Below are 72089 nucleotides of genomic sequence, written 5' to 3' on the forward strand. Positions count from 1 at the left end.
AAAAAATAAATAAAAAGCATCAGTCACGATTCAGTCCTACAATCGAGTTTTTGCTTGTCCAGCGATCTGGTGAAATCTTATGGCATTATCTCCATTACCCATTGTAACTCATTGTCGCCATCGTAGTTTAGTTTGTTAAATATAATTAATATGTTTTGTTATACATTTAATATCTAATTACTTGTAGGTTTCTCCCTGATTTCGTCTGAATATTATCATCTTATTTTCGAGTTAACTAAAAACTGGCCCATTTCAGCACGTTATTCTGGTATGTGAAAATAGATCTATACGACTATTTGCTTTGGTCAGTGCGTTTGAAAATCAATGTAGACTATTATAATTTAATAAAAGAGTATAATTCATTTAGAGACAAATAAAATCTTTTCTGGGCAATATCACCTACTACTACTACCTTTGCTTAAAAATCTTGTTAAATATTTATTTAATCATACATCCTCTCTGAAAACTCTTATGAAAGATTTGTTCAGATACAACAAGAGTTAACACAGTGGTAGAATGTAATATCACTAAATGAATCAGGGAACTGTCACATTTCAAGCAGAGATAATTCGTAGTTTCTCGCATATAGCTTGCATTCGCGCCGCACAGTTCGAATCTCATGGGATTGTTTTAGCAGGTTCGATGCAGTACTAGCGGCGTAACGGGAAATCTCGAGCCAGTTCGACTACGAGTAGCGTCTACCCAGCCCTAGTAAGTCGTAAGTAAATGTGAGTTTGACCAGTTCCTCGTATGCCATGTTATGTAACGATATATCATGAAACAACGCAGAAGACGGAAAAGGTGTACGAAATATCACGACCCAGTGTTCTCACTGTTTTGTGCTTGTGCACCACAATAATATACTCGATGTTTTAGCTAAAATTAAGATTTCAGTCAGGTTGGTTTGGGGGAGGGGATCAGTCAGCGAGACCATCGGCCCCATTGGATTAAGGAAGGATGGGCAAGGAAATCTGCCATTTCCTTTCAAAGGAACCATCTCGGCTTTTCTTGTAGGGATTTTGGGAAATCACGAAAAACCTAAATCAGGATGGCCGGAAGTTGGTTTGAACCGTCGTCCTCCCGAATGTGAGTCCAGTTTGCTAACCACTGATCCACCTCGCTCAGTTTCTCAATCTGTCACAGATACTTATTGAAGATTTCGTTTCACTGTTCCTCTAACAAGGGCATCATTATCAATTATATAAAGGAAACTGTGCTCATCTCTTTCAGGCTTCGTGTTTTCCCAGCTGCAGACCTTCAGTCATACAGGTTTTTAATTTTGCCATCACATAATAATTGTTCATTTGATGCATAATGACAAGTTAGTCGTCTCCTAGAGGTTTGTATAGAAGTTTACTCTCAGTTCGTGTCTGCGATACGCCTGGCGCCCCTGTCACATTAAGGAATATTAAAACTCCAATTCTCAGCGCATAAGCGGCTTAGCTACAGTTATAGCTGTTCAACTTAGGGCCTTATATTGACTCTTCCGCACTTCTGAAATCACTAACGATTGAGATACCCTGCAATATGCAAACAATCGACTCCTCGTTTGTAGCGACGACCTCTGCTGTAAACATAGAAGTGTTATTCTGATTTGGGCAAGTAAATTAGCAATCAAATTTTCTTAGGGTACGTTCGAAACCATTTGGAAAGATACATTTGATGTAATCCATTATTCGCCCATTTTATGCCTTAATTTATTTAGGGTATCATGGCAGGTTTCGGTTTACTAGGCATTCTGTTAATCTAATTAGATGTTCGTATTTTACATTGTTTTTATTATCCCACACTATTTTCTAGATGACTTGTATCTAGTATTGACCCAAAACTTGGAAACAGTTATGGAATAAAGGATGGCAACAGAAAGAGATGTGGCAGGGAAGGATTGCTACCAGGTTGCTTTAAACGTGGGACACTGGCAGCGATGGAGCTGAGAGAAGGGATGCGAAAGAAGTTAGATAAAACGCATGCAATGGCCAAGGCTGTGAATATTTTGGGGTAAAACTATGCCGTTGACAAAAGATAATGTTTCCGTTGTTTCTTAAATGCAACAGGGTATTTAACTGCGCGAAGAGTACAGAGTAGCTTGGTCCGCACATGGGCAGCAACAGTGGAGAATGAGTTTACGAATGTTATTGAATTCTAGATGGGTACAGCTCGGTTATTAGACAAGGGATCTGTGATGCGTATGGCAGCTACGTAACTTGTTTAGACGTTGTAAATGTATCACACAGAAGCATTCATGGTTAGTTCAAAGTGCTTGAAATGGGCCGGACCAATGTGCCGGCAAGCCTGGATTCGGTTTTTAGTTGGCTTTCCACATCCCTCCAGATGAATCCCGAGCTGATTCCCAAGTCCGATAACAGACACAGGCTACGCAAAAATTTGGAAAACATCCTCTTATTTGCGCGCAGACAAACTAATTCGGTCCTGGGGAGTGAGTAAGAGATTGATGGCCATAGATGTTTGGTCTCCTTAAGCACATGATCAGGATCAGCAGCGGCTGAGATCCTACTGTTTTCACTGATCGTGCCGCCTTGGATTATTTCCCAGTAGTGGAGTCTGAGCATTATAAATGATTGCACTAAAATTCACGTTTCACATCCTGCTAAAGAATGTTCCGAAACTCTCGAACGTTATGTGCCGCACATCACTTGGAGGTAACAGTTCTAGGTGTTAATGCACTCCGAATAGTACGTAAGGTAGTGAGGAAGACACGTATGCCAGGTAGGCTACGAAACAGGCGCTGCCTGCGCCGCAGCGCGCCGCAAGATGGCCGCCGCGATAGACGCGCCGTGCTAAGCACCGCTTCGCGTGATCCCAAAGCCACACATCTGCCTCGCGCCGCACCGTTGACTTTGTGCTGCCGATCGGCCGTCTTTGATCGCGCCTTATACAAGCTCCACAACAAGCGCCGATAACGGCCCTATAGACTGCAGTTTGTTACAGACTGTGGAGGGAGATGACCGAGATAGTCAGCAACGTGTTACGAAACAAGCACACTGTTTCATTATAACTATCGAGAGAAAAAATTAGAGAAAATAAAGATGAAATAAAAATAAGATGGTGCTGTTGCAAAAAATACAATGCTCTGCAAAACTTACGGTCGTCACAGATAAAATAACATAATACCGGGTGATCAAAAAGTCAGTATAAATTTGAAAACTGAATAAATCACGGAATAATGTAGATAGAGAGGTACAAATTCACACACATGCTTTGAATGACATGGGGTTTTATTAGAACCAAAAAAATACAAACGTTCAAAAAATGTACGACAGATGGCGCTTCATCTGATCAGAATAGCAATAATTAGCACAACAAAGTAAGACAAAGCAAAGATGATGTTCTTTACAGGAAATGCTCAATATGTCCACCATCATTCCTCAACAATAGCTGTAGTCGAGAAATAATGTTGTGAACAGCACTGTAAAGCATGTCCGGAGTTATGGTGAAGCATTGGCGTCGGATGTTGTCTTTCAGCATCCCTAGAGATGTCGGTCGATCACGATACACTTGCGACTTCAGGCAAGCCCAAAGCCAATAGTCGCACGGACTGAGGTATGGGGACCTGGGAGGCCAAGCATGACGAAAGTGGCAGCTGAGCACACGATCATCACCAAAAGACGCGCGCAAGAGATCTTTCACGCGTCTAGCAATATGAGGTGTTTTGTTTTGGTTCTAATAAAACCCCATGTCATTCCAAACATGTGTGTCAATTTTTTCCTCTCTATCTACATTATTCCGTGGTTTATTAAGTATTCAAATTTATACTGACTTTTTGATCACCCGGTATGATAACGATTCGGTGGAAATGGCTGAAAATGGGGGCGCATGTTACCAGACGTGTCCTGGTCGTGTACAGATATTTAACGTCACATTGAGTGAGCTCAGAGTTACTATAGCGCCAAGAACAGCAGACCCGCAACATGATGTAGTAGAAGGAACGGGAAAAAAACAATATGTTTCAATCAGCGAGCAGTGAAGTGGCAGTGCTTTGCGATGGCATTCTTCATTACAGTATTTTCCAGAGACATAATTTAGATGACTTCATGCGGCCAGAGTGTTTGGTATTGCTAACAGCAATGTCCCACGTGCGTGGGAAGCATTCCGAACAACAGTCACTGCTGCCCGAAGGAGAGGAGGTTGTCGATCAAGATCTACAACAGCAGTAGATTATCGCTCCACTGTGCAACAGCGGGTACAATTACAAGCACATTTAACAGGACTGCAAGGCACTGTACACGACGAGGACACCTCTGCTACCTTGACCCCGCATTTTCAATGATTTCCACCAAATTGATATTATGTCACGGTTCAGGACTTCACAGTGGCACGGCAGCTGTGTTTGAGTGGTCCTTTTGCTATCCAGCTGGCACGGTGTCTTCCATTGACACATACACATCCGCGGCATCGTTTGCGAGGGTACCAAGAGCGTAGGGACGGGACCAACGAGGAAATGGCTTGAGTGCTCTTCTCAGCTGAGAACGGATTCAATCTAAATAATTATTCTGGACATACCTTAGGTGGTGACAGCCGGGAATATGAAATGCACCCAGGAACAATGTCGAACATATTCGTTTTGGTAATCCACGTGTTGTCGTATGAGGAGGCGTAATGTTGCATGAGCGTACTGACTTCCAAGGCTTTGAAAGCGGTACACTCGTCGGTCAACTGTATAATGAGACGGTACACCTTCCCCATGTGAGTCTTTTCAGTGGTGCATTCTGCCCCCACTTTATTTTTATGGATGTGAGAATACGTGACTGCATCGAACAGTGCTAGTGAAGGAGCTCTCGGAATGGGAGGGCATTCTCCGAGTGGACTGACCTGTCCGTTTTCCCGATTTAAATCTCACCGAGGACGCGTGGGATGCTTTGGGGAGATGCACCAACGACCATCAGTTGTCAACCGCGCTGGTGAAGGTCTGGAAAGCCCTGCCACAAGAATTTCTTACCAACCTTGCTGCCAGAACTTTGCTGAGCGTCGTGACATTCGTAGAGATCGCACACACTATTAAGAATCTTCTCCTACCTTTCATAATGTCCAGCGGAGCATCATAAATGGTCGTTACTTCAGTTTATTGTTGTCTTTAGATATGTCAGTTCTTTTCGTCTCACTGCGCGTATTTCTTTCAGTTACGTTCTGTACTATACTGTAGCAGTTCTTTCTATGAATGGTCCAACTTTCATCGTGCTGTCACTGGGCGTTGACTCACCGTGCAAAAAGCTACTTTAATCCTTACGTTATGCAAACCAGAGTATTTTGTTTTTTACATTATTACTGAGTGTATACATTCTTTCTACTTTCTATTAACGCGATCGTATACTGAAATAATTAGATCCACAGTTACTTAGACATTCTTATAAAGTTTTTTTTTCTTTGCGGAATTCTTTCACTATTTTCACTATTTTCTTTAATATCGTTCCTTAAATGACAGTTATTTTGATATTTATACCAAATTTCCAAATGATTCACAGACGGCAGTAAAGCCAATTCCAAGGAAGGCAGATACTGATACATCTAAATATTACCGAACTTTCTGTTTAATTAACGGTCGTTGAGAAATATTAGCATTAATTATTTGCAGTAGCATCGAAACACTGGAAGAAGCCAGCCTAGGGTAGTACTGAGTTTGCGTTCCGGAGTCGTTCAGGAACAATCGAGGCAAAATGACCCTACAACTTACCTCAGAACGTAGTTCCAAAAAAGTCACTGCTACATTTTATGAATTTGTTAACTTAGAGTAAACTTTTCCGACGGTTCAGTGGAATGCAATACTGGAAATTCTGAAGATAGCAAGAATAAAGTACGTGTCGTGGAAAGTCATGTACAATTTGCACGGATATCAGACAGCGGACACAAGAGTCGAAGGAGATGAAACGGAAGCGATAGTTGAGAGGGGAGTGACGAGTTTGTAGCCTATCCCAGATGTTATTAGATCAGTACATTCAAGCTGTGAAGGAATTCAAGGAAAAGCTAGAAAGGAATTTCAAGTTCGATAGGAAAAAGTAAAAACTTTGATGTTTGGCAGATAGAATGTAACGCAGTCAGAGACAGCAAAGGAATAAGAAATTCAGTTGAATGGAATTGACTGTTCAGAATATGTACCGTGCCCCAAAAAGACAAGTGTAATAGAAAGTAGTCTACTTAAATTAGGTAGTTCTGCCGTATTAGATAAGGAAACGAGTCACTAATAGTAGTAGACGACTTCTGCTATATAGGTAGCTAGATAACTGACAATTGCAGAGGTCCAGAGAAAATAAAATGCGATAAAAACGGCAAAAAATCTTCTCTAAAAATAAAAAAGGCATATACATGGAACTGTTATAAAACTTTTTCTCGTCTATTTGCCCTATGTAGATGTGAAACGTAGTCTGTGCTCGTTATCACCTAAACAGAGTACAGAAGGTTTCAAAATATCTTGTGGCTGAGTACGAAAGATTAGGTGGATAGGTATGCTAACTAATGAGATGGCACTGAGTCGAATGAAGGAGATTATTTTATACAAGTTGTCAATTTGAGGTATCAAGGAACAGTCAGTTCGGTAATGGTGGACATTGGTGAGGAAAATACGTGGAGGAAGATCGAGGGTTCATTACACTAAGAAAGTTAAGGTTGATATAGGTTGAATAGCTATGTAAAGATGAAAAAAGTTGTGTGCGATGCAGTACCTCGGCAATTTGCAACAAACTAAAGACCACAGCCACATGTAGGCGGCAATGATTAACAGATACTTTTGAATTGTTGGTTGGTTTTGGGGAAGGAGACCAGACAGCGTGGTCATCGGTCTCATCGGATTAGGGAAGGATGGGGAAGGAAGTCGGCCGTGCCCTTTCAGAGGAACCATCCCGGCATTTGCCTGGAGTGATTTAGGGAAATCACGGAAAACCTAAATCAGGATGGCCGGACGCGGGATTGAACCGTCGTCCTCCCGAATGCGAGTCCAGTGTCTAACCACTGCGCCACCTCGCTCGGTTTTTGAATTGTTTCACCGCTCATTTCACACTCTAAAAATTAGGCATTACCACTAAAAAATAATTTCATTGGTTAACAATGTACTATTGGGCATAGGAGATAAAATTAATGTGTTTGTACAAATATCGACAACTGTTTCTTTTGCTGCGTCCTCAGTTGCGTGTAATATTTTGTTGATAATTATTACTTTAAAACCGTCTAATAACAAATAAATTATAAATTTCTTATTCCCACACGCAAATCGACTTTGTTATCTGCTTGGCATCTTCAGTGGCCGAGAATATATGCAAATGACATTTCATTTTCACAGCACTAGAAAATGAACATTTGTTTACTTGATGTTATATTTTGGATGTGGTTGCTGCTTTGGTGCAAGGTATTTTTTGTTATTATTTGTCACAAACATTTTCTTATCTTGTTCTAAGGAAATTTAGAATGGTTTCTTTCATGTGCACAGTTTTGTATGTTATATAGAGGTTCTGTTTCCTTAGTGTGCTGGCCACTCTGTGTGACAGTTTATGTATGTAAGTAATACTGTACCATGGGCTTTACTTCTTTGTGATGTCATCCTGTATGTGTCTTTTGTGAATTTGTGGATTGGGGTCTTGTATGTTTTCATGCAGTCTGCTTGTGTTGCAGGTGTTGTGTTTGCTTCATACTTGTACTTTAAGTTGTTTATTGAGCCTGTGTACGGCATGTGTACCATACACATTATTCCTAGCTGTTTCTACGAATGTACATATTTTTTTTCATATTTTACCTTAATGGGTGGCGCCGTGTTTATTCTAGGTAGCATTTGTCTTAGTGCAGCTAGATTCTTTATTACTGGATGTGCAATGTACTATTGTACGCATGGCTGTTGGTTTTCTACACATTTTAAAAGACTGTCCACCATTTTTTTTAATTTTTATCTGACGAAAATGTATTTGGTACTCTTTTTCTCTTTCAAGTATGAGCTTCATGTTCTGATGTGCTTTGTTTATTGCTGAGTGCAGTTCATGTAATTTTTTATTTGGCCCAGCAACAGACAAATAATGTCATCCACATAATTATCTGTTCAATGTATGAATTTAAACCTTTCAACAGTTTCAATATTTTCAGATATCTTTTTTTCTAAACGACGATAAAAAAATTGCCTAAGATTCGTGGGTTTGGGAATACCGTATGTAGTCCTCCTTCTTATGGATCCTTACATGTATTTTCTGGAACTTATACTCTTTGACGGTTGCGCACAGTATTACGTTGGTAACTATACCATAGAATTATCTAATCTCAACCGAATAGAATTTTATTTCTTCCTTGACATATGCTTTTCCCTTTAATTATTTGCAATGCATCTGCAGTGGGCAATACATAATTTGGTGCGGCAGGCAGCAGAAGAAGAACAGCTGTAGAGCCAGCAGCTACGAAATTTGTAAGAAGAAATATATACTACACTACGTCATAGATAAACAGAAAGAGCCAGAACTATTTGTGACCTCAATATACAATGTGTAAAACGTAAAGCAAAATAGTTTTAACACACACACACATATCTAATTCTGTTGCTATTAGACGATTCTAAAGTAATAATTATCAACATAATACAACAAATATCTTCGACTAGAAATGTAATGTGTTATCAATGGAAAGCCATGACTTGCATTTGAAATGCACGTTTAAAGATATTTTATTTTGTAGTAACTGAAAACAGCTTCAGTAGTTATCAGTATGCTCAAGAAACCACAGTTCTGTTTGTCTTCGTGCCCCGTATTATGATGACACTGACATGGCTTGCCACTTTAGTGGAAATAAACAAATACTTCATTTCGGTACCAGTTGCTGCTGTTTGCAGCCCTGGATGTACTAAAGCAGCTAAATTGTTATAGATTGTAGCATATGTCAATTTAAATGAATGGATAAATACTTTCGATGCTGTCTTAAGAATTCGGTATAGCACTTTTTGGTCCTAGGTTGGATCTATAGTTGTACAATCGAATGAGATAAAACGAAAACCACTTTAGAAAAGAAGAAGGTATGAAACAGTAATATTTGGACGGTGGTTCTGCAGAATCGACAGATAATTTTTATCCTTGACAGACAACAGTGCGACAGTTAAGTTCTTCTTTGAAAGATTATCTCTGCCAATTACTTTTATACTTCTATCATTCTGCCTCTTCGTAACATTTATATCGTTCTCGGACGTCTAGCTGATCAGTCGTCAGGTTTTAGCGGAAACAGTAGCACCTCTGACGGTGTCCAACACATCTTTGGACGAAAAGTCGGGAAAAGAAAAGTTTCATGGACCAGACCCTTAGACCTTTGAAGATTCAACGTCTACTAATAATAAAATTCTGTGCTCATAGAGTGTTTTTAAGCTATACTCAATTTATGTGTATGATATTCATCATGGAAAACTCCAGAATTGCAAATTATGGTATAAGCTGGTCGTAGTGGTTGGTCGCAAAGATCATTAGCAAGAATTCCTCTGGCAGTGCTTCGAATGTAGTCCTCTGCAACAGCAGCACATATTTCCCTCTGTTCTGAGACAATAGACCTGACTTGCAGATCCCTATTTCGTAGCAATGCCCTCCGTAAACTGTGCTTCAGCATTACTGCATGGGGAAAGCTAAAGCAGATATTCTTGTTAGGGTAACGTCCGAGATAGATAACTTTCAATGCATCACGGCAGCAGCAGCAGCAGCAGCAGCAGCAGCAGAAACTCTTCCCTGCAAGTTGTGCACTCAGGCATCCCTTCCTCAAACTATCACGGGAGCTTCGACGTTGCGCTCCTTTCTGTGACAGCCACATAAATAACCAATAAACGGCGCCAAAGACTCAGAGTTCTTTCGCCGTCCTCCGCCCCAGCTCTCCACGCTACGCACCAGATTCTCCACCAGGAGGCGGCAACATGACATGTCTGCAACTCCAGATTAATGAGACCAACTCCGCGGCAATCCGTCTTCCGGATGTACCCAGTTTATCTGCGTCAGCCACATCTCACAGGAAATGCCTCCACTCCATTCTCCTAGGCCATATCTCGGTCACGGTTAGCTCGCTTCGTGGAAAGTAACTAATGGTAACTCTCCCAGTTTTGAAAAAACCTTCTCAGCTACCGTCTAACATTCGTGATTTGTGTCTGTTTGGATACGCTGGCTATTTCGTATTTCACCATTCGCTGCCTTACGTTGTCGCTGAAAACGATGGTGGTTGTAAAAATTTGGAATTGAGGACACTAATAATCCTCAACAATATAACGGGTGTGGATAGTTAGCAAGAAATTACGGGCACGGTAAGAAAACTGAGTAAACGGAATGGTGTTCCTGCTTCTTGAGCTTTTCAGAATTCTGTGAATGTCCAGTGGTAAGAAGGACATGTAGACATGATACAGATGTGGCATGGATATAAAGTTTTTGATTTGTGTTTAGCCTAGTTAGCAAATGTTTCCTTCTGATATTTCGGCTGTGAAGTTTACGCCCCTCTTCATGTAGAATCCATGACTGTGTTTTGTGTGTCCAATCATGCCTGTTTATAGGCTGAAATGCTAAAACCACGTAATACAAAGCTATAGTGTGGAGTGAAATGCGTATATTTCACACATAACACAAGCGGCTGTGCAGCAGCGCCATAAAATGAAACTTATACTTCAAAGATATGTTGCTGTCATCTAGTCTAAACATAGAACAGTTGTAACTGACCGTGCTTATTAAATAGGTGGTTACTAATTTAAATTGTTAACATGGAAACTGTAGAAAAAAATTTATTTCGGAGTGCAGCCGTGCAATAAAAGTTTCCAAAAAACTGTCGAAATGGAAGCACTTGTCTCTGCTGATGATGTATTCTGCCAGTTTTATGTTCTTGACAACTGAGTCTCAATAGGATGATGCTATGTGCTACGTCTCAAGTTTCGTTTAATCTGTGGAATGGCCGGTGAAAATATAATGTTCAGCCACCAAAGATTCAAGAGTCACACGTTGTCACATGTTCACATGTCAGATTCATCAGAGGAACAATTTTAAGTAGACAGTTATTAAAGTAACGAGTTTGTATGTATTTCGATCAAATAGGTAATCTGTAATTATGTAATGTAGTAAAAATCTTTGTTTTCGATGTTTTGTCGACAATGGAGAATCATGGAGATACGAAAGAGGTTTATAAGGAGTAGCTACTCTCTTTTAATCAGTTGTTGAATAGGCAGTTGATATCAAAGTAAGTGTAATTATTATTTTTAGGATGCACAGAAATTACCAAAAAAAAATGTGTGTGAAATCTTATGGGACTTAACTGATAAGGTCATCAGTCCCTAAGCTTACACACTACTTAACCTAAATTATCCTAAGGACAAACACACACACCCATGCCCGTGGGAGGACTCGAACCTCCGCCGGGATCAGCCGCACAGTCCAGAAATTACATATGGATATATCGAGGAAGGCCACCAAATTGTAGTGAACGAACGGCGAGTAAAAGTGACTGCGACACTTGTTTCAGAAGGACGGTGACGGCACAGGTGACATGCGGATTATTGGTATTAGATCGATGCCTGCAAGATGGGTGTCACATTATTTGAATACTGACCAATAGCATGTGCGAAAACCTATTTTACATCAATATTTTGGGCGGTTTTAATAAAAGCCCAACAATTTTTGCACGCTGTGTTGTTAGTCTTGAGCCGGCCGGAGTGGCCGTGCGGTTCTAGGCGCTGCAATCTGGAGCCGAACGACCGCTACGGTCGCAGGTTCGAATCCTGCCTCGGACATGGATGTGTGTGATGCCCTTAGGTTGAATTAGTTCTAAGTTATAGGCGACTAATGACCTCAGCAGTTAAGTCGCATAGTGCTCAGAGCCATTTGTTAGTCTTGAGATATGCACACTGTGAGTCCAGAAAGTGTCGGGACAATATTAATAAAAATTAAACGTTAAGATGGTGGTCTTCTACAGAGTCAACTCTCGCGTGAGTACAATGCACAAAATGTTAAGAGCACCAAATGAAGCTGTCATAAAATACTTTCTTCGGGATGTTGGCGAAGTCACACATCACACTGACCTGAATGTCGGTTATGTTCCCACTGTTTCGACCTTTATGTCAGTTTCAGCACTTGGTCGGTTTTTCGGACATTCATAATAATAATACTAAGGTTTATCAGAAAAGAGTTATTCGTTATTTCTGTTTGTGAGTCAAGATGTGTAGAACGAACTTTGCGCACACTTTCCTCTTCTGCAGAAAGTCTATAACGCTTGATTGCAGACGTTGTCCCATTACAGTTTGTGACACAACGACATTGACAGCGCTTTATTGTTTGCATTTCAAAACTTCCGGCATCTTACGTAGTGCACCTCCAACTGTTAAAGCTAAGCCTTAAGCTACCTTTTTACTAAGTGATTTGTAAGGATTGCTTTACGAAATACAGAAGAAAAAGTAACTTCATGTTTTATGGTTTAAGAGATTTAGAAATTTATGTACAGGAAAGTTTACCTTCTGCCATCGTTAATTTACCATAGCGTTGTAAATAACAGTAGATATTTGTACTTAATTGTTTGTAGCGTGCGTGTGGAAAAATAGGTACAACTGATGAAATCAAATGTATTGTGTGAGAACAGCACACACACTAAGTTCATGTAGTACATGAATCTCACATTAATGACGGTAGTATCTCAGTAGGGAACAGCCTTCTGAACTCAGTGTTGAGTTCCGTGGAATCACTGTTTGCTACGAGGTTTTTAATCTGTCCCGTTTCTTATCAGTCCCGGTGTTTCATTTTCCACGCAGCACAGTGGTAAGCGAACGAGCTATTTAATAACAGGACTTTATTAAATCGGATTTCGCTTCCGGCAAAGGCTTAAGAACGAAACTTCATTGTCATATTTAGTTTCAAGAAGGATTCTACGGATATTGCTTTATAATGTCGAAAATTACTTCCGAGTTACTCCGTGAGACATAGTAACTTGCGAATGAAAGCAGTGCTGTCAAAAGCACCGAAAGAGGGCTTAAGAAGAAGAATGGACTGATAACAGGTGTGTACGTTTGTCAGTCAGACAAACTGTACTGCACGAGATATGTAAGGTTGTATACGATAAAGTATTATCTGCTATCAGAACATCAGAGGGCGCCTAGCTTTGTAATTACAATGACGAATCGAAACATTATGATCATGTTCTGAGCAGCGTGTTAATCCATATGTAGAACGCAATACAGAAGTGATTATGTGTGACATGGATTCGACGAGTCCTATGGAGGTTTCCGAAGGTATGTGGTGCCAGATATTTATGCACATGTCACGGTTCCGGCCGTGTAGCGTTGACGGTGAGCCTGCTAGAAGATGCCGTCGCAGAAGGCAGTAGGCATAAAAGGCTCTAGGTGCCTTAGATTACTACCATAGCATAGTATTGATCGTCTCCACCCACCCAATCCAACACACACACACACACACACACACACACACACACACACACACACACACATCTGCTCGTATAAGCCTGTGTCCACGTGAATGGTATTTGACAATTTGCTTGATTCAACGTGAGAAATGGTAGTGGTCGGCTGTTGCGGAGCTACGTGCGCTGAACTGCTTGATCCGAAACGCCGCTCCCCGCACGAGTGTTGTAAGCTGCAGGGAGATGTGTCATACATCTTAGCTTATCATGCTAGCTTAACTTGGAAGCTTATCGTTCTCAACACAGCGAGGAATCCTCCGAACACCACGTTCTGTGATAGAAATGGAAATGAGCGTGTGGCGTCATTGAACGGGAGGCCCCTCACGGGGCAGGTCCGGCCGCCTTGGTGCAGGTATTATTACATTCGACGCCACATTGGGCGACCTGAGCGCCGGATGGGGGTGAAATAATGATGAAGACAACACAACACTCAGTCCCTGAGAGGAGAAAATCCCCGACTCAGCCGGGAATCGAACCCGGGCCCTTTAGGACGGCAGTCCGTCACGCTGACCATTCATCACGTTCTTTGATGAGACGTGTGCGTCCGACACCTCGTCGACTACTCGCGGTTTCACGGAACTTAATCACTTTCCACAGATGCTAACGACAGCAGCACAGGAACAGCCGACCAGTCTCAATGTTTCGAAAGTGCTTGTTCCAAAAACATGGTTCAAATGGCTCTAAGCACTATGGGACTTGACATCTGAGGTCATCAGTCCCCTAGACTTAGAACTACTTAAACCTAACTAACCTAAGGAAATCACATACACCCATACCCGAGGCAGGATTCGAACCTGTGACCGTAGCGGTCGCGCAGTTCTAGCCTGTGGCGCCTAGAACCGCTCGGCCACACCGGCCGGCTCTTTTATGTCGTATATGCGTCCTGTGTTACCCTCAACCTTACCTTAATAACGTTAGCTCTGTGATGTACTAATGTATGAACAACTGGGAGGGTATGTGCGATCGTAGAAACAGGATAGTCTTATTTTAGAACCGTGGGAGGATCCTTTGGAGATCTAGCCATAAAAGCTGGCTTGTGGCATGACTGACTGGAGAAAACACTGAGACCGCTGGTCTCCTTTCTGCTGCTTTTAATCACTCTTATCTTTATTTCCTGTCTTCCATATTTCTGAGTCATTTAACAGTCATCAACATTCCCTTATAATTCAAGGACTATTATTCCTACTCAAGGTGTTCTTTACTTTCTGTTTATTTGATTTTTAGTATCGAAGTCAAATTAAAGTGGCATTTGGCCGGAACCGTATTTCACATGCCATCTGACTTGATTTTTCATTTAAATCATGCACGATTTGTTTCTGACCGTATCATCTGTCTGATACCGTATGTCAGTTCAAATGGTTGAAATGGCTCTAAGCACTACGGGACTTATCATTTGAGGTCATTTGTCCCCTAGACTTAGAACTGCTTACGCCTAACTAACGTAAGGACATTACACACATCAATGCCCGAGGCAGGATTCGAACCTGCGACCGTAGGAGCAGCGCGGTTCCGGACTCAAGCGCCTAGAGCCATTCGGCCATAGCGGCCGGCGCTTCTTCGCTCTCGCCGAGCCATAACTGACATGTCCGCTGCAGGTAGTCCACAAATAAACAGCCCAGGTCTAACAAACGACTAACAGTTTATCTGAAGACGGAGAACCACAATTCAACTGATTAAAGACAAATGTTGAGGCTCATGAACAAAAACTAAGTTCGTTTGGTTAAGCCCAAATAGTCCATCAACCCTTAAAAGGAGAGAACAAAGTCTTAAGATGCTGAGCCACCTTAGCTTAAGAAAGTCCAAAATTAACTAGAACACAAAAACAGTGCAGCTCTCTAGTAATGAGCAAAAGAAACTACTGAATGACGTCTTGGCTCACTAAAGATACAAAACAACTCCGATCATAAATTCTTAACACGCTCCAGACAAAACCCCGTCTCCGTAAAGTTCTTGCCTCACGTGGTATAATAACTAAGTCGAACAGTGTTCATAGCACATTTAGAATAAGGACAAATTGCGATCTAAACACCGCCAACGTAAAACAACATTGCATTGAGGAAAAGTCAAAGTCTAACTTCCAAATAAGAATATTTGAGTTCCGCGAGGCCGAACTAAAGACAATCACAAAAAAATACTAATTCAGTACTCAGTCTTCCCGTCGGAGCAGCGTCTTCTTTAAACAGATCACTCTGCTTGGGTGGTGATAGCATAGTGGCGGCAAGGCCTGAGTGGGTTCTTGATTGTGGAAGTGAAATAAGCATTCGGTTCCTTGCCCAGAAGCCCACTCGCCTGGAACTCGGCGCTTAGGGGTAGTGTGCCGGCCACATTCGCCCTCGGCGCCAGGATGCATTCGGCCTAGCTTCCTATCACGAGGCTTGCTTAAGAAAGAGGTTGGTTGCGTCAGCGACCACTGCTGGCGCTTTGATCTCCGTCTGATGATCGAGCAACCTCCGAGTACCTGATATAAGGAAGTGTGCTCCCCGCGTAACTTGGAAGTGGTTCAGGTTGCTAGCTAGGTAGGCGCAAGGCCAACCCACAGCAATCACAATCTGTCTTTCGTTGAAGTCGTTTATGTCAGAGAATTTCTCATTTGCAGCTCTTGTTGTTCCTTTCAGCTCAGATCATACAGAGCTATTGCATGATAATGTTACTAACGTTCAGGGATGGTGGAGAACGGTAAATGTATCAATTTGCGGCAGATCCCCCTGGTTGGGAAATGACAGAGTCGAAAATTATAAGCGAAATTAAATATGATACCTTTAATAGTGGAATACCTGTACCGGTACTCTTGTTGCTAAGATTGTAGGCTCGCCAACTTTAGGAGGCGGCTGTATAGACCAAAACAAGAATAAAATGTCCAGTGATCATGGGCTCTAAAGGCATACTACGACTGTTTGTTTACGTTCCTTAAAGTAAAGCACATCTCTTCTACTGAACAGGTTCCCATAGTTTTTATGGTATTCATTGTATGGCCTATATATACTGGAAGTTTTTTCTTGTTTTGGATGAAACTTCCTTCCTTAAAGTAAAGCACATCTCTTCTACTGAACAGGTGCCCATAGTTCTTATGGTATTCATTTTATGGCCTATATGTACTGGAAATTTTTTCTTCTTTTGGATGAAACTATATCTTCCAAAATTATTGAAACCAAGTGACTTGCAGTAAAAGAGCTGTATTTGACGGTATATAAGATAAACATGCGCTCATAGTTCTTAAGATCTGCATTTTAGTGCCAATATATACTCAACTTATATTCCTAGTTTGGTCCTTACTACCACCTCTGAAAGTTACCTACCATACAATCATAGCAATTACAATTCCATACATTTATTCCACTGTCAGATGTATTACACCTAATTTCACTCATAATTCTCGACTCTATTGTTTTGGAAGCTGGGTCCCGTACCTCAAATTCATACGTTTACCCTTCTCCATCATTCCTGGAAGTTTGTGACATCGTCACGGAATCACCATGTATACTTTCCTTACCGTGTAACGAGCCCTCAGTGCAGCATTCAATCTAGCGAGTGACAGTGGTCATAATGTTTTAGTTCAACGGTATACGTATTCCTATTATAAATATTCGTACAGTGCCCGCAGTTTGTCTACATTCCGCCGTAAGGGCTTCTTCGCATCCTGCTTTTCTATACTTGAGCTTGTTGAAGTAAGAACATTTTGCATTAGAGTTCCAAATTAACATTCAGACGTGGGCAAAAGACATTAATAAGAACTCAGAAAGGGACACCAAACGCTATATATATATATATATATATACTCCTGGAAATGGAAAGAAGAACACATTGACACCGGTGTGTCAGACTCACCATACTTGCTCCGGACACTGCGAGAGGGCTGTACAAGCAATGATCACACGCACGGCACAGCGGACACACCAGGAACCGCGGTGTTGGCCGTCGAATGGCGCTAGCTGCGCAGCATTTGTGCACCGCCGCCGTCAGTGTCAGCCAGTTTGCCGTGGCATACGGAGCTCCATCGCAGTCTTTAACACTGGTAGCATGCCGCGACAGCGTGGACGTGAACCGTATGTGCAGTTGACGGACTTTGAGCGAGGGCGTATAGTGGGCATGCGGGAGGCCGGGTGGACGTACCGCCGAATTGCTCAACACGTGGGGCGTGAGGTCTCCACAGTACATCGATGTTGTCGCCAGTGGTCGGCGGAAGGTGCACGTGCCCGTCGACCTGGGACCGGACCGCAGCGACGCACGGATGCACGCCAAGACCGTAGGATCCTACGCAGTGCCGTAGGGGACCGCACCGCCACTTCCCAGCAAATTAGGGACACTGTTGCTCCTGGGGTATCGGCGAGGACCATTCGCAACCGTCTCCATGAAGCTGGGCTACGGTCCCGCACACCGTTAGGCCGTCTTCCGCTCACGCCCCAACATCGTGCAGCCCGCCTCCAGTGGTGTCGCGACAGGCGTGAATGGAGGGTCGAATGGAGACGTGTCGTCTTCAGCGATGAGAGTCGCTTCTGCCTTGGTGCCAATGATGGTCGTATGCGTGTTTGGCGCCGTGCAGGTGAGCGCCACAATCAGGACTGCATACGACCGAGGCACACAGGGCCAACACCCGGCATCATGGTGTGGGGAACGATCTCCTACACAGGCCGTACACCACTGGTGATCGTCGAGGGGACACTGAATAGTGCACGGTACATCCAAACCGTCATCGAACCCATCGTTCTACCATTCCTAGACCGGCAAGGGAACTTGCTGTTCCAACAGGACAATGCACGTCCGCATGTATCCCGTGCCACCCGACGTGCTCTAGAAGGTGTAAGTCAACTACCCTGGCCAGCAAGATCTCCGGATCTGTCCCCCATTGAGCATGTTTGGGACTGGATGAAGCGTCGTCTCACGCGGTCTGCACGTCCAGCACGAACGCTGGACCAACTGAGGCGCCAGGTGGAAATGGCATGGCAAGCCGTTCCACAGGACTACATCCAGCATCTCTACGATCGTCTCCATGGGAGAATAGCAGCCTGCATTGCTGCGAAAGGTGGATATACACTGTACTAGTGCCGACATTGTGCATGCTCTGTTGCCTGTGTCTATGTGCCTGTGGTTCTGTCAGTGTGATAATGTGATGTATCTGACCCCAGGAATGTGTCAATAAAGTTTCCCCTTCCTGGGACAATGAATTCACGGTGTTCTTATTTCAATTTCCAGGAGTGTATATATATATATGTGTGTGCGTGTGTGTGTGTGTGTGTGCAGAATCACCGTGCATTTAATACTAAAGATAATTCGTTTTGAAGAATAACGAAGTAACGTCATGCTTACAGATAATTCTTCATTAATTATCACTTTGGATCTTCAGATCGTTTTCAGGTATGTTAAATGTATCTGATCATATAATTACTTTCTAAATCAAGTATTATATGTCAGTAGGTCATGGTAGTTGAAGACTCACGTATCTCGAGTAGCTAATAGCTGTGGTGCATCATCTACTTAATCTATAAATAAAGGTGCGGACTAGTGACGTTAACTGCTAACATTTCATAAAATAGATTGTTTACTATTATGTTTCTTACCCGTTTTCTCACAGGTTTGACAGGCGTTCTTGAAATAGAGTACGAATGCGCTGGAAGCAAGTAACATTTTGCGAGGTGTAATTGTGTCCATCACACAACGTCTGCCCTTCCAACATTATAGCTGTCGTTACAGCTAGTCCTTCGACAGCAGTATGATATAACACAACGTATAGCGACTGGACGCTGTGTGAGTTCTCCCTTGTGCTAGTCTCCAACAACGGAAGTACCGTATTGCATGTGATTTGGTAGTGAGCAGCGAGCGCGGTAATACCTCTCATCGGCACGCTCCGAAAAATTGCTGGTGGCGGGTGTCCGCCTGCGTGTCACGGTCCGGCGCACTCGATTTCGCGCTGACTGCGATATGCAAATGAGCTGATAAACATTTAGCTCCGCGGCGGCACGGCGTGGGCCAGATATGCATCAGCCGGCGCCGCCCGTGTCGGCCGCCGTCATGCCACGGCGCTGCGATCGCAGAAGGGGTTACCCTCAGGCTGCTGCCGGTGGGCGACATGGGTTTGTTCTGCGCGGATACCCCGATGGGAAACAGACATGAGTGGAAAGCTGAAGCTGTATGTAACAAAACAGAATAATTGTTCGAAGTGAGAAGGAAATCAAACGACCACCTGATAAGCTACGGCCTCTGGTGCGATTTCCCCAGCGAGATTCGAGCTGGAAAAAACCATGGTAGAAAGGGAACTGCAGAGTTTAAGTGAGGGCTGCCACATAGTGCTCGAATTCACGCTGCAGCTGCACAGGTTCGGCTCGTTTCCATGGTCTCACGCAGAAGAGTGCTCTTCGGTGAATCCCAGCTACCTGAGATTTTTCACGTAGTGTTCAGTCCGTCATGCACTCCCGACCGGAACGTGGGCGGTTAATTCTGGAGATATAAAAATATCAATGTATTTACGATACAACCTCCCGAGGCCATGGAACCATTAATAGGAAGACTCTGTCTTCGCCTACAGTTGTCATAGTACTTGGTGGGGGGTTGTGGGTGAAAATGGAATTGCAAAAATAAATTAAAAAACGTTTTACATTTTACTTGAGATGTATTTAGAAGTTTTGCTTAAAGACAGTCTTGGTTGCAATTTTAGTTTTTTATTTTTCAACGACGAGTTTCGCATTATTTAGGCATCTTCAGGTTATCTTTCCAGGTGGACGCGAGTGACGCCAAGATCTGCATAACGCGTTCCAGCTCACAGGAGCGAGTAACAGAATACAAGGGGGGCTCAGGTTACCTGTTACTCGCTCCTGTGAACGGGAACGCGTTATGCAGATCTTGGCGTCACTCGCATCAACCTAAAATGATAACCTGAAGATGCCTAAATAATGCGAAAAGCGTCATTGAAAAATAAGAAACTAAAATTCCAACCAAGACTGTTTTTAACCAATACTGTTAAGCACTGGTTTGCTGTATGCCACATATGTATTGGAAGAATTTCTATGTAGAAGTTTGGTCTTCGCCATGTACAGGTTAGGACGACCATTTAAGACTCACTCATTACAGGAGTTTTACCAAAGCACTCTTCCATGACTCGAACATAAATAGTCTCCGAAGTGGTCTCTGACCAACTTTCAGCTTGTGTTGCTTCTCGTTTCGCGTGAAGATATACCTATCACGGAAATGACATAGTGTCACCAAGTTATGGCTGTCGACAATGTAAATATGACTGTGAAGTATGAAACATATTGTAACTGTAATGTCAGCAAATTCATCACTCACATTTATCGCCGGTGCGAAATCTGCCATTTACTTGCTAAAATGCAAATTTCACATTGAGAAAATGAGCTCTTGATAACCTGTAGCTGAGGAACTGTCTCGAAGAATTTTCTTGAAAATTTCTTAACAGGTTTTCACATGATGCAAATGCCTCATCGGTAACCAATAGAAATGGAAGGCGTGTTCGGGTATGAAAGTTCGCAAGAGGTTCCGATTGAGGCAAATTTAATGCCTATACGTAATGTTTTTTTTTCTCTGGATCAGTTGTTGTGAACAGATTAAATCTTTTTCTGAGCATAGCTTTGCACATCAATGAATATGAAACAATAATTCCCTTCTGCGATAAGTACTAGAACAATCCAAAAGAACAATCGCTGTATTTGCTTTAGAGATGACAGATGTCAGTTTCAACTACATATAACAGATTTTCGAATGAAATAACTGACATTCGAAAATACTCAAAAACCATATCACGATATTCCTTCAATTTGTAATGTAGGAGGACGAACATAGCCTTGTCACTTAGTGTAGGGTGGGCTCATCATTTCCTTTCATGTCTGTGGCGCAGACCACGACGTACGACTAATAAACATAGTGTTAAAACTGAATTCCCATCCTACGAAAAACTGTCCTTCGCTATTCTCGAAAAGTTGCTTCTCCGGAGTGTGTACCTAGCCGCCTGACTGCCAACGCCCGACAGTTTATTTGCTGGTCTGTGTGGCCACCACTCTTGATAAAACTCCGGTCCGGTTTTTTCCAGCACTAATCCCGCTGGAAATGTCGCTGACGTGGCAGTAGCCACAGTGCTGAAAGGAGTCGAAAACGTATGTGCAATTTCCTCACTCACACCAATATTTATGGTGCTATAGCTAGCTTTCTGTGTCCCCCAAACTAAAAATGTGAGGAACAACAGCAGAAATGAAGGTAAGATACTGATTGTGGTGTTAGTAGCTCCTCCAGCAGTCCACAAAATATGAGTAACGTACCGATGAACGGAGGTGTATAATAGTTTGTATGTAAATGGTTATGGATGCAATGTCAAAGACATTCCACAAATGTTCTTGTGTTAAGTTCGAGTAATTAGGGACGGGGTTCGGGGAGAGGGGTGAGGCCTTGGGGGAAGCGTGGCCGTGTTGTTCAAGAAGACAAGGTGTACATTGAGCCACCTGCGTGCAACCGTGTCACCTTGTCTTCTTGAAGCGCGGCATTTGCTTCAGGCTACTCTATACGACAGAAAACGGTGCAGATCATCTGCAAGAATTTCCGCATACTGTGTACCTGTCAGTGGTCCCTGCAGAGGCATACAGGACATATTTATGACCACATGAGTGCTGTATAGACATTTAATGATGCACCTCCTGCCTCGACTCAGCTATGTTTACAAATGGTTCAAACGGCTCTGAGCACTATGCGACTTAACTTCTGAGGCCATCAGTCGCTTAGAACTTAGAACTAATTAAACCTAACTATCCTAAGGACATAACACACATCCATGCCCGAGGCAGGATTCGAACCTGCGACCGTAGCGGTCGCTCGGTTCCAGACTGTAGCGCCTAGAACCGCACGGCCACTCCGGCCGGCTATGTTGACATGTATGGTCGACAGTATCATTGAGCGTACGCCACAAACTCAAACAACTGGCCGCAGTTGATACCCTGGGTGATGAGACCACGCTACAGGGTCCACGGAGGATATTTGCGAGATCATGTCAGACACTGGCCCTTTGTGAAGGGGAGTCAGCAAGGGAAAGGAGTCGTTCGTCGATTGCTCAATCCGATGCGGTACAGGTCTAATCGAAATCGCTCCCTGACGGCCTGCATTCAAATCTGAAGATACCAGGCTCACAGCAGACCGTCGATTTCCTTGTATGGCTCTGCGGAGGCGACATGACGTCCGCTGGTCAAACTTTTGTGACCGTCCCGTGCGACGGATTGTGCCTAGGGGATTGTTGTCCATGTAATGCAGAACATTCACCCCGGCACCTCGAAATCAGAAACTGTTGTGTAATCTCCGTTATACAACGACACAGGCGTCTTACATGCATTATCATACTGTGTAAAAGGTCGCGAAGTGCTGCCATGCCCATGCATTCCGTCAACATCTGCCTGTGACAGCTTTCTCAGATATCGTGTCTACGCTTGTCCCATGATCCTCATCTAGGTGCAGGATTCTGGCCCCCTACACGTATCATCCTCAAATGGTACAACCCTTCGCGTAATGTTTGGCCGTTCATTTTAATCCGTAAGAAAAATGAACGCATTATAAAGATTTTATGAACGGGCCAGGTTTGATTTCATAGGAAACAGTTGTGCCCAGCGACTGTACTCATTTCAAGTAGTAAAGGGTACAACAGTCAGTCGTTAATTATGTTTATTACATATCTAGATTCCGGTCACTGTGTGGCCATCTTCAGTGCAGTAAATGTAAATTAAAAAATTAAAAACACAACAACAGGCACTTAATCGCAACTCAGCTATTCATGTCAGAGGGTTAGTTAGTCTTAAAATTTACTGCGCTGAAGCAGGTCACACAGTTATCCAAATCTACACAGGCAATAAACATCATTTGGGTCTGATTGCTGTATCGCTTACTACCTTTACGGAGGTGCTTTACCTGAACGAAACCAGTTCACTACAGAATACAAGAAAAGTTGCAGCAATGAAACGTAAAATCTGGTAGCATCACGTAACAGCCCAAGTATGGTGGTCCTAACGGTGGAGTGGCACACTGTCTCTAGAAACGAGTAAGACAGTTTATTACACAGGACCCCATGGCATATATGAAGTTCCTAGAACATGTCAAGATTAGGCGGTGCTTTTATCATTCATTAATACTGCTTTACTTATTCTCTACCGACTGACCTATAGAGGTAAACGGCAGTCTATACTATTTGACGTACCTGTCGGCACTTCCCTCTGAAACTGCAGCGATACATATTTTCAGGTCACCTGCCGTGCGGCGTCTGTCTCGTGGTTCCACGACCAGTTCCGACATTCAAACTATACACCATAATGACACTGATTGAATAAGTGATAGTGCTTGGTGCAGAGAAGATTTTATGTATTGCAGTTTTATGTATCTTTGTGTCTAATATTGGAGGCAGTTCGGCATCGAATAACAATCACAACAAACACGGAATTGACAGTATACTGTAGAGCAAAGTGTCTAAAGTTGATCAGTTCATTTAACACTTTTGCTACTTACGGAGGCCCCAGTTCGACTACGTTGCGTCCTACGTCCTGTACCTCTGGAAGCCACCAGTCAGAAACCTGTCGAGCCCACCGTTTACTAACTGTAGGAAACTTCATGTCGCTGTAACTATGAACTGAAATTTGTCCCCCTATGTACACTCTCATGAGTGACCGTTTTTAGAATACTATGCACACTTGGTATAACGAAGTTATACTTATCATGAAATTCAATATCACATTCTGTCTTCTTATGATTACTGACACACTTTTTCTGAATATTTTGGCTTCCTCATTGTGATTTTTATTGAATATGATCATATTTAGCTGCTCAGGGGCTAAGGCTACTGCGTACGTTGTGATTAGCGCTTGCTTGTCTCAACATACATTGCCACTCTGGATGTTGGTTACCCTAGCGAGTACTACCTACCGCTACCCTGGCAAGGTTGTTCATCCTGTAAGCAACTTTGTGGAATGAGAGTTGACCCCGTGTAATAACCTTTAATAAAATGATAGGAAATGAGCATGTCGTTTATGAGGGAAATCTCACGTAATGAAGGAGACAGCTGGATTGTCGTAATGTTTGTAATGCTGTAAAGTTGGAGAAAACGTCAGTGGTCACTGTCAAGGTACTATGTAAAAAATTTGGTCTGTAATACAGATTGAAAGCAATCTGAAATCATGATATTGCAATTGTTTCTTATTATGTCAACCGGTAGACATCGAGAAGACAGGAGGGCCGAAGACACCTACAATTACAGTGTAGAAGGGCCTGTGTGCATTTTAGGGGTCTTATGAAATTTATTATGTAACTGAGCTACAACACTAGGTGCTTATAACTAAAGTGCTGCTGCTCACAGAACTCCAGAGTGGGCTATAATTATTGCATGACAGCGAAACCCAGTAGATAGTCTAATGCGTTAATACAGATCCGATTTAGGCTGAAAAAATAGTTCAAATTTTTGCCAGAAGGTGCAAATCTGGCGCTGTGAATGCAAGAAAAAGGCATAGAAATGTTTCCATACGTGATGGATTAGGAACGTGCGGGCAGCGGGCAGTAAAGGTTAAACAAGTGAGAGAGGCGTAATGTATATTTTATTATTAACCACCACTTACACCATTTGTTCAGTATGAACAGCGGAAGTGTTGACGTTATACTGAACAATGTCAGATTTGCACATGGTGACCAAATTTGCAACTCACGTTTTTCCAGTGTTTATCGGTTCCGCATTAACGCATTAGCATATATACCAAGTTTCACTGTCATACGATAATTACAGCCCACATTGGACTTCCGTGAGTAACTGCACTTTAATCAAAGCAACCCGGTACCTGAGTTATATGTAGAAACATTTTAATGCCGTGTCGAGTTCATGAACTACACTGTACTGGTAATTGTTACATCCAGTAATTTATAGTTACGTAAAGTAGCACTGCCTCAAACTCGGTCACCCAGTCGAGTATCGAAGTCACGAGCTATGAGTGACGTCAGAATGAGACAAAAGAGCGAGTGAGTGAGGCGGCAGGGACGGTTATTTCGGGGCAGTCGATATCGCTGGCTAGAACGCTTGTTGCTCCGTGCTGGGCTACCCGACGCTGCCGCCGCCAGGCGGAAGCCCTAGCGCGGCGGCGTGGGAGGAAGCCTCGCACCGAGAAGCCGGCCACCCACAACCTCACAAGGGGATTACCACACAGCCGACGCCTCACGCAGCGCCCCTGCCCCGGGCACGCGGCATGTCAGATACTGACAGCCCCCGCACTCACTCTGCCTGCCAGGAATAGCTACAGTGCAGACACTGGTCAGAAAATAGGAATAAGTGGACAGTTACTATTTTAATTCTTAATTCCAATAAAAAAACAGATTCACAGTTGGAATTAAAATAACAGGAAAAATACATGTCAGCCGTCTACAACAGTGATTATCGAGGTTGGTTGGGTGGTGGTTGATTTGGGGGAGGGGACCGAACAGCTGCGTCATTGGACCCATCGGATTAAGGAAGGATGGGGGAGGAAGTCGGCCGTGCCCTTTCAATGGAACCATCCCGTAACTTGCCTGAAGCGGTTTAGGGAAATCACGGAAAACATAAATCAGGATTGCCCTACGCAGGTTTGATCCCTAGTCCTCTCGAATGCGACTCCACTGTGCTAACCACCTTGCTTGGTGATTATCTAGGAATAATTCTCATGTGCCCCTCCAGCTGTAAAGAGACGATGCTTAAACTTTGACAGACAGGAAGTCCTTAGGTTAGGTGTTGTTGTTGTTATTGTTGTCGTGGTGTTCAGTCCGGAGACAGCTGGATGCAGCTCTCTGTTCTATTCTGAAGGAGCCTCTTCGTCTCTGCTTTATTACTGTACCCTACATCGATTTCAACCTGCTTACTGTAGTCAAGCCTTCTCCAGTCCTCCCCTCGACTGTCGATTCCTTGATGCCTCAAGATTTCTGATATCAACCGATCCCTTCTTTTAATCAACTTGTGTCATAAATTTCTTTTTTATCCAGTTCGATTCAGTATCTTCTCATTAGTTCTCGGAGCTACACATTTGATCGTCTACATTCTTCTGCACCACATTTCATGAACTTCTGCTCCTTTCTGGTGTGAAGTGTTAATCATCTACGTTCCTCCTGTATAAAACGCCACACTGCAGGCAAATACTTAGATAAATGTCTCCCAAACACTTAAGTTTGTATTCCGTGTTAACAAACTTCTCGCTCATAAAAATACTTTGCTTGCTATTGCTAAGTTGCGCTTTATGTCCTCTCTAACTCGGTCATAATTAGTTGACCTTCTACTCAATTAAAAAACCTCATATACTCCTTTTATAGTCACATTTACTAATCTTTTTCCCTCAGCATTGATTGATTTAATTCATCAACATTACTCTTGTTTTACGTTTGTTGGTGTTCGTTTTACGACCTTTTTGATGCACTGTCAATTCCATTCAGCTGTTCTTTCAGGTAATATGTCATCTCCGACATTATTACAATGTCAACTCGAGCGTTAATGCTATGAATTTCCGATAGATCTTTAGTGTATTCACCTTGTAAAATGATAGCACATTCGCAAGTAGATCAGCATAGCTTAATGGCTGAATAACATATAATCGGTTGCTGAATTTTGATCTGAATTATTTCGTAATCCAGAACTCTTGTCTGAGAAATACTGTGGTTGACTAATATTGAGATTCGTACCCAAAAGTGAATTATTCTTCCGCACTTGCTTGGATAGTTTAACGATACTGTCCTTATGTTTCATATTGTGGAGCTTAAAACCTTCCTGACATTACTGGCGGCGGAAGGAGTTTCTCTTTCTAAGAAAGATAGTTCAAGAAGCTGAATTTCATTCTTGTATTTATGGCCAAATTCAGTGCAAGAGCTGCAGCTCCATCGGGATCTAACGCTAGCAATAACAAACATACAAAGAAAGTGAAGAGTTCTGTTTACGCTGACCTTCAACTCTAACCGTGAACACACACGATTAATGAAGTAGAAGGCTAGATATGTGCGGCTGAATGTAGTTGATAAGGTGTCGTAGAAAGATGCATTCTCGTGATTTGCTGTAGAAACTGATACAACTGTTAGAGTACTGTCCAAGCAATAGCAGTGGTAAACTGTCACGTATCTACTTCTAATACTTCCATTCAGCGATGTCTTGTAGCATTATATTTTATGATAATTCAACTCAACTCTCGGAAATAGTATTTCCTTCCTGTTTCGTTTGTACTTATTATTGAATATCGTTATTCTTCTTTTCCTCCACCGAAAATCTAATGGCCGCAATTTTTTCTTTCGTAAGGGATTTAATTAGATCCGTTAGTTCGATGTTGATTAGGGCATGCTGTCTGAAATGATTTAAAGAGAATGTTGTCACTGACGTTCATGTTATGACAAATTCTTGATCTGAGTTTAAATTAAGTTTTCCTATGCTTCGTTGATGTCAGGGAAAACTCATGAATGCCAGCGTAGCAAGTTTGCGTCTTGCAACTGGATAATGTTCCATTTGTATGCACGAAATCGTATTTTCGGCGTACCTATTCTTCATCCATTCCAGAAAGCGTACTTGTCAGCTTGTGTTATAAACTGATTACAGGAGCCACCAGTGGAATACATTCCGAACAGTAACGTTCGCTAAATAATTCCCAGAGCTACGCTAAATTCCCTACACATAGAGCAACTCCTTTAATTCAATAGTTCAGATTCGAGAACCTTATCGTCAGAGAGGAAAGGAAAGTAGCATTTAATATATACTCTAAAGAACTTGAAAGGTAAACAAAGTCTCACGAAGAGTGATATCCTCTTCTTTCCCATCACTATATTAACAACTAACAAATCATTTTGATATCTTGTGTACCGATGGGCTCTGCCAGTCCTGACTGCAGTAAGGAGTTTCGTAATTCGAATTTCTTCAAAATCTGCAGTACTGACAAGAGTGGCCGACAGCATTCCTGATACTGGAGTGTGCACCAATATTTAGGCTTACAGTTCGAGACCCCCCGTCGTGAAGGTACTCAGTGGATCTTGTGTTGTCAGATCCTTTGTGGGGAATAATATTTTTGAAGTGATTGTAGGTGTAAAACTAACCTAATTTATGATCCATACGATAGGATTCATAGATCGTTGGAAATTCTCCGTATATGTCCAACTGCTAACACCGTTCCTTAACAGAAACTTAAATTCGTACATCGTCTCCCTACTTCCGACGACAACATCCTTTTGCTTCCCTTCCTGTCAGTGCTTCTGAATGAGAGGAACATAGAATTAATAAAGCTGTTTCTTGTTCAGAAGAGTGTGCTTGACAATATCACGGAGCGATGTGGTGCGTCAGTTAATACACTGAGCCCATATTCTCTTGGCGCAGGATTCAGATCTCGATCAGGGCAGCCAAACATAGGCTTTCCTCCCCACTCACTTAATCAAATGAAAGGGAATGATTTTATAAATAGGATAAGTCAGATTTTTCCCTAAGTCAGCTTTTTCCCCGTCCATAATGACTGGGATGTTGAGGAGATTTTCGGAAAACTGCGAAAACCAAAAGCATAGAAGCCGTGTGTCGAAATATTCTCCCAAATTACGCCGTGCTGATGTTCTGCAATGGTCGCGGAATGTACCCTTTCTGTCAAGATTTATGTCAAGTTGAACGATGGAGAGATGCCAATAGGGCTAGTGATATAGTACGAAAGTGAACGGTTTGGCCTATTACTCAGTAGTTTGCCAACATCCAGCATCAGGCTCCAAGCGGCACCAAGGGCCTCGCTTAAAGTCTTGCAGTCTGACTCAAGGGCTGTCTTCAACACAGATTGCTACTAGGTAGATGTATCGACTAAGACTTTTATCTAATCGGGCGTAGTTCTACGTTTGTTTGTGAGGCTGCTCTCGGCAGCTCTTGTCCTTTTTAAATACATTCTGGCGCAAACTGTTTAGGTAACACACCTAAGTGCTATCATTGCAAGATCACAGGTTAATACTACTGCGGGGTAAGCCATCGCAAATGTATAATGCTGGCACACTGAAACCGGTCTAGCCTCCAGATTATTGAATGCAGGCATGCAAACGTGAATAGATTGTATTGTACAGGTTTAGGACGTCAGTTTGTGGGATGGAGTCCCGATCCTGTTGTACTAGGTCGGACAATACAGGAACGCTAGTTTTGTAGACCGATGATATCCCATATGTGCTTGATTAGATACAGATCTGGTGATCGAGCAGATCAAGGCAACATGTCGACACTCATCAGAGCATGTTGACTTACAAAAGCGGTATGTGGGCGACCGTTATCTAGTTGGATAGTTGGAAAACACCACTTAGAATGCCGTTCACGAATGGCAGGACAGTAGGTGGAATCACCAGACTAAAGTACAAACTGTCAGGGAGGATTCGTGGGATAACCATGATGGTGCTTCTGCTGTCATGCGAAATCGCACGCAAGACGATAATTCCAGGCGTCGGTTCACTGCGTTTATCACGCAGACAGATTGGTTGCAGGCCCTCAACTAGCCTCCCTGTAACCAACACACGACCATCACTGGCACCGAGACACAACCAGCTTTCATCAGGAAACACAACAGACCTGCACCCCACCCTCCATTGACACTGCTGTAGAGCAAATGGCGGTGGTTTGGGGTCGGTGGAAAGCACGCTAGGGAGCGTCTGGATTGGAGCTATCCTCGAAGTAAACGATTTGTTTAGATGCAGTACGTTGAGCCAAAACCATGCGCCGTACACGATGGTCTTCTTTCCCGGTAGTGTCACGTGACCGTTCGCAGGTCGGACTTCATGCGGTCAGCCATGTGCAGTGGCTACATCCTCGCTAAATCTTTCTGCAATATCACAAAAGGAACACCCAGCATCTCTTAGTCATTTTACTTGATAACGTTCAAATTCAGTGGGGTGTTGATAATGGCGTCTCTGCCGCCTTAAAGACATTCTTTACTAACATCAACTCACCATGTCCAATCTCACAGGTAACTTACGATCACGACCGTTGCAGCGTGTACTTAAAGCATACCTAATCTGCATCGTCACAGTGGCGCTAATAGCTCCACTCTTGTGCGACTGGTGTGAAATTTGAATGGACATCATCTCACAGACATGGGTACAGCCTACCAACATTCGTTTGTGTCCCACAAATCCTTCTTGGTGTTGCGATTTCTTTTCCGTGTAGGTATATTTGATGTGGTCTCGTGTTCTGCACAACCTTATGATACGGGATGTATACACTTGTATTAAATACGGCGAAGTTGATTTTGTAGTCTGTTACGATTATGACCAGTGCTTTCTTGAATTGGAAAGACGTATTTTTTATTGATTATCTGGGAAAGAACAAAACAATAACTATCAAATCTCTGCAACGCGTCTTGATCTAGTATGTTGACAAATGAATCAGGCATATACCATATCCAGATACGCCCCTTCGATTGCCGTATTATATTACATGGTCATTACTACATAAAAGCCTTTTCAACTACTCTACAGATCAATGGTTCGATTGTGGTAGAGTATTCTTTATTGTAATAAGTAGGCTATGAGCAGCATCTTAACCAAGAAAACCCGAATACTGACGCTTACTGAGCGATCGTTCTGTCAGTGACCTCTGTAACTGAACTATTGTGGAAACGGAAGGAAATAAGAAAGGCAGGAAGAAAAGAAGAAACGGGGATTAGCTTCCTGTCCTGACGAGGTCATTAGAGACGAATCAGACGCTCAGGTTTGGGAAGGAGGCACCATAATGGCGGTAGCCTTACGGGAATCACAAAAAATATATAGTAAGACGGCACTGAGAAGCTTAAACTATCAGATCGGGTATACTTTGACTTCGACTTACTCCCACATGTAAGGAAGTTCCTGTCTGGAAAAAGTGTTGCTACCATCGAAGATGCATACAGGGTGAGCACCCAGCCGACGTAGATTATTAGAACATGCACCACTATTTTGTACTTGCCAATTCTGGCAAACATGAACATTTTGAAGTTTCCTCCACACTTGTAGATTTTATGAAACTGAGCAACATTGGCTATTATTGACATACAAAATAACAAAAACAATTCTGAGTTACTCAAAATGTGATACTATGCACGAAATATTTATTCCACTTTTGTCACTCTTTCTCTATGGACAGAAATGCAAAACGCTACACCAATGAATCAACAGTCCGATACTTATAAAACTTTGTGGGAATGTTAAAACGAATAATCTTTAGTTCAATTAAAGACTGATTTCCGTCGTCAACATCAGTGTCATGTATGCACAAATACACCCTTGTGCTCGTTGTGGCATTGACGCGAACATACTCCGAATGTCAGCTTGTGGAATCTCTTGATCTGCTTGAGTACGTGCTATGCCAGTTCTTGAAAACTGGTAGATGAAATCTGGTATGAACGTATATTTCTTCACAAAGTATCCCAGAGATGCTTCGTTGGTGACAAATTAGGAAACCGGGCAGTCCATGTAAGGACCTATCCGTCCCCCGAGGCGTTCCTTGTGTAAACTGCCGTGTGAGCTCTTTCATTAGCCTGACGAAATATGCAACCTAGTCATGAAGAGTGTGACAGCAAGGTTTGCTAAATACTTTTGATAATACTATCAATAATTACCGAATCTGTATTGTTCTTATATCCAATAGCTCCCCACATGATGATTCATCGAGTTGGAGGACTATAGGTCTCGAGAATCACTTCCTCATGTAAACTTTCACCAGGTCGTCCACAGATACGCTTTCGTCAATCTGGCTGCCGGAAACAGAAACTAGACTGATCACTGAACAGCACAGAATCTCGCTCAGCGGCCCAGTTGACCCTGTCTCTACACCATGAAGGTCTCAGCCATCATCGATAAACGACAGATGACATCTCACGATCTCCATATAAATTCTAGTAATCTGTTCTCGACGGTTCGTGGCGACATTCAGCCTGTAACCAGCATGCGTATCCGAGCTGTGGTCATCCTTTTACTCGCAGAACCACCCCCCCCCCCCCCTCTCCCGACCGATACTACCATCTTCTTGTGATGTAATCCTTCGAGCCAACACCACATCCTGTTGTTTTACTCCCCCTCATCACCATCCTTCTCCAATCATTGAACTAATGTTAACTGTCTGTGCAGTCTGTCGGTCTGATTACCCCATGTTGGATGGTAGATGGGTTACAACTGCCCGTCCTCTGGGGATGCTATGTTGCGATCTCCACTTAAAAAGTTACAGTAAGTTAGAAATAACCAATATCCGTCAAGTACTCAAGCCATGCCCCATCGGTAAGAATGGTTGTTTTCTGTACTGAAAATACTCAATCAAGAATCGAATTTTAATCGCCATTCCCCCCAGAATTGTTAATAAACTGAAGTGCTAAAGAAACTGGTATAGGCATGCTTATTCAAATACAGACGTATGTAAACAGGCAGAATACGGCGCTGTGGTCGGCCACCCCTACATAAGACAACAAGAGTCGGCGCAGTTGTTAGATCCGTTACTGCTGCTACAATGGCAGGTTATCAAGATTTAAGTGAGTTTGAACGTGGTGTTGCCGGCCGCTGTGGTCGATCGGTTCTAGGCCCATCATTCTGGAACCGCGCGACCGCTACGGTCGTGGGTTCGAATCCTGCCTCAGTCATGGATGTGTGTGATGTCCTTAGGTTAGTTAGGTTTAAGTAGTTCTAAGTTCTAGGGGACTGATGACCTCAGATGTTAATCCCATTGTGCTCAGAGCCATTTAAACCATTTGAACGTGCTGTTATAGTCAGCGCACGAGCGATGGGACACAGCATCTCCGAGGCAGCGATGATTTGGGGATTTTCCCGTACGACCGTTTCACGAGTGTATCGTGAATATCAGGAATCCGGAAACGTCAAATCTCCGATATCGCTGTGGCCGGAAAAAGATCCTACAAAGACGGGACCAACGACTACTGAACAGAATCGTTCAACGTGACAGAAGTGCAACTGTTTCGGAGATTGCTGCAGATTTCAATTCTGGGCCATCAGCAAGTGTCAGCGTGCGAACCATTCCACGAAACATTACATTCAAAGAAATATCATGAATATGGGCTTTCGAAGCTGAAGGCCCACTCGTCCACTCTTGCTGACTGCCTTACCCTTGCTTGGGCCCGCCAACACCGACATTGGACTGTTGATGACTGGTAACACGTTGCCTGGTCGGACGAGTCTCGTTTCAAATTTTATCGACCAATATGGAGACAACCCCAAGAACCCATGGACCCTGCATGCCAGCAGGAGACTGTTAAAGCTTGTGAATGCTCTGTAATGGTGTGGGGCGTGTGCAGTTGGAATGATATAGGACCCCTGATAGTCGAGATACGACACTGGCAGGTGACACGTACGTAAGCATCCCGTCTGATCACATGCATATATTCATGTCCATTGTGCATTCCGACGGACTTGGGAAATTCCAGCAGGACGATGCGACACCCCGCACGCCCAGAATTGCTCTAGTAACACTGTTCTGAGTTTAAACACTTCCGCTGCATATGCCACTGTATATCTAACAGGCCGGCGAGATGTCTTCTCCGGGAAGAAAACGGGACCAAGAACGAAGGATCTTGTGAAACAGCACCACACAGTTACATACTCTTAGTGTAGTGGATGTTCCTGCACAATATGTGGCGGAGTGAAACCACACTTGAGACATTTCTGTGCATTCGTGGCAGCGTTTGGAGCAAAATATGCCTCGTCCGTCCACAGGCACACAACATCCATTTTCATGCGCGCCAATAAACGAGGGGCAGTGTCTGTCTTGAGGTTACATTTGATGTACATTCAGAATCTTCTAGGAATACTAGTGTCACATGCACCGCAAAATCTTGTAAACTGCTGACCAGGAGGGACACAGTTCCTGTCACACAGTTCGCGCACGGATTGCAGAACATGAGGCATGGTTCAAATGGTTCAAATGGCTCTGAGGACTATGGGACTTAACATCTATGGTCATCAGTCCCCTAGAACTTAGAACTACTTAAGGGGCTCCGGAACGCCCTATACTTGCAATGTTAAAATAACGCTTATAAATTACATCTTTCCTCACAAAGTATTTGAGGTAGGAAGTTGAACTTTTTACACGTTATTTATTGGAATATGGGCTACAACTTAACGCAGGGATTTTACAAAATTTTAGTTCAGTTATTAAAGACGATTTTTTTCAATTGTAATGAAAATTCACAACATTTTTTTTGCAATTTTTTATTTATATATTCAAAAATATACAGTTTTTTGGAAAAAGGCCGTGTTAAATTATGCAGAAGGTACTGTGTAACATTTACTGAAAGTTTGAAACAAATATGTTTGGAAGATCCTTAGAAAACATGTAATTAGTATGAGAAAATAAAAGTTTTGGGAATCGAGCGACAAAGATTGGATTAACTTTTTATTGCATTTCAGGTCCATAGGATGGATTATCTTCATCCTCTGCAAACTCCTCCTCCAGCTTCCTCTTGTTCCTCCTCCTGTTTACTCTTGCTCGTATTTATAGACTCTGTACAGCCCTGTCTGCAGCCCAAAGGCGTTCCTTGTCTAAAGCAAGCATCGCTCGTTGTTGTGTTCGTAGATTTTGCTACCATTTTCTTCAGTTGCAGTTACTGCAACACTGTTCCAAAAGGTGGTCATGTATGAACACTTATCACATTTCAGTTGTATTTCACTAGCAAGTCCTACGTGCTTTATTATAGAGAGTTCCAGACCAACTTCACTACAATGAATACATCTTACACAGTTTGAAAAAATTCCTTTGAGAACCGACATATCAAATATTTCATTCACATCCGATTCGCCCATAAAACATTCATAGTTTCCACTCATTGAACCAAGCTTCTTCTGTGAAGTATTTTCTTTCCCACTTTGACTGCTATGGGCAGGTGTACTTGACAGGTTAGGTTCACTCACTTGGTTATCGTCTTTATTGTTTACAGTAATAACACATACCTTTGGCTTTCCAACATTTCTCCTTTTCTTAAAAGCCTGCAGAGGATTTCTGATAACTTTACTTTTACTCATTATTACACTTCAACAAAACAGAGACTCAAGAAACAGAATTAATTACGAATATTTTCGAGATAACGACAGAGTAAATAAACATGAAACAATCGACAATCACACCAGCGATATATACTGAACCATCACAGGTTAGCCACAACACATACTTCATCTCACATCACTAAAATGTACCTGATGAACACGGACGTTAATAATAACACCATTTGACAGCAGTTTAACAGCGCCACAGTGGGTCACGCCCATGTAGAACACATTTTAAAAAAAATTTAAAAATAGTTGTAGTCTTCGGAATTGAATAAATTATATATCAATTAAAAGGTAATAGTCTGCAGATTCAGAAAACGCAAAAAAGTAAAAATTGAACTTTTCATGATTTTGAGCCTTTCCGGAGCCCCTTAAACCTAACTAACCTAAGGACATCACACAACACCCAGTCATCACGAGGCAGAGAAAATCCCTGACCCCACCGGGAATCGAACCCGGGAACCCGGGCGTGGGAAGCGAAAACGCTACCGCATGACCACGAGCCATGAGGTATGTGCTGCACGGTCAGCTATAATTACAATAACTTCATCAAAAATTGCGATGGGTTAGGTTGGGTTGTTTTGGGGAAAGAAACCAAACAGTGAGGTCATCGGTGTCATTGGATTAGGGAAACATGGGGAAGGAAGTCGGCCGTGCCCTTTCAAAGGAAACATCCCGGCATCTGCCTGGAGCGATTTAGCGAAATCACGGAAAAAGTAATTCACGATGGCTGGACGCGGGATCGAACCGTCGTCCTCCCGAATGCGAGTCCAGTGTGCTAACAACTGCGCCATCTCGGTCGGTAATTGCCATGGGAATGGGCCACCTCTCTCATTGCTGCAGCACTTAATTCACCTATTTCTTAAGATTTCTTGTGCGTATTCTGTATCCTATTTAGTGATATGGGCTCTTTTTGCAGCTGTTCTGTCAGTGGTATTCCCGCAATGCAGCACTGCTCAAAAAATGTGTGTGAAATCTTATGGGACTTAACTGCTAAGGTTATCAGTCCCTAAGCTTACACACTACTTAACCTAAATTATCCTAAGGACATACACACACAGCCATGCCCGAGGGAGTACTCGACCCTACGGCGGGACCAGCTCCACAGTCCATGACTGCAGCGCTTCAGACCGCTCGGCTAATCCCGCGCGGCGCAGCACTGCTATTGCTGCCTTTTTTGAGAAGACAACTTTACCAGCGTGGTCTTTCTTCTCTGCATACACTGCGTTTACTCCAACGGTCACTTCAGAAAACAAATCAATACACATCGGCAAGCGACTAACTGCATACTTACGTCAAAACAGAAAATATTTCACATTTTGTCTGCTTACAGTGTCATATTTTCACCTGGTAGCAGAAAGTCGAACTACTATTCTTTTCAAAATATTCTGCTAGCGCGTCGATTAATGAACTTACCTTCGACGTTTTAGCGTTCTGCGAGGTATAGGAAGGGAGTAGATTGGAAAGAGAGACGACTGATACAGAACCTATATTTACACCAGAAAGTAAGGATAAGGATTGGAAATGAAATGTCAGAAGGAAGCAGCATTGGATGAGGTGTTAGACAAGGTTGTTGCCTTTCCCCACTGTTGTTTAACGTATACCTTGAAGAGATTATTGCGAAAAGTATAGATGGGAAAAGAGGAATATGTATTGGTGGAAAGAGAATGTATAAGATTTGCTGATGATATGTTATTAGTGGCAGAAAGTGAGCGCGCAGTGAATAACATGCTCAAAGATTTGAATGAAGCTTGTGTGGAATATGGGATGCAAATGAATAGAGCAAAAATAAAGAGTATGGTCATCACTACAAAACGCAGACTGTCCAATATTAAAATAGGACAATGTACAATTAGCCAAGTAAGTGAATTTAAATATCTCGGAAGCACAATAACTGAAGACTTGAGATGTCACCAGGAGGTGAAAACTCGAATTGCCATAGCTAAGGAGGCAGTCAACAGAAAGAGGAGACTCTAATGTGGCAAATTAGACAAAGGACTAAGGAAAAGGATTGGCAAATGTTTTGTCTGGAGTGTGGCACTATATGGGGCAGAAACATGGACACTGAGACGAGAGGATGAGAAAAGGTTAGAAGCATTTGAGATGTGGATGTGGAGGAGAGTGGAGAGAATAAGCTGCATGGAAAGAGTGAGTAATAAAAGAGTATTGGAAAGGGTTGGTGAGAGAAGATGTCTGCTGAAGGTTGTAAGAGAAAGGAAAAAGAACTGGTTGGGACATTCATTAAGAAGGGAGTGCTTGCTAGTAGATGCTTTGGAAGGATTGGTTTGCGGGAGAAGACTGAGAGGAAGAAGGAGATACAAGGCGATAGACGACATAAAGGGAAGAGGGAATTATGCAGACCTGAAGAGGATTGCAGAAGACCGGACAGCCTGGAGAACTACCATGTGAAAACCTGCCTTTTGGCAGAACACTGATGATGATGATGTATACAGTCCGTACTACAGCACTCGTAGCACCGTCAGTTTTTCATAGCCACCCATTAGAAAATCAAAGCATGTAAGTTTCGAGACGGAGTATTTTTCTCATGCCCTTTTATCTCAAAAATCGATATGCCCGCCTTCAGGAAAGTTATTTTTTGAGTAACCCTAGTACACCTGTGTGGACGGCCGTGGATACACAGCGCTCCATGTGCCGGGGATAGCACGACCGGCGCCTGGCCGGCCCGGTGGCACCTTCAGGAAGAGCTATTAGCGTAATGCGCAGTGTCCACCGCCAGATTACAAGGGCGGCGCGCAACCCGGCAACGCGACCTGCGCGCGAACTGTAATCAGGCAATTACCCCGCGACCCGGCGAGCACGTCACACGCCAGGGCCCGCCCGTCTATCTGGAGTGCGCAACGGCGAGACGACAAAACAGCTCGTGGCGCTGTGGGCCTACTTCTACGAGGCCGTGCCTCGCTGGCTCCCCCTATTGTGTTTACTTGTTTTTGTCTCCGGCGACCTTTTCTCCTTTGTTGTTTTATGTTTGAAGATTCGAGTCGCGTCACGTTTCGCCGCTCTCATTCGCACTGTTGGTCCACTTTCTTTTTTTTGTTTTTTTTTTTTTTTTGTTTGTTGCTGTCCCAGCTTTCTTTCTCCTCTCTAAAGGGAAGCTATTGCACATTTTCTGGCGACTACTGGTTCGCGACGCATCTAGGCTAGCATGCGCCGTATTCGTGTGGATTACGACGTGCTTCTGAGGTACAGAATTTGCTCGCAGACAAACGTGTACTCTGTTTAAAAGCACTGCAGTGCCAGATGCGACCATCGAGATTGTCTGCGTACGGAAAGAGGACGGTACGCGAAGGCGAACTACGTAATCTTCTGTACAGTGGGGTACTGTGATTCAATGGTTAAGTCTGATGATTAATACTGGAGTCAAATAACCTGCCTAGAGATATACAGAATTATATGGCTAGCAACGTCAAATCTACTCATTAAAATCGGACTCTCTCGATCTACTCAACGTCTGTAGGTGTCTTGTACGATCACACGGACGAAATGAATTCGAGCCTCGACTCCCATTCCTACAGTGCTACACTCAAACACACATCCCACAATGCCTTTGAAAATGCTGCAAATGAATGCAGTGTGAAGATACCTTGTAATGGCTGAACTTATAACAAGGTCTGAAGTGGGAAGGGAGGTGTAGTGTATCTAGAAAGCATATCAGCAGATCCAAAAACAGTAGCTGTAAACGAAGGTGTAACGATCAACCAAATCTCGGATACGCGTAGCGAACATTCGGCGTTTCTTCCATTTTGACACCAAAATAGCGAATGTATGGTCACAAATACATACTCACGATGTTCTGACTACATATAGAGATTTATTTAAAAAAAATCAAAGTTACTAACAGATACGTTAAGGTGAAAACCTATTGATAAAACCTGAGTCACTCTGGTTTACGAGACATGCAGATGATACGGGACTACAAGGTTTTAGACATAATTCAGGAACATGACATGTTAGAGCCGGTATCTATTACCACAGACATCGCACTATCATAAAGAAAAATTGTGCATAAAATTTCCAAGTGAACAGTCCACTCTGGATTCAGCAGCAGCGGTTACAATATAATTACATTCACGATTCACGATAAAATTGATAGCAATCGAAACCTAATTACGGCACAAAGATTTAAGAAATGGAATTTGATCAATTCTGGAAAGCAGTGTCAAATGCCAATATAATATCAGAAAGTATCGATTTGAGATCTCAGGCACTACAAAAAATAAAGAAATCGTGTAACTTGAATGTGCCATTAAAGATATTGTGGTCAGCAGAGGTGATGGACAGTAGACGATGTGCAAGGAGAGCCAGAAGGGACTCACAGAGGTACTTCACGCAGCAATAAAAGTAGCCCGTCTGGCACAATATAGAACCCCCAAGTGCCAGTTTGATAAGCACAAATATGGGCAGTGGGAAAGCTACTTGACAAACCAGTCAAAACACCAAAAAGCCGATGTGTGGGGTAAACCGTACACAGTACGTTAATCAATACTTCATTCGTTTTAGGCGCAATGAAAGCGGGAGATGGGTAGATGAAGCGTGCATGAAGAAAATCAGTAGAACAGCTCCTTGGCACACTGTTCTCGAATAAAGATCATGATAATAACGAACTCCATGGGTTACTTAGATATCCGCTAGACATGAATACACCGATACTTTGATAAATACTTTGCTTGCTGAAGAAGTAGCCCTTGCCATGACGAAATTGGAAAATGAGATAGCTCCATGATAAGATAATATTCGCGCTGAAATTCTGAGACAAGTAAAGTTATCGAACTGTTCCATTCCTAACAAGACGATTAATCGATTCTTGAAAGTCTGTACGGTGACTGCCACCCGGCCATTACGAGAAGCTGTACTTATAAAAAAGTTGGAAGATAATGATTTGGATAATACTAAAATTTACAGAACAATATGTCTCATTAACACTCTTGGAAATCCAGAATGAGATTCTCACTCTGCAGTGGAGTTGGTGGCAGGTTAAAACTATGTGCCAGACCGAGACTCGAATTCGGAACTTTTGCCTGTCACGGGCAAGTGCTCTACCAACTGAGAAACTCAAGCACGAGTCATGACTCGTCCTCACAGCTTCGATTCTGCCAGTACCTCGTCCCCTACTTTTCAAACTTTACAGAAGCTCTTCTGCGAACCTTGCAGAACTAGCACTCCCGGAAGAAAGGATACTGCGGAGGCATGGCTAAACGGCAGCCTGGGGGTCGTCTATAGAATGAGATTTTCACTTTGCAGCGGAGTGTGCGCTAATTCAAAACTTCCTGGCAGTTTGAAACTATAGGTTCCTCTGTGACAGGCTACACTCCCAAAGTGAGCTTCACAGACTTAATCAGTGGCAGTTTGGCTTCAGGAAACGGAAATGTATTGAAGATACCTTTAACAAGGTGATCGAAACAATACACTCGTGTAGCAAAAAGAAATGAATTGTAATATTAGTTGTTGTCACTGGAGCATTTGATAATTTATGGTTTCCGCTGTTTACCCGGATGCGTGAGCTACAGGTATCGTAGTATCTGTACTAAGGCTTCATCGATTACTGTAGGAGTAGAGTTGTCAAATGGTCAGCTGACACACAGAACGTAATAAGGAGAACTACTAAAGGGTGCCCAAGGGGATCGATTTGCTGTCTAGTATTGTAGGATTTGACATTGGAACTTTTCTTGGCCAAACGAGCAAGTAGATGCCAACACTGTATTGGCTATGGTGTCGGGGAACCCTAGATATGAGCTGGAGCAAATGCCGAATGGGGCTCTCCATAGAATGCAGTGATTGTGCATCAACAAAAAATTAACTATTGCCATACTCAAAGTCATATGCATACTCTTAAAAGGTGAACTTTCTTTACTTAGAATGATGCAGTTAAATTAGAAAAGTCACTATCACCAGAAAAACAGTCAAACGATACCTTGAGGTCCTTCATCACATACCCAGCGATCACAGGCCCTGCAGAGCAAGCAAGCGCTGCTTCTAGAGCTGGCTTACATTCCTTTCTGTTTTGTGCTCGGTTCCCCCAAATGTCTTCAACCCGCAAGACAGCCAGGTCCTTTGCCTGGTCGTCTTTCCAGCGCTGCCTCTAGTTGTCTTATGGGGCGTCAGGTGTTTGGTTTCCTCCCAGGTGCCTTCTTCTCCTGCCTTTCTTGTGGCATATGGCCAGCCTACTGCATTATTTGCTCTTCAAACTTACGTAGGATTATTGGTTGTTGCATCAAGTGGTATATGTCCTCGTTTTCCACCTCCTTTATCTTAGATTGGTCCCCATATCTTCCTCATTACTCTTCTTTCAAATACTAACTGTTTTTCCTTTTTATCGTTTAGTCACGCTCCAGGTTTCTGAACCGCACATAGCTCCTGGGCATATCACTGTGTTATAGATTCTCATTTTATTGTTCTCTTTCCTTGATGTATCTACTTACGCTGTTATCACTAATAAATCAACGTCCCAGGTGCTTGAAGTGGTGAACTCCCTTGAACTTTGTGCCTTCTATCTCAAGAAATTCTTCCTGCTCTTGTCTTCCTCCTCACTGCATCAACTCCGTTTTTTCTTGATTGATCTTTAGCTCAACCTTCTGTGCGTTGCTGTCCTTTTTCCGGTGCGTTTCTCTCAACGCATGGTTCGATTTGCTTAGTAATACTATATCATCTGGATATGCGAGACAATTGAAATTACATCTGTGCTAAACCCACTCTTCTTGCCTACATTAGCTTATTATTTTGTCTAAGATGATACTGAACGGAATATGTGACTGAGTAGTCCCTTGTCTGAGACCTGTCTCAATCTCGAAGGTTTCTAATATGACCCCTTTGAGACGCACTGCTGCTCTTGTCCCACCCGTACAAGTTTGTAACATTTTCAGTAGCTTGCCCGGTAGTCTAAATTGTGGCTATTCCTGTGGTTGCTGTCGTAAGTGCGTTGAAAATCGACGAGCAGAATGTAGATATCTTTGACATATTACCACTGTTTTAGATCAGTTGCCTTAGAGTGAGAATGTGTTCTGTATCGATCGGCTTGGTCGAAAGCCACCTTGGAGTCCCTCATAATGAAAAACGTAACTCTGCACAACACATTCATACAAATGCACACAAAGCAAGCAACATTATGTACAGAACTGTCCGCACTTCGACAGATAATTACAAATTACCGTTGCAATCAGTGAGAACCAATCAAAATGCCTCTTTCAAAATGCCACGGCTATCATAATCTTCACAGCTTATGTCTGGGCGCACGAACTTCAGTGCTTGCGGAACAGGCTAATCTAACGACGCGCAGAGTTTTCTCCTCAACCCAAAATGGCTGACATGAATCCTATCGTGACGTAACCGGTAGGTCAGGTCGTGCACAATATGCTGCACAGGCAACACTTTGGCAATTATGGACCGCTATAGAGGCAGCATGGCTCAGTACTTCCGCAGGGGACTTCCAACGACTTGTTGAGTCCCTGTCACGTCGAGTTGGGGCACTACTCCGGGCAAGAGGAGGTCTGACACGATACCGGCAGATATCCCATGCGTTTTCTCGCCTTAGTGTATGTCGCTGGGTCCACGTTTAGCGCGATAATAGGAAGAATCAACCAATACATTTCTTCCTCAAACGTATATCTACAGGAAAAACAATCAAGCTAAAATTAGAAAGATTCGAGCTCACACGGATGGGTAACGTAACTGTGGTACCTTCCGCTGTGCACATGTGGCTGCTTGCTGTAATCTTAGAAAATTATTAACTGTGATCGGAAATGGGAAAAATGAAAATAGGTCTGTATTATGATCCATAGTATAATACCATTGTTCTATGTGGCAGTAGGGGAATTCGACCCACTTCAACTTTTGCCTTTTCCCATGCTCATTTCAACTGACTCCAAAGTGCTTTCATTGTTATCATTTCTTCATTTGATGATATCGGCTACTTCCCGAGATTTCAAAACCGTAACATATGCATGTTTTGTCTAATCTCAATTGTGGTATCGATAGTTACGATGCCACAACGTAGGTGCGCTCTGATAGGTTGGCACTACAACAGACACCGACGACAGCGCACTCTAGCCCGAGCGTAAGAGCTCTACGAGCTCCGCTCCAGATCTTGCCGATTTGACCAAGAGCAGACGGCTGGGACACTTCGCTTGCTATTGCGACTATGTACTTATAACGGGTCTAAGGCTTCGCGCGTTAGTGCAAAATTATGTATTCAGTTAATATCGTGATATATAGTAAAACCATTTCTAAGAGCAGTACCGGGAGATCTTCACCTTTTCCTACTTCTACTCACTTCCTACATTCGGCCTACCCTTCAATTTACAGGAGCAGACCCACGCGCCGCCTTTCAGGCGGGATACAAAATCAGTAATTAGCCTTCATGTGTGTCAGATCGTTATTGGCGAGGATACTTTACCATTGGAACATGAAGCAGGGGCCCTAGGGAATATTATCAATGTAGAGGTGTAGATAATATACGAATAACGCAGATTTTCATTAGGTCAGATGAGAGAATTGGTAACAGATTCGTGTGGACTGTAGTATATGAAAGTGGCTTTGGAAATTAAGATGGAGTCCATGATAGTGGTAACATAGGAACAGCAGCCGTCAGGCGCCTGCCATGTGATAGAATCGCACTGGCACCAGTGTTGGAAACGGGGAACGCGTGCGCATGGGGTAGTGTGAGAGCATATCACACATGCGGAGATAATTACGGCGGGAAGAGCGGGGGACTGTTTTGCCGGCAGGCTCGCGGGCCCCCTTTCGCATGCGACGCGGGGAGCAGAACGGAGTAGTGTAGTGTAGCGCAGTGTAGCGGCGGAGTGGCGGAGCTTTTGTGCCGCCGCCGCCGTCTGCAATCGGAAGCGCGAGGCGGCACCACGTGCTCGCTCTTAGCGTAATTGTGGCAATCAGCGGCCGCTAATGGTGTCCTGCCCTCGAGGACCATTGTGTGCGTTGCCGAGTTCTGCCGCGAGGAACAGCGACAGCTCCGAAACGCTGCACCGCGGCTGGACACGTCATTTGGAAGCCGGCAGCGCAACACCCGCTCTGCCGAGTGCTGCCTGAGTGCCGGCAGCTGCGCTCCAGTACCTGGACTAGACCTCCACTCTAAACCAACCAGCCACCTCCACCTAGTAGACGTCTACCAGAGCGTCCGCGAGAGATTAAAATTACCAAATAGCCGAACCCAACGGTTCAATCCGTCTCCCGTCCTGAAAAATGGTAAAAGCCTAATACGGTATATACTCACCCAGACAAGCGTCATCTGGGCTTGTATATTCATAACAATTAATAATTTCACGAAGATCTTTTTACTCGCAGTAGGTTTTCTTTCTATTTATACTCTACTGGTCATTAAAATTGCTACACCACGCGGATGACGTGCTACAAACGCGAAATTTATCCGACAGGAAGAAGATGCTGTCATATGCAAATGATTACCTTTTCAGAGCATTCACACAAGGTTGGCGGAGGTGGTGACACCTAAAACGTGCTGACATGAGGAAAGGTTCCTACCGATTTCTCATAAACAAACAGCAGTTGACCGACGTTGCCTGGTGGAACGTTGTTGTGATGCCTCGTGTAAGAAGGAGAAATGCGTACCATCACGTTTCCGACTTTGATAAAGGTCGGATTGTAGCCTGTCGCGATTGCGGTTTATCGTATCGCGACATTGCTGCTCGCGTTGGTCGAGCTCCAGTGACTGTTAGCGGAATATGGAATCGTTGGGTTCAGGAGGGTAATACGGAACGCCGTGCTGGATCCCAACGGCCTCGTATCACTCGCAGTCGAGATGACAGGCATCTTATGCGCATGGCTGTAACAGATCGTGAAGCCACGTCTCGATTCCTGAGTCAACAGATGGGGACGTTTGCAAGGCAACAACCATCTGCACGAACAGTTCGACGACGTTTGCAGCAGAATGGTGTATCAGCTCGGAGACCATGGCTGCAGTTACCCCTGACGCTGCATCATAGACAGGAGGGCCTGCGATGGTGTACTCAACGACGAACCTGGATGCACGAATGGCAAAACGTCATTTTTCCGGTGAACCCAGGTTCTGTTTACAGCATCATGATGGTCGCATCCGTGTTTGGCGACATCGCGGTGAACGAACATTGGAAGAGTGCATTCATCATCGCCATACTGGCGTATCACACGCCGTGATGTTATAGGGTGCCATATGTTACACGTCTCCGTCACCTCTTATTCGCATTGATGGCACTTTGAACAGTGGACGTTACATTTCCGATGTGTTACGACCCGTGGCTCTACCCTTCATTCGATCCCTGCGAAACTCCACATTTCTGCAGGATAATGCACGACCGCATGTTGCAGGTCCTGTACGGACCTTTCTGGATACAGAAAATGTTCGACTGCTGCCCTGGCCAGCACATTCTCCATATCTCTCACCAACTGAAAACGTCTGGTAAAGAGCAGCCGAGCAACTGGCTCGTCACAATTCGCCAGTCACTACTCTGATGAACTGCGGTATCGTGTTGAAGCTGCATGGGCAGCTGTACCTGTACACGCCATACAAGTTCTGTTTGACTCAAGGCACAGGCGTATCAAGGCCGTTATTACGGCCAGAGGTGGTTGATCTGGGTACTGATTTTTCAGGCTCTATGCACCCAAATTGCGTGAAAATGTAATCACATGTTCCGGGTTCGATTCCCGGCGGGGTCAGGGATTTTGTCTGCCTCGTGATGACTGGGTGTTGTGTGATGTCCTTAGGTTAGTTAGGTTTAAGTAGTTCTAAGTTATAGGGGACTGATGACCATAGATGTTAAGTCCCATAGTTCTCAGAGCCATTTGAACCATTTGTAATCACATGTCAGTTCTACTATAATATATTTATCTAATGAATACCCGTTTATCATCTGCATTTCTTCTGGGTGTAGCAATTTTAATGGCCAGTAGTGTACAATGATGTGGGGTCCACAGTTTTTTTATGGTTTGGCAGATTTATTTTCTACTTAAAATTGTGCCTGCATGCCCTTCTTCTCGTCACCATAAAACAAAGGAGGGAACTCATATGAGTCACCTCTCTTTGAATCGTGTACCTTTGAATCGTGTACCGGAGTTTTTCGACCGTGGAAAACCGCCAAGGACCATACTCTGGCTGCTTGGGCTACCAAAGGTTTCGACCGGAGTCTGGCTCACAACCATCTTTGCTGGAGTACTGTGCACTGCAACGCTGCACAAATTTTGGTGAAAAGCTTAACCATCATCAACACATTCTTCGAATAAGTAATGTTAACCAAGGAATTTATTACTCAAAAGTAATTAATTAATAACAGCTGTGGACTTCTAATGTGCACTAGAATTTACGTATGTTTAAACAACATCAACTAATGTTAACGTTTTCCTGCAGGACATGTTTTTTTTCTGTTTTGATGTAGAGTTTTAACGGGAAACACCAGAACTGCAACAACTTCACATGCATCCTAAAAGAAGAAATTAACATGCATATTAAGAACGTGAAATGTGGCACTTATGTTAATAATACGACGGATTTGTTCAGATTGTTGCAGATGAAGGTCATCCCTCCAATACTTTGTTAACTAAACGCTATTTTTAGTTAAATTAGACGTGAAATGCAAACCAGACCATTTTCTTCGCTTTTAGTTACCGAAAAAAATCAAAATTTACTCCAAGCAGTAGCTGTCTTCAGTGCACTGTGCTATGTGAGTCACAACAGTCTTCATCTTAAATCTAAATTCTTTGTAATTTTACACGATTTTCCCAACCATCTTGAAAGCAATTTCGTTAATCCTGGAGTAAGATTAATCAATTTCCTCATTTTCTCATCATTATTGTTGTCTGTACAGCTACTCCACGTATTATAGAAAGTCAATACCAACCATTCCATAAATTCTTCCATAACCTCATAGCGTTATTCTCTGCTACTTCTGCACTAAAATATCCCTCAAACCCCACCCATTCCTCACCCATTATCAAGTGGTTCCAACTTCACGCATAGAAGTCTGTCTTCATATGTATCGGCAAGACCAAATATAAATGGTCCATTACTTTTCTTCAACACATCAGTGACCTTCAGCTGTGTTCCTAATCCCAAAGGTTCACCCAGGATTCATGTCTAAACCACCTCTGTATACTTCCCTTTCTGCTAGATCCTTCAGAACATAACTCCACACAAAACATCTATTCCACTGATGATGTGCCACACAATGCATAGAAAATTTTTTCACTCTACACTTCCATTTTCCCAAGCTTCACAATCCCTCCAGCAAATTCAACACACACTAGTAATCATAATTCTCACCCTTCACATGAATCGAGGAATGCAGAAATACCATTGTAAAAGAACGCTGAAACTGAATATCAGATAATAGTAACAGCATTGAAAAACCGCTTGTTCAACGTTCTGATGAGGATTTTATGATGAAAAAGGCCGACATTAAATGTGTTCACCTCACTACATACAGTGAGTCAGGCTCCCCCGAAAGAAATGATAAACAAAGGTTCCAAGTAACCCTGTACCGCATCATTCATAAACCGTCACCAGAAATCTCCTACAGACTCAAAACATTTAGGTTGTTGCGAAACATAAATTCTATAAGAATAAAGTTGCAGATTCAACTTAATAACTTTCTGACACGAAGACGTTTTAGTTTCCGCTTGCACAGCTAACAAGCGTTGCGAGTCTGCTGTACTTCTTCAGACTGCATTGCACAATGTTTTGTTATATAAACAAATAGCTTCCGCGGCGGGAGTCAATCTTATTAAAATCTTTATGACTGTAGTGCTGCGTCACCTCATAAAATAGTTAAAATTTAGAAATTAATGATGTTTTAGCTATTTAGCAGTGGCCTTACTTAGATCGTAGATTCATTTCACTGAGGTGCGGGTCAGATTAAATCCACAGTCCTTTCGAATATGAGTTCAGTGTCGTGCACCGCTTGCCTCGATCATAAGCAACGAGTTCATGAGCTTGAACCAACAGTTTAGCTGTGCAAATAAATTAATAATGACAGTACTGCGATACTAAGTTTCTCCTATGATATCTCTTTCATTTACGATACTGTTCCCTTCTGCCAGAACTGTGATATCTGCAGTAATGAAGGTCTGTGCACTACATTGGAGTCGAACGAAAGTGCTGCATAGCACTCTGTGTTTCAAGTTTCGTCCATAGCTAGCAGGAAACGTTTCGCTACCCATGATTCCAGTATAGTTCCCAATACTGTCTTGATGCACAAGTAATAGTTGATCCTATGAGCCTGGAGGATTGGAAACCAAAGCACCTTCACCACTGCATTGCGACAATAGCAATGTTACGATTAATTTTCCCACGATAAACGAAGGTGAAACTCAAGAAATTATTACTCCTGGCCACTACCATCAAGGGCTGTTTCAAAAAAGTAAAGGACAGTTTCATTTTTGTGTATATATTTTGAACTTACGTAACAGTCATTACTTCAAAGCTCCCGTGTGTTTTCTCTAATTATTGTATTTCATGTTGAGGACTATATGAAGGGCTTATTTCAATACCGAGCGAGGTCGCGCAGTGGTTAGCACACTGGACTCGCATTCGGGAGGACGACGGTTCAATCCCGTCTCCGGCCATCCTGATTTAGGTTTTCCGTGATTTCCCTAAATCGCTTCCGGCAAATGCCGGGATGGTTCCTTTGAAAGGGCACGGCCGATTTCCTTCCCCATCCTTCCCTCAGTCGAGCTTGCGCTCCGTCTCTAATGACCTCGCTGTCGACGGGACGTTAAACTCTAATCTCCTCCTCCTCCTCCTTATTTCAATAGTGATACCAGGCCATTTTTTTCATCCATATTCAAGTATATATACTTGAAAATTTCTGCTATCTCAACTGCAGATTTTTCAGCACTCATTTAACTTTAGGACTCTGTATCTCAGAATGAATAAAATGGACTTGTACCACTATTGAAATAAGCCCTTCATAGTGACTCACCTTCCTAATGAAAAAAGTGAAATTAGGATGTTGACAAATGAAGTATGTTCAGAAGGATGTACACGTTACGTACACCTGTCAGAGGCCACCATTAGACTTAATGATTTAACGACAAGAGAAGTATAGGTTCTGACAAGTTGCTCTGCATTCATCGTCACATATTCTTCTAATTCATCGGAAATGCTACTCAACTGAAAAAGATACTTGTTTCCAGCTATGTAACATGAGGCGATGGTGTATGCAGATCGGCGAGACCTTTGCCAGCTTCTAAAGCTAAATGCAACTGCAGCTTATTAATCACAGTAGCCAGGCGTAAGTGTGGCCTTTCCAGAGGGAGATGGCTTCTTCCTTAATAAATCTATTGCGGCTGCGAAATGATTGACGTTGTCACAAGGAGAAAACAGCCTACATTCAGAAAACTGTTTTTACTACACTAAATAAATGTGTTTCAAATACACTTCTGGCAGTTAGCTGTGTGTTTCATAATGTCGACGTCTTAAATAAATTTCTGTAGACGAATGTCATCCGGAATTTACTAGTCAGTCAGAAAAGGGATGTGGGTATTGACAAGAAATGATACACGATAAACTAATTAAACTTGCGTAAATAGTGTTTTCGGCATTCTGTGATAGAGTCAGACAACCAGAAAAATTTGTCATTATAATCCTTCTAGGTATACTGTCGCATCATCTTATAGAATACTTAAAATAGATAAATAACCGACGTTTCGTCTGTGTTGCAGCAGCCGTCTTCAGCGAATAGCCCACTTTAGCCGGGAAGTGGGTACGATCATTCCATATTTAGGTTATTTATGGTTTCTCTAAACCGTTTGAGATAAATGCTGGCATAGGTTATGTGAAAACCAGACGACCTATTTCCTTCTGCATCCTCATTAAACCCTAGCTATTCCTCCACATATATTGCTATCGTAATAGTTGGCACTTTAAATCCTTCCTTCCTTCCTTTCCTTTGCTTGTGAATGGGAGTAATTGCAACTAAATCAGTGCTCTGATAATCATATTTTTCGAAGCATAAATTTCACGTTCAAGCTGACGGATGTTTATTGATGAATCTTTTTACACAGACCGAACACTATCCAGAGTTGTTCTAATGCGTGGATAATTGTTTGTTTTCGAATTTGACTGTGTCTGTCTGTGATTGGAACGAACTAGGTTCTTGCAAATTTTTTGCCATGCGAAAACTGTTGTGTGGCTTTTCTTGAAAATCTTACCTGTATATATTGATTCGGCTTTCACGGCACTTTCAAGACCTCGTAGCGCCTTGAACATTCGTAGTCGACCTTTGGTTCCCGATGTCAAAATAATGCATTTAGGATCTTCTGCTATCGGAGTAATGTTCTTAAAGGATCTGGACACCCCTCGTGTACAACAGATTTTTGGCGTAAAACATAGAAAATGCAGTACCGCATGTCATGCTTTCGACAAAGTCACAGAAACATCGTCATTTCCGCCATCTTTGCTTGCTATGCTACGTAACCCGTGCAACTTTAACATTATCTATAACATTACTAGGGGTGGTTACGCCAGAACAATTCCCCCATTCTTTTGGCTACAAAACCATAGTTTTTAACACAATCTCCGTCTAATGCGACGGCCTTACGTACCTAACAGGGAGGGCCTGTATGCCCGCATAGTACCACTCTACTCATTGACATCAGAGCCAACGTCATGCTGAAGAAATAATTTCCTAATCATTCACATATTGCTTTCCACAGAGTGTATTCTTCATTGAAAAGATCGTCCTTCGCTGCTCTTTGTGGTCTTCAGTTGGGTGGTGAGGAACCCAGCGGGAACACATGTTTGAGTAGCCCAGTTGTTGGACTGGTGTGTCCAGCTGAGTAACGAGGTGTGTGATTCTGATCCGTCGACTACATCTAATGATGGTGTCCGCGGGTTGCAGCGTTACAGGAGTCACAGTTGTGCGTAATACCCAGCACGCGGGAGATCGGACAAGTTTGCGCCAACTTGTTGCAATGATGACAGAGGCCTCGCTCAACGATTCTCCATCGTTTTGTTCACTGCCATGTCTCCGTAGTCGTTCTGCAATCGCCTACGAAAATCTGTGATGCTTTGGTTTCCCGCCAAAGGGATACCAATGGCAGCTCTCTGCTCGACGCACCTTCGCTGCAAACGCCATCTTGAGCGCTACGTATACCGCCGACTTCATGAAATTATAGGAGCTAAAGGGGGACTATACCACAAAGTCACACAAGAAATTCCGCATTTTATCAACCGAACTGGAAGAGAGAAATGGTGTTGCATTACTTATTGAAAGACCCTCGTAAAGGCAGTTACGTGTCGAACATAACGTCATGTGGTCTAGACATAAAAGGTCGTCATTCTTAAGGGGCTCCGGAAAGGCTCAAAATCATGAAAAGTTCAATTTTTACTTTTTTGCGTTTTCTGAATCTGCAGACTATTACCTTTTAATAGATATATAATTTATTCAATTCCGAAGACTACAACTATTTTTAAATTTTTTTTGAAATGTGTTCTACATGGGCATGACCCACTGTGGCGCTGTTAAACTGCTGTCAAATGGTGTTATTATTAACGTCCGTGTTCATCAGGTACATTTTAGTGATGTGAGATAAAGTATGTGTTGTGGCTAACCTGTGATGGTTCAATATATATCGCTGGTGTGATTGTCGATTGTTTCATGTTTATTTACTCTATCGTTATCTCGAAAATATTCGTAATTAATTCTGTTTCTTGTGTCTCTGTTTTGTTGAAGTATAATAATGAGTAAAAGTAAAGTTATGAGAAATCCTCTGAAGGCTTTTAAGAAAAGGAGAAATGTTGGAAAGCCAAAGGTATGTGTTATTACTGTAAACAATAAAGACGATGAAAATCCCCAACATAGCTTGTGTCCCAAAGAAGAAGACAGTTGGTGTAAATATAACAAAGGATTGCTAACTGGTGAAGTGTACACTGATAAGCATAGTCTGCCTCATGCAATAATGGAGGTGAGAAAACCTATTTTCAGAGACTTAGCAGCACCTGAACTGTTGAAAAAGTGTATTCACGGAAAAACTCAAAACCCCAATGAAAGTGTAAATAGTGTTATATGGTCGAGAATCCCCAAGACTGTATTTGTTGGAATAGAAACACTTCACTTTGGTGTGTATGATGCTGTTGCGACTTTCAATGATGGCAACATTGTAAGGTGCAAGGTATTTAGAAATATGGGAATGAAGATAGGTTCTAACATGGTACGAGCGATGCTTGCTTTAGACAAGGAACGCCTTCGGGCTGCAGACAGGGCTGTAAAGATTCTAGAAATACAAGCAAGAGTAAACAGGAGGAGGAACAAGAGGAAGCTGGAGGAGGAGTTTGCAGAGGATGAAGATAATCCATCCTATGGACCTGGAATGCACTAAAAAGTTAATCCAATCTTTGTCGCTCGATTCCCATAACTTTTATTTTCTCATACTAATTACATGTTTTCTAAGGATCTTCCAAACATATTTGTTTCAAACTTTCAGTAAATGTTACACAGTACCTTCTGCATAATTTAACACAGCCTTTTTCCAAAAAACTGTATATTTTTGAATATACAAATAAAAAATTGCAAAAAAAGTTGTGAATTTTCATTACAATTAAAAAAAATCATCTTTAATAACTGAACTAAAATTTTGTAAAATCCCGGTGTTAAGTTGTAGCCCATATTCCAATAAATAATCTGTAAGAAGTTCAACTTCCTACCTCAAATACTTTGTGAGGAAAGATGTAATTTATAAGAGTTATTTTAACATTGCAAGTATAGGGCGTTCCGGAGCCCCTTAACCATAGCAAACAGCTTAATGTTTACTAGCGAAAATAGGTCGTTCAGTACGTATTGTGGGAACAACTGTCAACATTCACTTCGCTGTCTGCTAAAGCCTGCTTTTCGGGGAATGGTATACGTTGATCTTCGCAAAGCAGAAAATAGATTAGTGCGTTTGATATACTGGTGTTGTCTAGTGGGACAGAAGTGAGTTCGCCGAGGGAGGCGCTGCGTTCCCTGGAAGCGGCAGCAGCATCAGTGATGCGCGGATCCGACGCGCTTGCATCACGCAGCTCTGTGCTGCAGCAAGCCGTCCTCATTTATCGGCGTTTTTGGTGGCGAGTGCGTCCTGCGGCGCTGTGTTTATTACGCAGTCATAAATCGCCGCCGCTGTGCGATCGCTACAGCAGTGGCACGCCGCCGACTTAGCTCCACCCTGCAACACGCACCACAGACGTGCGCGCGGTTCGGTTTTTCGCTGTGCGAGTTGCCTCCCAGATGAGGCCGTAGCGCCAACCTAGGCAGCACGAACCACGCGTCGTCAACGTGGTCTGATATATAACTAAGGCGATGACGCCCAGTGATGTGTGCTGATACACACCAAGCTCGAAAACTTACGGCAATCGATGAAATACCGAGAATAATGAGCACAGGCACCTCATTAGTACTGTGTGGATAAGTTGAGAATTTGGGTGAGACGGGAGGTGTAGTGGAGTAGTCCCTCCGGTTCTGGTGACCACCGTGTCCCGATGGCGAAGTGGTCAGCGCATCTACCTAGTAAACAGGAGACCCGGGTTCGGTTCCCGGTCTGGCGCAAATTTTCGAGATTACCCCATTCATATAGATCAGTACCCACTGGCAGCTAATCTCTTTAAGTCATATGTATTTTAAGTTCCTTTCTTGCGTTTGTGAAGTGCACAAACTTTTAAAGCAAACTTATATGTTTCCAATACTTTAAACTCTTGTTAGAATACTGGTTCATCATAAAAAATACCTGAGGTATCTGTTAATATTGGGTATGCCGGAAGAGTGATTGGTATGGTAGTGAAGACTCCAGAAGTAGCTGGCAATTGAACGCGTAAATTCGAATTGGACAGGTGACTGTAATTTGCTTTCATTTGAGGTACAGACAGGAACAGAGACATGGCGGACTTGTAGCAAACGTAAAGGCATGTGGATATGGACAGTGGTGTCACGCCATTAATCGAATGAAGGATGAGTGATTCTACTACTTGGTTACACAATTTTATTTTTGCGTAGCAACAGTCACAGTTAAAATTTTGTCAAGAATATTGTAGCCGTCATTAGATTTATTCGATTCTGCACGTCACTGCTCGGTCAATAATGAATCGTCTCTCGACAGGCGTTAAGAAAATTGTGAAATACACTTTTTTTTCAAAATAAGTTTTGACCAAGACGGAGTGGTACTCATACTTGCATTGAAGTGCAATAGTGGAAGCAAGTCGGTTTTGGTATTCAATATCTTCATTCTTACTGTAGGCCGAGACATAAAACCTATACTGGGTAGAAAGACCAGCATCGGGCATCTGCACTCCTTTTTCTCGCTTTGGAATTCCATTATTAAACTTCGTTTGCTGAAATGGAAACACGGTTGTTTGTAGAACCGATTTTTCACGACCTCTGTGTATAATGACCTTGCTTCAGAAATTATTTATAACAATAGACACACGTTTCAACATCTTATGTTTCTAAAATAGGAATTTAGCTAGGTGGAAGAGAGACTCATGAATGTAGCGTCAGAGGTGGAGGCTCTAGTTTACTTCTTGAGTTGTGACAGAAATGTCGGTATAAATGAGTATGTAGTATAGATATACAAATATAAGGCACTACGCGAATATTGGCTATCGGAAACGAGGAGTCACGTGTGGTTGTTCCTTAGTTATTTAGTCAGCCTACGACTGTTAACAGTTCATCAGACGGAAAGGGAAGCCGGCCGGAGTGGCCGTGCGGTTCTGGGCGCTACAGTCTGGAACCGGGCGACCGCTACAGTCGCAGGTTCGAATCCTGCCTCGGGCATGGATGTGTGTGATCTCCATAGGTTAGTTAGTTTTAATTAGTTCTAAGTTCTAGGCGACTGATGACCTTAGCAGTTAAGTCGCATAGTGCTCAGAGCCAGAGCCCACGGAAAGGGAAAATAAAATTATTAAATCATTGGTCACTGTATTCAGCATGAGGAAAGTGCGTAGGGTACAGTGTAAGGGGACAAACGATTTCCTTCCGCATAATCTTGCTTCTAGACCATGGTACACCTAACTAACCTAACGGCATCACACAAATCCATGCCCGAGGCAGGATTCGAGCCTGCGACCGTAGCGGTCGCGTGGTTCCAGACTGAAGCGCCTAGAACCGCTCGGCCACTCCGGCCGGCATTATTTACTAATTCAGTCATCTGAGGAGCACCTTCGAGAAATTCACAGACAAAACTGTGATTAACGGTTAATCACGCGGAGATGACTTTTCTTTATGTTCCTCAGAAACATCGTTTGTGAGGCAGGACCAATATGAGTGTCGCTAAAGTTTTGAGAGTTAACAAAACCTGTGCAAATTGCAAATGACATATCATTAGAGACATAAGATTGCAACAGCTGTTCCGACAGCCCGGGCTGAGAGTAACTGTGTGCTTCATTGCTCCACAATAGTACTTTGGAAATTCTTTCGATCGTAACAGAATTACACTTTATGTTTTGAAATGCAACCTGTCGGTAACTAAGAAATGCGTTAGTCACGACCTGTGTTTTGTCTCCAGAATGAGTCTGTCAGTCTGCAGCGAGTGCAACGTTGTGAAGCAACTGCGTAGTGCGAACATGTGTGTGAACAGGTAATTCCTTAACAAAGAACGCTATGAGTGTGAGGTCGTAAAGTGTACAATGATGTTTACTGTATTCGACGTCTCACACATTGTCTACCATGCAACCACAATATTGTCTGTTAATGGCAACACGGGGTGGGCCTAGAGGTATCCAATGGTGAAAATAGTATGAGGTTATGGAGTGTAGTTGAGCTATTCAATCGACGAGTGACGTGCTACAGTACTACAGTGCTACTGGTATTGTAACAAAGCAGAGCAATGACCGTGGTTAACAAAGTTAACATTGAATTATGTCTAAAACAACAGCTCCCGAAGTTGACATTTCCTCAGAAAGGAATTTCTCAGAGCCAGAAAGAAGTGGCACAAGAAATATTAGCGTTTCTGCAACACGAGTCAGTGCAATGAGTGGTGTCGTATACGCTCGAGGGTGCGGACTGTGCACATGAGAAGTACAATGATGACGATGCCCGCTTAACAAGTGAAAATGATACTGAAATAGGTGCCGAGCCGTGTAATTCATCATGCTTGTCGGATAGGGAGCCACATATCCCGTCTCCAGTGAAACATAATGAAGGACACGCATTGTGCAAGGAGCGGATATTAAACGTGATTACGTACATGGAAGGTCATTCACGGCACAGTAAAAGAAACAATTAAGAATAGATTTGGAATAAGTCCGCAGCAATATGATCGTGTAGTCAATAAGAAGAACTAAGATATTCGAGGGGGAATAAGGCACACTTGTTACGCTGCGTTTTTCAAGGATGCTTTATATAATTTTAGGATGTCCATCACAGTGATCTACTCCGAAACTTGAAGATGCACAGAAAGCTGCGGAATCGGCCCGAAAATTTGTAGATGAGGGAAAAGAACTCATCCCATCTTTCAGTAAGGGATATGTTTCCAACTCCGAACAATCAGGATTTGAAGAGGAAATGCATATGAAAGGAAACCTGGGAATTGGATGTGCCAAGAGAGTTGTATCAGGATCAGCTAACATCATTGCCTTAACAAATTCGTATACAATTATGTCTACTGTTAATCTGGTTGGTAAATTGTCCGGAAAGTTATTTATTGTGCAGCGAGAAGTTGGAGGTTCCATACCCCCTATGATTCTTTCTCGTGTGCGTGATCCTGCAAGGGCAATAAGGAATGTTTACGTCACAGCAAGCGAGAATTGGAAAATGGGCCTAAGAGAACGATATCTATGGTATGAGCACTACTTTTGGCCAACAGCTCGTCAGTTTATTGATTCCTAGTGTGTGTATAAAGACAATACTCCTTTAGAGCCAGCCACCCCGTCCAGAAAATTATGTGACATTGATGCTCGTACCACCTGGAACCACCGCACGAATTCGGCCTCTGGGTGTTTGTTTTTTCTTGCCTGTGAAGCATATTATCACACTCTCTGCAACTACGCCTTAAAGGATAGCCAGTTTCACAATAAGCTCCGCGATGAACTGTTTCGCATTCAGTTGCATGCCATGACATTCCATGAGGTCTTCTCACCCCGTTGTACCAATATGATTCTATATGCATTCTTTAAGAGTGGATACCTAGCTGAATGTCCTGCATGTTTGGAACTTCGAAGAAGTTCGCCTTCGATCTTGATGGTGCGAACTTTTGTGATCAGTGTTGCGCACCACTTTTCATTCAGTATTCATAGTGCAAGTTAACGGTTTGTTTTGAACATTGTTTGAATGTCGACGATGTTGATTTTGTCAAATGTAATACATACTCCCCGTAGGAAGTTGATATCTGCACCTCCCGGAGACGCATTTTCTGATGCCCTCCTGTTGCTCATGTCTTTCAAATGAGCCTTACTAGAGATAGAACTTACGATATCACACTCAAGGGGTTCCTTGTAAGAATATTGCTAGTGAAATCTGGAAGTCCCTCATCGAACTGCGCTTTGACGCACAGTATTAATCTATCAAGAAGTTTCATTTCCTCGTACATTCAGTTGCTGGTAGAAGGAAACATTCGTGGAGACTTGGGGACATTTGTCACGAAAAAGCATAATTTTTAAAGATATTTCAAAGGATTGTGCTTGCTTTTGAAAAACTACGAGGCGTGTTTATTAAGCACGTACCGTTTTGAAATTAAAAAAGATGTGCTAAGATATCTCAATAATTTTATTTTTACATGAAAGCCTGTACCATAATCTACTTTTGTACATAATTTCCGTCCGCAGCTCGTGGTCGTGCGGTAGCGTTCTCGCTTCCCGCGTCCGGGTTCCCGAGTTCGATTCTTGGCGGGGTCAGGGATTTTCTCTGCCTCGTGATGACTGGGTGTTGTGTGATGTCCTTAGGTTAGTTAGTTCTAGGGGACTGATAACCATAGATGTTAAGTCCCATGGTGCTCAGAGCCATTTGAACATAATTTCCGTCAATGTTGATGCACTTGTCATAACGTTGTACCAGCTTTTGAATATCCTCCTCATAAAAGTCTGCCGCCTGACTTGTTAACCACTGCGTCACCACTGTTTCCACTTCATCATCGTCTTGAAGACGCTGACCGCCCAGGTGTTTCTTCAAGTGCAGGAACAGATGGTAGTCACTGGGCGCAGGATCGGAGCTGTACGGAGGATGATCTAGAGTTTCCCATCGAAAAGATGTGATGAGATCTTTGGTCTGCATCGCCACATGCGGACGGGCATTGTTTTGCAACAAAACGATGCCCTTGCTCAACTTCCATGCACTGTTGCTTTGATTCTGGTGTGACGTAGGCCACCCATGTTTCATCGCCCGTAACAATTTGGCTTAAGAAATAATCACCGTCGTTGTTCTGCCACTCAAGGAAAAGTCAATGCACTGTCTAAAAATTTGGTTTTGTGCACATCAGTCAACATTTTCGTTACCCAACATGCGCACAATTTTCGGTAATTCAAGTGCTCGTCACAGTGCCATACAAAACACTACGAGAAACATTAAGACAATCATCCCGCAAGGAGGAAATCGTAAGCCGTCTGTTTTCTCTCACCTTATTGTCCACTTCCTGCACCAAACTTTCATTAACGGCCGAAGGACGCCTACTCCATTATTTTGAAATGTTTGTGAAATCTTATGGGACTTAACTGCGAAGGTCATCAGTCCGTAAGCTTACACACTACTTAATCTAAATTATCCTAAGGACAAACACACACATCCATACCCGAGGGCGGACTCGAACCTCCGCCGGGACCAGCCGCACAGCACTTCATTGTTCATCATGCACATTTGCGCGGCCATCTTTAAACGCTCTCACCCACTTTCTTACCATTCCATCACTCATAATGTTTTCTCCGTCAACTGTACAGCTCTCACGATGAATATCGATCGCTTTGAGGCCTTTAGCACTAAGAAATCTTATAAGAGCCCGTACTTTCAAAGTCGGCGGGACTCACAATTATCGGAGGCATCTTAAACACCCAGTACACAACGTAAACAAGGAAGAATCAGACTGTAAAGGCGTCAGTGCGTAGATTAAGGTACAGGCTTTCATGTAAAAGTAAAATTATTGAGATATTTAGCACGTTTTTTTTTTAATTTCAAAACGGTACTTACTTAAAAAACACGCCTCCTATTACGTATCATTCTGCAGGTTGCTAGACACTCGTTTATCAAATGAGAAATCAGCGACATATGAAAGTGAACAGCCAACGGACACTGGAGACGGGACGCATCCCTTCCACCCCCACACCACCGCGCCGCCAGGAAGCCACCGCCTCACGGCCACAAATCATCATTAGCATAATTCACCAGCCGGCTGGTTGGCCCGTATTAAATTATCCGGGGACCGCGGCGCTATCCGAGACCCACGGCTGCATTATTAATCCGCTCTATCCTGGAGAGGCGAGCAGCGTTCCGTTTGCGGGCGACACGAGCCGGGCAGACGCTGTGCAGCCGTGGCTGGCTAATTTCATTACCGGTTATTGTAAGATCAACAACGGCGGCGGCGAGGCGACGAGCAACCGGAGCAGGGCGCTGCGCCGCGCCGCCGCCAGGGCCCGTCCCGCGCGGGCACAGATTACGTTGCTGTGCGTCTCTGCGTGCGTTCCAGTAATCCCCTGTTCCCACAAAAAAATCAACCGGCTGCTTAATTTTCACAATCATATGATACGTAATATACTGTATACTGAGAAAGGTTGACCAAGAACGAAGAGCTCAGATTAAGAAATGTGTAGGACAGAGAAGCTCTTTCTCTCTTTCTCTCTTTCTCTCTCTCTCTCGCTGTCTATCTCCCCTACTGATCAATCCGTACATCAACGGAGCAATCACAAAAATAAAAGACAGATTCAAGAGTGGAATTAAAATTCGACTTTTCGGGATATCAGTGATGAGAATCACTGATGACGTTACATGAACTTGACCACGAAATAGCCCAAGTGAAAGAATTTTCATACCTCGGAAGCAAAATAACACGTGACGAACGATACAAATGGTTCAAATGGCTCTGAGGACTATGGGACTTAACTTCTGAGGTCATCAGTCCCCTAGAACATAGAACTACTTAATCCTAACTAACCTAAGGACATCACACACATCCATGCCCGAGATAGGATTCGAACCTGCGACCGTAGCGGTCGCGCGGTTCTAGACTGTAGCGCCTAGAACCGCTCGGCCACTCCGGCCTGCGAAGCGGATAATGGACAGTGGGAAATCAAAAAAGAAGAGAATCTAAGCGTTTGAGATCTGGTGTTACAAAAGGATATTGAAATACACTACTGGCCATTAAAATTGCTACACCAAGAAGAAATGCAGATGATAAACGGGTATTCATTGGACAAATATACACTCCTGGAAATTGAAATAAGAACACCGTCAATTCATTGTCCCAGGAAGGGGAAACTTTATTGACACATTCCTGGGGTCAGATACATCACATGATCACACTGACAGAACCACAGGCACATAGACACAGGTGCCGGCCGCGGTGGTCTCGCGGTTCTAGGCGCGCGGTCCGGAACCGTGCGACTGCTACGGTCGCAGGTTCGAATCCTGCCTCGGGCATGGACGTGTTTGATGTCCTTAGGTTAGTTAGGTTTAAGTAGTTCTACGTTCTAGGGGACTAATGACCACAGCAGTTGAGTCCCATAGTGCTCAGAGCCATTTGAACATAGACACAGGCAACAGAGCATGCACAACGTCGGCACTAGTACAGTGTATATCCACCTTTCGCAGCAATGCAGGCTGCTATTCTCCCATGGAGACGATCGTAGAGATGCTGGATGTAGTCCTGTGGAACGGCTTGCCATGCCATTTCCACCTGGCGCCTCAGTTGGACCAGCGTTCGTGCTGGACGTGCAGACCGCGTGAGACGACGCTTCATCCAGTCCCAAACATGCTCAATGGGGGACAGATCCGGAGATCTTGCTGGCCAGGGTAGTTGACTTACACCTTCTAGAGCACGTTGGGTGGCACGGGATACATGCGGACGTGCATTGTCCTGTTGGAACAGCAAGTTCCCTTGCCGGTCTAGGAATGGTAGAACGATGGGTTCGATGACGGTTTGGATGTACCGTGCAGTATTCAGTGTCCCCTCGACGATCACCAGTGGTGTACGGCCAGTGTAGGAGATCGCTCCCCACACCATGATGCCGGGTGTTGGCCCTGTGTGCCTCGGTCGTATGCAGTCCTGATTGTGTCGCTCACCTGCACGGCTCCAAACACGCATACGACCATCATTGGCACCAAGGCAGAAGCGACTCTCATCGCTGAAGACGACACGTCTCCATTCGTCCCTCCATTCACGCCTGTCGCGACACCACTGGAGGCGGGCTGCACGATGTTGGGGCGTGAGCGGAAGACGGCCTAACGGTGTGCGGGACCGTAGCCCAGCTTCATGGAGACGGTTGCGAATGGTCCTCGCCGATACCCCAGGAGCAACAGTGTCCCTAATTTTCTGGGAAGTGGCGGTGCGGTCCCCTACGGCACTGCGTAGGATCCTACGGTCTTGGCGTGCATCCGTGCGTCGCTGCGGTTCGGTCCCAGGTCGACGGGCACGTGCACCTTCCGCCGACCACTGGCGACCTGGAGACCTCACGCCCCACGTGTTGAGCAATTCGGCGGTACGTCCACCCGGCCTCCCGCATGCCCACTATACGCCCTCGCTCAAAGTCCGTCAACTGCACATACGGTTCGCGTCCACGCTGTCGCGGCATGCTACCAGTGTTAAAGACTGCGATGGAGCTCCGTATGCCACGGCAAACTGGCTGACACTGACGGCGGCGGTGCACAAATGCTGCGCAGCTAGCGCCATTCGACGGCCAACACCGCGGTTCCTGGTGTGTCCGCTGTGCCGTGCGTGTGATCATTGCTTGTACAGCCCTCTCGCAGTGTCCGGAGCAAGTATGGTGGGTCTGACACACCGGTGTCAATGTGTTCTTTTTTCCATTTCCAGGAGTGTATTATACTGGAACTGACATGTGATTACATTTGGGTGCATAGATCTGAGAAATCAGTACCCAGAACAACCACCTCTGGCCGTAATAACGTCCTTGATACATCTGGGCATTGAGTCAAACAGAGCTTGCATGGCGTGTACATGTACAGCTGCCCATGCATCTTCAACACGATACCACAGTTCATCAAGAGTAGTGACTGACGTATTGTGACGAGCCAGTTGCTCGGCCACCAGACGTTGTCAATAGGAGAAAAATCTGCAGAATGTGCTGGCCAGGGCAGCAGTCGAACATTTGCTGTATCCAGCAAGGCCCGTACAGGACCTGCAACATGCGGTCGTGCATTATCCTGCTGAAATGTAGGGTTTCGCAGGGATCTAATGAAGGGTAGAGCCACGGGTCGTAACACATCTGAGGTGACCGAGACACGTAACCAATGGCACCCCATACCATCACGCCGGGTGATACGCCAGTATGGCGATGACGAATACACGCTTTCAATGTGCGTTAACCGCGATGTCGCCAAACACGGATGCGACCGTCATGATGCTGTAAACAGAACCTGGATTCGTCCGAAAAAAATTACGTCTTGTCATTCGTGCACCCAGGTTCATCGTTGAGTACACGATCGCAGGCGCTCCTGTCTTTGATGCAGCGTCAAGGGTATCCGCAGCCATGGTCTCCGAGATTATAGTCCATGCTGCTTCAAACGTCGTCGAACTGTTCGTGCAGATGGTTGTTGTCTTGCAAACGTCCCCATGTGTTGACCGAGGGATCGAGACGTGTCTGCACGATCCGTGGCAGCCATGCGGATAACATGCCTGTCATCTCGACTGCTAGTGACACGAGGCCGTTGGGATCCAGCACGGCGTTCCATATTACCCACCTGAACCCACCGATTCCATATTCTGCTAACAGTCATTCGATCTCGACCAACTCGAGCAGCAATGTCGCGATACGATAAACCGCAATCGCGATAGGCTACAACCGACCTTTATTAAAGTCGGAAACGTGATGGTCCGCAATTCTCCTCCTTATAAGAGGCATCAAAACAACGTTTAACCGGTCAACGCCGGTCAACTGCTGTTTGTGTATGTGAAATCGGTTGGAAGCATTCCTAATGCCAGTACGTTGTAGGTGACGCCACCGGCGCCAACCTTGTGCGAATGCTCTGAAAAGCTAATCATTTGCATATCATAGCAATTTCCTCCTGTCGGTTAAAATTCGCGTTTGTAGCATGTCATCTTCGTGGTGTAGCAATTTTAAAGTCCAGTAGTGTATAAGGAACGATGCGGTTCTCCACAGAAACAGCAACGAGAGGAACATGTCGAAAAATACTGACAAGCTGAAAGTACATGGTGATAGGAAGTCTATTAAGACACAAGAGGGTACCTTCCATTGTACTGGGTGCCACAGCGCTTAACAGGCCGACTCTTGGAACCAGCGCATCTGAGATTGCAGCTGTCCTGAAACAGACCTCCAAAATCCAGCTAAAAACAGCCGAAAAGAGAGAAATTTCCCAAGAGCTAAGCTGTTTATTGCTTAATAACCCAACCAACATGGCATTGTAAAAGAAGTGGAGACAGAAGAGATATCCCAGACCTTGAAGCTAATGAAGACAGGAAAAGCAGCCGGACCTGACAACTTCCTACAAGAATTCTTAAAGGAATTGGGAACTTTAGGAAGAAGGTGGCTGGCCAAACTTTGTACGGAACGCATAAGCACGGGGGCTGTGCCTAAGGAATGGAAAGAAGCAAAAGTCATCGCAGTGCTGAAACCCGGAAAGACTGGAGATAATCCTAGGAATTACAGACCAATATCCCTGCTATGTACCTCCTATAAATTATTCGAGAGAATATTGCTGACTAGATTAACTCCATACATCGAAGCCAACCTCCCAACATACCAAGCGGGTTTCCCAGCAGGTAGAAACTGCTGCGATCAAGTGCTGTCCCTCACAACCTATATTGAGAAAGGCTTCCAGAACAAGATGAAAACTGGCCTGATCCTCATAGACCTCACATCAGCTTACGACACAGTGTGGATTGAAGGGTTACTGCTTAAGCTAACTAGTATCATAAATTGCAAGCAGACTTACAAACTACTCAAGAACATACTAACGAACAGGAAAATCAAGGTCTCACTCCATGGCACGAACAGTAAGAGCATGGTTCTGAATAATGGTCTGCCACAGGGTTCGGTACTAACACCCGCTCTCTTCAATCTATATATAGCTGACTTGCCAGAAACTAAATCACGCAAATTTGCATATGCAGATGACCTGGCCATCGCATATCAGAGTAAAAACTACAACGATCTCGACGAAACACTGAATGCAGACCTTGAAGTCCTGAACACCTATTACTCCAAGTGGCACCTACTTCCCAACCCCAGCAAAACAACCAGCACTATAATGCACCTCAACAACAGAAAGACACACGGAAAATTACAGATCTTTTCGAATGGCCAAAGCATAAAACATGAGGATAAGCCTAAATATTTGGGAGTGAAACTAGACCGGACGCTAACGTACAGCTCACACCTAGAAGACACAAAGCAAAAACTAAAATCCCGCAATGCTATCCTTCAAAACTGGCTGGAACAACATGGGGATGTGGAGCGAGCACTTTGAGAACTTCAGCACTAGCCCTTGTCTACAGTGTAGCTGAATACTGTTCACCAGTCTGGAGGAGAAGTGCACACGTATCTAAAGTGGATGTCCGGCTGAGGGAGACAATGCGAATAATCTCGGGAACACTCAGGGCCATGCTATTCCGAAAGTAAGGTCCGATCGGTCACGAAATGGAAACGACTATGAAAATCCGATAAAGCTTTGCACAGATGTGTTGGGTAGTGTCTCTAGTATAACCCCAGTTAGCATCACGTCGCTCTTCTCATTTCTGAGCTCGCAGTGAGTGCGTAAAGATGTCTAGAAAATAGTGTCTGCCGCCAAGTACGGGGGCCTGGTGAGAAATTTCCCCCGAAGCTATGCAGCTAACATTACATAACTGTCGTGCTGTTTCGTCTTCAAGACAATTCTCAGCCGCATTCTGCAGGGGCAATGAAGATGCTCCTGCATCGTTTTCAAATGGAAATGTGAGATTACCCACAATACAGCCCGTAATTGTCTCCCTCTGAGTTTCAGCTCAGGTCACATGAACCGCTGGTTATGAAGACAACATTTCGGCACAAGACAACGAGCCGTAGGCCAGCGTAGAGAATTGGCGGAGAGCACTGGCGGCTGCCTTCTATAGCGAGGGTATGGGAAAGTTGGTACAACGCTATGATACACGTCTAAGTCGGGTCGGCGACTATGGAGATAAGTAGCTGCAAGGTGTATCTAACTGTTGCAAATAAAACATTTTTGATTTTTACCGTGGTTTCCATTTCGCGACCTATCGGACCTTACTTTCGGAATAGCCCTCGTAAACACCTGATGAACAAGTGGAGCCTGGCAGACAGCGCTGTATGTGACTGCGGTGAAATATAGACAATGGACCATCTACTCGTGTGCAAAGTGTATGGCTATGGTGGTGAACTCATGGACATACATAGACTCAGTGACTCAGCCATAGAGTGGCTCAAAAACATGTCTAATATAGTGTAGAATTATATTGTTTTCTTTTTTAGTATATAGTGATAAGAATATTGTAAATTATGCCTCTGTGATGCCGAACGAGTAAATAAATAAATTGTACTAGAGGCTGCTGCAGATGGTAAAATGGATTCCTGTATGTCCAACAAATGGTTGACGCTGTTTAGTGTAAATGTTTCTCTGACATGAAAATGCTGGCATGGGAGAAGGCGTCATGAAGGGCATCTAAAACCAGCCTGAAGACGGAAAAATATACTGTTATGAGCAATTTTTGTACGTTTATTTCCAACATTATAGTTTTCAAGTTGGCCTTGTACTTCCTATTTACTGGATAAATTCAGATGAGGTCAAACCCTAGAATGAAATTTGTCTTTTCAAAACTCTTGTTGTACCAGTATCACCTGGTTACTGACACTGAACCTGCGACAAACACGCAAACTGAACGTCGGAGCCTGACACATTATACATCCCAACTTCTGAATATTTGTAAAATATGTTCGTGATGACGAATTGTCCTAACAGAAATTATAGTTGTAGAAACTGCTAGTAATAAGGAAGATGTTTCATAGAAGTTGACATCAGCACAATATAATTTTCTGTTCCTATCTGTAAGCTTTGCCACAACACCTACTGAAAGCTTTTGAAAACTAGTCATTAATTTCCGTACTAAACATTACGATTATGCTTCTAGCTAGAGTTACACCTATCTACATTTACAGTTTTATCTAGAAGTACTTAACATAAAGGCTCCATTCATGTGAAGTGCTGAATATTTGTTGTCTTTATATCTTACACTAGTGGGTTACACCGTGCCTTGGATTGGTAAGGTAGGTAAGGATGCATTACTTAACGGATTTTCTAAAATGTACAGAAAAAAGGACAAATTAGCAACCTTACCCACATGAGTAGCATGTCCCATCAACACGTAGTGTCATTCTGTATTCTTCTGTTATTTGACCTTCGTTTCAGAATGCTTCATGGGTACAACGCTATAAGACATTGGATACAGGATTTTTAAGATATGATGTTTGTTGCATAGGTTTTTAGGAGACAGTGACTGATATTTCATTGTACCGTACACTCATATGACAAGAGATGGGAACTCGTACTGCACGCAGCAACACTGTCGAACTTGATTGTTTTGGCAGTCCATATGTAGGATAGAGTAGAGTAGTATTGGCCGGTTTAAGTATTGTTACTTTCATTTGTTAATATACTATTCTCTTATTTCTTATATACTATTCTTATATATACTTTTCTCTTATATATTATCTCTTATCTCAGGACATGTTTTATGAATAGCAAAGTAAAATTATTTCTATTTTTTATTTTTGGTGCTTATTTGCATCGGAAGTAAAAGAGCTACATTTATAACGCCTCTAGAAAGTGTGCTGCAATATCGATAACTATCTTTCCTGTGGTAGTTTAGTGATATACTGAACTAATACTTGTTCAATAATAATAGAACACTTAACCATGGTAAACTTATTGTTACTACCTCAGCTCAGATCAGCAATGTTTAGATCTTGTTTTACAGGGATCCCTAATGAAATACAAAGTAATCTCCTGATCCACACATCCAATAAGTGCCCAGCCTCTATACTTGGTACAAGGCACTCATTATTATTCAAATGACTCCAAACATATAATGCTCTTTTCAGCCATTTGCATGCACTCTTCATTCTATTTTACTTTTATCCTCTCAGTTTCGGGCCATTTCGCTCAGGTAAGAAGAAGAAAACATAATTTAAATGTTGGCCCGTCCCGTTAGCCGTGGGGTCTAACGCGCTGCTTTCCGGGCAGGAAGGCGTGCCGGTCCCCGGCACGAATCCGCCCGGCTGATTAGTGTCGAGGTCCGGTGTGCCGGCCTCTCTGTGGGTGGTTCTCAAAACGGTTTTCGATCTGCCTCAGCGTATGCGGTCTGGTTCCCCCTATTCCGCCTCAGTTACACTATATCGGCGATTTCTGTGCAAACACTTTCCCCATTTATGGGTACACCAAAATTACTCTACCTCACAAAGAGTCGGGTTACACTTGTCTGGAATGAGACGTTCCCGGGGTTCCACTGGGGGCCGGACCGCGCCATAACACTGCGTTCGGTGTGGGGTAGCGGTTGGGTAAGTGGGCTGCTGTAGCCTGTTGTGGGGTTGTGAAACACTTCGGGATACGGGGGGGGACGAAGCGTCTCCGTCGTTTCTAGGTACGCAGATCCATACAATACAATAATTTAAAAGTTGATATTACTTCTGACCGATACTGAAAGAGAACTATACAACATATTATACCTTCTTTTATAGAAATTGTCATCAAACGATTATTAGATATCATTCCTTATAAAACATAAATAAGGCAAATATAGCAACAAAATTGATCACTTATCTTACAAATGCATATCACAGGCCTCAAAATATCTTCCGTGCGCAAAGAGCTAAAGCAACAACATCAAACACCCAGAGCAGGGAAATTGGTGCAGAGAGGAAGGAGAAATCCGACTCCAGTGGAAATGCATATACAAGATTGCTTCTGCTTACTGTTCCTCTTCTGCCATTTGGAAACGGAAAAGGAAATCTCAGTAGTAACTGGTACTGTAAGTAGGCGATACTGTACGACTCTTCCGCATTACTGTGGGGACGCACAGTGTCGCATGGGCGTACTGACCTCAAAATCCTTGCACACGGTACACTCACCCGTCAATTTTGTAGTCACAGGTATTGTTATCTACGTAAATGTTTTGAAGACTGCATTCGGCCCCATTCTTATGGATGATATTACACGACCACTGTAACGCCGGAAATGCATATCCTCCTATTTCCATCTGTTATACTGTAAGTTTTTTCCTTAATTTGTTACCTGAATATATGACATTTCTGTGCCTTTATATATTGTAATTGTTTTACTATTTGTATATATATATATATATATATATATATATATATATATATATATATGTATGTATGTATATGTATGCATTTATGTCGGTGTATAATTGGTTTGTTTCGTAAATATTATTTGTATTTTTACGCTGGGTCTTGCCTAGGGAAAACTGCTATCGAACGATTACATCGATAGGTCGTGTGAAGAATCAAAGTGTGTAGGATCTTTGGTAGTGTTAACTCTGCCGCGTGGAGCGCGGGCAGGGCAGTTGGAGTCTGGCTGGAGTAGTGAGTGGAGCAGGTGTGTGGTGTGACGCTCCCGCGAGTTGCCGCGCTTTCGGGGTTTAGCAGCATGTAATTGCGCTCGACTTGCTATGTTAGTTTCTGGCACGGTGTCGCGGACGGGAAGCATTAGCCGGCGCACATCAAGAGCCCGTTTCGTTTGGTGACCGTGTCGAGAAGAAGGCGCGCCAACATCCAGCTTCTGCAACAGCGACGGCCGACAATGAGTGACCGTCGCCACCTCCTCGATCGACGGCTTCAAACCTTCAATCAACTAACAAGGAAGACTAAAAGCACGTAAAGTTTCAGAACTGTATGGCAGACCTCAGCTTTTCAAATTGTTCCATTTGCCTCGCAAAATTACAGCAACTTAGCATGAACCTTTGTTGCTCATTGTCCCAATTGCATTACCAAGCAGGGTCCCTTCCTTTTCCGAAATGAAACCGAGTGTCGTTGAAATTCAGACGCCAGCATTAAAGTACTATCATTGCATTTCATTACTTTAGTTTCAAAGTGCAGTTAAAGCATAGCTGGCTACAATAGTTAGATTACACAAGCACAAATTAAGAGTGCGAGTTTTGTTAGCATATTTTAGCTTACCTGTGACTGCAGCTCAGCTTGGTACGTACTAAATTTTATTATTGTTAATTATTCAGAATCATTTAATTCAAGTTCAAAGTTAAATCTCTTGTTTCTAAATTGCGTAGAGTCAAGTTGCTTTTGAAATGATTGTTGAGGTAGTCCAAGACTAACCGTATTCTGCTGGATTTCGATGTGCTTCAGAAAGAAAGCTCACTATTAACTTCAGTCACTAAATTAACTTTCGATTTTCCGGTTTTATTAATTCTTTTGCTAAATTAAGTCAGAGTGTAGCGAAATTTATTACTTCTGACGAACTTTCAGTTTTCACACTACACGTGTCAACCTTCAGTTGCCACGCTTCTAGTGCTAATTATATGTGTAATAACCTTTCTTTTTCAGTTACTATAGTAATTGTCCTTAGGACTGGCGACCGTGATTTCCCCCAAATCTCAAATATCTAATTACCGCTAGTTAATTGTTGACGTAACGGCCGCACATTTACTTTCTTTATTGACTTTACCCCTTTTCAGAATTAATTTCCACCAGTTACATTTGCATTTTTCCTTTCATTTAGATGTAACCCTTTCCTCCCTCTTTACCGACAGATTAACTTCGGTGACGATTGCTTTCCCAAATTTCCCATTAGGTACACGCGGTTTAATTTTTCACTGTCATTAAGGTCGATAAGTGAGGGGGAGGTTACACCACATCGAACTACAGGGTGTTCGATGAATAGGCTCGTCTGCCCGTTCCCCTGACTTAAATTCCATGGAGCACGTGTGACATGCCTTGCGGAGAAGTAATGGAGCATGTTATCATGCACCATGACCATCCAGCAGTTGTCAACCGAATTGCTGGAACGCTGGAACGGCCTACTATAGCAACTCTTTACAACCTTGTGGCAAGGTCTCATGGGACCAAACTGCTGAGGTCATCGGTCCCTAAGCATACACGCTGCTTAATCCAAATTAAACTAACTTACGCTAAGGACAACACACACACACACACACACACACACACTCATGCCCAAGGGAGGACTCGAACCTCTGACGCGGATAGCCGCGCGAAGTGCGGCAAGGCGCCTATATCGCGCCGCTAACTTGTGCGTCTCACAACCTCCTGGCCAGTATGGAAACACGTTGCAGAGCATGTATTGCCGTTCGTCGTGATCAGACATCGAATTTAAAATCATGTCCGACATTTTATAACGTCCTCTGGAACATCGTAAATCGCGATGGCTTCAGTGTAATTACTCTGTTTGAATAAAATTGTCGTTTCTGTTCGCCTCATTGCATATTTCTTGCCCTCACCTTCTATACTGTACTGTACTATACTATAGCTGTTACATCTGTGAATAGTTAACCTTTCACCAAACTGTATTACTTGGCAGAGACACAAGGTGCGAAAGTTACTTCCGTCATAAAATTTTACGTATCAATCTATAAATCTATTTTCAGCAGAAAATGTTTTTCAAATTGTTAGAGACGCACGCCCTGTATGTCTGTGACAGACTTATGTATTCTGCTTCTAGAAAATTTCCCCTGGGTTCGTTCATTGTCTGCAGTATCATTCTGCTACGGCCATCAGTCTACTCTCCCCCGCTGCAACACCTTTACATTCTTCGTCGATCTTATTGTTTGTAGAGTAATGACCTTGGGGCAATGTCAAATTTTAGGTTACTACTAGAATACAAGTAGTCGTGAATCTAAATCATTAGCGAATGAAATCTCGCGTTGGGTACTTATGGTAAGGACTTTATTGAATACGGTGTAAAATTGAGTTATTTATTATCGTCATTTGCTGTTTTCTGCACACGACGGATATTAAATGGTAGGCGAAGATATTTATCGTAGTTGGCGAATAAGTTATACAACTTCCGCTCTTCACGTCATATTTGCTTAATATTATTAGGCAGTAACTGTTAATTTGTTATCAGAGGTAAATATAGGCAGTGAACAACCTTCATACTAGTAAACGATTACCCGTTCTCCGGAAAACGTACTTTAATCGAATAGTGAACACGCAATGTTATCCACATCACGTAAACGGGGCCTTAACATGCATATGAGCTAATACTGCAAGTCATGTACGAATAACAGCACTGTGTCACAGTCTGAGAAATAGCGCAGTAAAACACATACAAAATATGTAGGGGGTAGTCAATATAACTCTAGCAACGCTTCATTTTAGAAATGCGCTGAGAAACTGAGAAAACATTTCGTTCCCTTGTTGTTTCTGGAGAAAAAAGAACATGCACCTACACTTACTTCAAAGAACCTCATATCATTTCAAGCTTTGTAAATAACATTATTTAATTTCTATGTCTGACACATGATTATATGAAATCAAAGTTGACTAACGTTGAAAAAAAAAAGATGGCCCCACGAATTCCACACAAGAAGCTACATTTTATGCGTGGAATAGGGTGGCAAATAAATGATATGCGCACAGCTCC

This window comes from Schistocerca nitens, chromosome 1, assembly GCF_023898315.1.
Source record: "Schistocerca nitens isolate TAMUIC-IGC-003100 chromosome 1, iqSchNite1.1, whole genome shotgun sequence".
Taxonomy (NCBI): domain Eukaryota; kingdom Metazoa; phylum Arthropoda; class Insecta; order Orthoptera; family Acrididae; genus Schistocerca; species Schistocerca nitens.